Source organism: Mesocricetus auratus, unplaced genomic scaffold (genome assembly GCF_017639785.1).
Source record: "Mesocricetus auratus isolate SY011 unplaced genomic scaffold, BCM_Maur_2.0 Super-Scaffold_100676, whole genome shotgun sequence".
Taxonomy (NCBI): domain Eukaryota; kingdom Metazoa; phylum Chordata; class Mammalia; order Rodentia; family Cricetidae; genus Mesocricetus; species Mesocricetus auratus.
The window spans coordinates 25,568,487-25,640,575 of record NW_024429266.1 but is presented as its reverse complement, the minus strand read 5'-3'; the positions used below and the strand labels follow the sequence as shown (position 1 = coordinate 25,640,575).

At 39.9% G+C, this 72,089-nt stretch overlaps 1 protein-coding gene across 1 annotated transcript; it reads right to left on the bottom strand.

Annotated features, from left to right (window-relative positions):
• Positions 1-13,251: 13,251 nt before the first annotated feature.
• On the bottom strand, positions 13,252-50,178 carry LOC101836707 (flavin-containing monooxygenase 5-like). Its single transcript, XM_013114299.2, has 8 exons — positions 50,044-50,178; positions 39,653-39,841; positions 38,696-38,858; positions 33,154-33,296; positions 32,330-32,529; positions 18,251-18,603; positions 14,553-14,625; positions 13,252-13,627 (listed from the first exon to the last, which is right to left on the bottom strand). The coding sequence occupies exons 1-8, from the start codon at positions 50,176-50,178 to the stop codon at positions 13,252-13,254; spliced, it is 1,632 nt and encodes a 543-aa protein (XP_012969753.2).
• Between the last annotated feature and the right edge of the window lie 21,911 nt (positions 50,179-72,089).

Here is a 72,089-nt window from a genome sequence, read left to right as displayed (position 1 = left end):
CCTTCAGCTCCTTCTGTGTCCCCCCATTCCCTATCAAATTCAAAGCTCATCGTCTTTAATTATATTTGATACACACACAATTTTTAATTTTTATTTTGAAATGGAATTAAGTTGTATGGGGTGATAACACTCTCCCCAAGAGTCATAAACTAGCAAAACTCCCAATGCTAGACATTGGAAATATTCTTTTGAACTGTTGGCCAAGGAAGTCTAAGAGACTGGTCAATCAATATAGGCAGTTGCCATTGCCCTTGGTAAGGATACCACAGAACTTAATGGTAAGACCCTATTGCTGAGGATACTACACTTTAGACACAGAACTTGGAGGAATAGAGCTGGTACTGACCTTGAGGCCTTCTCCCCATGGGCTAGTTTCCTTGGTATCTGAAGGTGCTGTGTGAACTGCCAAGGAAGCAAAGCAATCAGTAGCTCTACCCAGTATTAAAACCTGTGAGCTACCAAAGCTACCTGTTTGGTAAGACATTCCCAGTGGTGCAATAGTGGCACTTTTATCTTGAGGGTAACCCACAGATGTCTAATTACACTTAAGGGCACTCAACAGGAGAAAATCTACTGCTGTAACAGTAGATATCTAGACAACCATTCACAGCTGGAGAGGTCATAGACCCTAGAGGAGAGCCTACTGCCGCCATTTTCTTCAACCAATATAACTTCTAACTAACTATATACTGGGGCAGATAAATGTACCTCTCACTCCTCATCAAAGGAACTTCTTTTTGTGACAGATGGAGCCTACTCATGACAGAGGTCCACAGCTAAACAAAATGTAGAGAGAAAGTGACCATGCTGTGCCTAGATTCAATACATACATCTACAGTGAAACCTGTATACCCAAGACTCAAGGGGCATCACAGAAGTAGGGGTGGAAAGATTGTAAGAGGCAGAGGACCAGGATGCCAGCTGCAGAATAATTCCTTCTAGACATGACATGAAAGCTGTACCCACAAAGTTGCTATTGTAAAGACTTTGGGTCTGGTTAACTTTTATAATAAAGTTTATTAAAAAATATACATGTTATGCACATGATAGAATGATAAGCATAACTAAAATAAATCTATGTTGTTTGCACATGAACACATCCACACAAAACATATTCATAACAAAATAAAGAGAGAATACTCACAGCAATTATAGTACTAGTCTTTGGAACTGTTTTTCAGCCATGGTCATAACTGGTCAGCACGTAGGAACTTCTGAGGCACTGAGTCAGCTTGTGGTCTTTCTTGCCTATATGAATCTTTATGAAATCAGGTTCACAGGTTTAGCCAAAAGCGCCAGTCCTGGGCTCTAGGAACCTCTGTATTCTTGTTATTCAAGTTGTGCAGCTTTCATGGTAGGCCCTGAACCAAAAGCTTAGTCCCAGGTGTGTCATGGTGTCACCAAATCCATGCCAAGAGCTCAGTGTTATGGAGCTGTTAGGACCAGGTTGACATAGTATTTGCTTGCCAGGCCATGGATTCTTGTCAGTGTGTAATCTGTAGGTTCACAGAGGAAAAACCTTTCCCTGCTGCCAGGGAAAGACCTTTTCCGGGTAATGGAGGGTACGGGAGGAGGGGAGGGAAAGGGAGAGGGACCTGGAACTGACTTGTGGAGCAACCTTGTTTCTGATCTAAATTTAAAATGAAAAATAAATAAAAATAAATGTTTTGTAATTAAATTGAATATGCTTTTGAAATTAAATTATAATAAACCATTTCTTTCTTTTTTGAATAAAAAGTCCGAAAAAAGCCTTCTAGGCTTCCTGAGTTCTATTTATAGAATCTGGATTCTCTTTAGTATCTGATTTGATGGTACCCAGAAGTCTTGTTCTTCTCAACCACACAGGCCTAACTTCAATCTCTAATCCATTGTCTCTATTTTCAGCACTCCTTTAGAATTGGATTTTGTAGGACTCCAAGGGCTGGTCTTGTCTTCAGTTTTTCTTAAGACCAGGATGCTGGTCTTGTTGCGGCTGGACTTGTGTAAGTGGGATATAGAGTTATCATCTACACATTATCATAACCCTGGACCATGATGCACACCTACCTCTTCAGAGCTGAGCCTGGCTATGGAGTCACTAACCTCAGAACTCAACTATGTTGAGAGGCCTTTTAGGTACAGAGACTTGATGGCTGGGTAACAATGGCATAGCCTCTGGTCTAGTTCAGAGCTTGACAATGGAAGTGTCCTGGGAGGGTGATTAAGATATTTAGTGCTCTAAAAGGCATAGATGACTTTTTTCTGTGGAAAGGCACTCTTCAGTGTCAAGAGTGAAGAATCTCTCTGCCCAAAAACAGTCCACTGCTGTTCCAAGGGTTTTTGCATCATAATGTGTAAGTGTTTGCACTTGGCTTGTAACAGAATCTTCCCCTGGTCTACCTGGTGAAGGCTCAAGAGAAGTGCAGGATGAAGGTTGGCTCCTTGGAACTCCAAATGCTCCATATGCAGCCATCCAGAATAATGTCATCCATAGACTTGAGGCTGTTCAAGGACTCTAAGTAGAACACTACATTGCCAAGCACATGGACCCAAGGTGTTGGTAAGGTAACACCAATCTTGTACACGAATCCTAACTTGCTCTCTGGGACATTGCAGGTAGCACAGGGCAGATTGTAGTTTGCTCATCTTTTTGGTGAAGCCAGAACCTGAGATCAGGGGTTTGGAGACCCCAGACCACCTCTGTCTAGCTCCATCCTAAAAACCATTATTCTCTGGGTTCAAACACACAGGTTGCCTGGGAGATGATCAATACTCTGGACTATGCTGGGTTTATCAGCAGGGAAGATCATTATGTTTTAATTCCAGTGCCTGGCATGGTGAAGTTGTTCAAATTGTTGCTGGCACAGAATCTCAATAAAAAAGATCTGACATGCTTTCTAGGTGATTGGGGGACATTGGGACTCAGAATGACCCAATAGTAGCCTCCTGACTACTTACAGATCCATCGGCAAAAAAATCTCACTACAGAATCATTTTTAACTTCCTATAACAGGCCTGGATCACCAGCTGTCTAGAAGCAGAGGTCTTGGAGTTAGACTAATCAGGGGTGATCTTAGCTTTAGTAACAATAGCAGTCCTTTATCCTGCTGAATAAACAGCTGAATAAACAGACCCTTTGCTACTCAGTGTGGTTTCCATTCACCTTCCACCTGAAACTCAGTTGGTCATGCTTTGTACCTGGTAAGGTGATTGACATATTCTTTTTAAGAAACCGGAGTAATTTATAGTCTTATGTATGTCATGTTGTAATTTCCATTGACCTTAATCACAGGGGTGTCCAAATACTAAATGCTGTTGCAAGGGATTGCCTGTACTCTCTCTTATCCATGTGAGTGAGTAGCATTCTGATAGCTCCCTGTAGTCTGGGTCCACTATTTCATCTAGCATGTCATTGTTTTCCTAGGCTGCTGAGTCAGAGTCAACGGGAGGAACCCTAATGGGAATACCGAATTGCAAAAAAAAATTCCCTTCTAAAGAACAAAGATATCTAGGTCAGCAGAGGCTAAAACCATAGGATCAGGAAATAAATATTTGCTCATGGGTCACCATGAGTAATAGTGACTGGCCTGCTTCTCATTTCTACACTCTTGATTCTTGGACTTGTGAATCCCAGCTATGGAGGAAATGATTCATTGTATGAGGCTCTGATATAAATCAAATGTAGTGAGGCTCCAGGGTAAGATGGGAGATCAGGAACTGACTAAGAAACACAGAGGAGGAGTGAGGTCACAAAGAATGGACTATTCTATAAACAGGCAAAATGCCAGACATCATAAATGAGATGTTATGGAAGCTGAAAAGTGGAGAGAAGCAAGCTATACAGTGAAAGGGAATACACACCCAGTAGTTTCCCATGGGACTGGAGGAAATATCACCCACAAAGTAGGCAAAAGTTTCTGGTGAAAAAAACATAGAAGTCTGTCACAGAATAAGCCTATGATTCTCAAAACCCTTAAATCCTGCAGGGGTGTTTGCTGTGACACTGAGTCCTTTTGCGTGGCAGCTCACCTTTGGAAAGGAAATCCATTTTGTTACTCCTTATATCTCGGAGGGCTAAGGCCATACACAATCTCGCGAGAGTGCATATTGTTTAAAAATGAGCTACCAAAATGAACTACCAACAAGGAACCAAGGATTAATCAAAAATCAGAGCCTGGGGACACTCTGCCACTACATTAGTGTAGGAGATGGTTGTGCCAGACAATGGTGGCAAGAGAGAAGGCTAAACTGGAGCATGGGAAGAAGTCTAGGCGGAGGAGACTGAAGGTGTGAAGGGCATGGTGGAGGCATGTGGAGGCCTCCCGTTGTGGTAGGCAGCAAAACCCATCACCTGAGGATACCTTTGGAAAATGAATGCTGCAAGCCTCTGCAGGATGGTTAGCCTTGGTAGCTGCCTCTCTGCTGCATGATTAGTTGCTCGTGAGAACCCTTGAATCTTATGTACACCAGAGCACTCAATTTCCACAACCTTCACATTCCCACATGACATTTGACGCTACGTGGGAGCTGCATGCAACGGGATGAATCCTCTGGCACAAATCTCACGGTCATTTGTGCCCCTTACCCTTCGCCACACTTGGATAGCAGCCCCTGGCTTATCTATAAGCAACTAAAAGGAGTGTGAATTTGAGAGTCTCTGGAGTAAGTAGGAGATTGGCCAGCTCCCAAGACACAAAAAATAAATGAAGCCAATACTGGCTTCTGGTACTCAAAGAAGGGAAGGTCCTAAGGTGACTACAGATCTACTAGGCAACCCACTCTTGGCAGATCTGGTACTATCATCTGCCCAGACATAGGAAAGGCAATGAGTTTCCACTCTGCCTGGTAAATGCCAGTATTGGAAGAGACATACAGAAGCTGAAATAGCACTGCGTCCTTTCTTAAACTCCTTTTTTCTTTATGCATTCCTTTTGTTCTTTTTGTAATATTTCTTAGTTTTATTTTTACTTAATTGAAAAGATTTGTTTATTTGTGTGTGTGTGTGTGTGCACGCGCGCACGTGTGTGCGTGAGTGTGTGTATATGTATTCAATGAGGACAGAAGAAGGTATTGGATCTATAGGGCTGGTGTTGCAGGTGGATGTGAGCAGCTGCACATGGGTTCTGGGAGTAGTATTCTGGTCCTTTGAAATAGCAGCAAACTCTTCACTACTGAGCCATCTCCTCAGTCCCCTTATTCAAAGCAAACCTTTTCTGTCTTATCCTTCATTTCTTTATATCTATCAACCTCCATTCATATGCTTTTCCTACTGATCTCTCTCTCTTCCTCACTCCCTCCCCCCTTCCTAGAATGCTTCTCTTTCTCTTTCCATGTTCTTTTTTCCTCCTCTTTATTGCAATTTCCCATTTCTTCTGTCCTTTTCCCTTTGGTGGTTTCAATGAGAAATGTCCCTCATAGATACATAAATTTGAATACTAAGTCTCCTCTTAGTGGTGCTGTTGGGGATGCTTAGAACCTTCAGGATGTGGACTTTTGGTGTAGGAATTATGTCACTGCCAGGTGGTCACTGCTTTCTATTTCTGCTTCCTGTGTACAAGTGAAAAATGATTGCTTCTGACTCCCAAGGTTGCTTCACACCCCTGTTGCCTTCCCTGTGATTACAGACTGCACCCTCTTTAGAACTATAGCACAAGCAAACCTTCTTCCTTATTGTTTCTGTGTATTTTTATCACAGCAACAGAAAAGTAACTAATACGCCTGTCCCCTTCCTTTATGTATTCATTTCTTATTTTCACTTTTACTATAATTAATTTTTTGAGACAGGGTTTCTCTGTATTGTTTTGTAGGATTTCCTGCAACTCACTCTATAGACCAAGCTGGCCTTGAACTCACAGAGATCCACCTGCCTCTGCCTCCCGAATGCTGGGTTTAAAGGCTTGTGCCACCAACACTTGGTTTACTATAATTAATTTTAACATCATGCCTTATGCTACTTGACTTTGTTGTTTTGTTTTCTATGTTATTGCTAATGTGGTAGTTGTTTTTAATGCATTTTAATTGCATTTAATATCTGGTTGGTTTATTGGTCTTGCTTTTGTACAGTTTGTTTCTTCTTTCTGTGTTAGAGTAGGGATTCAGAGTCAAAAACGAATGGCTGCTCACTCAGAAAACCCAATGTTGTACAAAGTGGAACAAAAATATAAGAAATGCACAAAAAATATCAAGACAACATAACTTTCTGAAAGGTCACAGCAGTACCTCAGTATGCAACCCAGAAGATACTAAATGGGAAGATAAAAATGAGCCCTAAATTAAAGAACACTGGGGTTTGAATCATTCTTGCCTTTTTAGGGACTTGAGGTACATCATTACTTTTTGTTGTTGTTTTTAACCTTTCTGGTTTTCAGATGTAAGTAATATAGGTTTACAAATTCCTCTTAAAGGTTCTGGTAGCACTGAGATGGACAATTAATAAATGGGACCTCCTGAAACAGAAGCTTCTGTAAGGCAAAGGACACCATCAACAAGACAAAACGGCAGCCCACAGAAAGGGGAAAGATATTCATTAACCCCACATCTGACAGAGGGCTGATCTCCAAAATTTACAGTGAACTCTAGAAGCTAGTCTCCAAAATACCAAATGATCCAATTAAAAAGTGGGGTACAGAACTAAATAGAAAATTCTCAACAGAGGAATCTAAAATGGCTGATAGACAGTTAAGAAAGTTGTCAAAATCCTTAGCCATCAGGGAAATGCAAATCAAAACAACTCTGAGATACCATCTAACTCCTGTCAGAATGGCTAAAATAAAAAATATCAATGTCAGTTTATGCTGGAAAGGATGTGGCAAAAGGGGAACACTCTTCCACTTCTGGTGGGAGTGCCAACTTGTACAGCTACTTTGGAAATCAGTACGGAGATTCTTCAGGAAATGGGCATCAGTCTACCACAAGATCCAAGATCCAGCAATTCGACTCTTAGTCATATACCCAAAATATACGCATTCATACAACAAGGACGTCTGCTCAACTATGTTCATAGTAGCATTTTTGGAACAGCCAGAACCTGAAAGCAACCTAGATGCCCCTCAACTGAAGACTGGATAGAGAAAATGTGGTACATCTACACAATGGAGTACTATTGAGCAGAAAAAAACAATGGAATCTTGAAACTTGCAGGCAAATGAATGGCACTAGAAGAAACCATCCTGAGAGGAGTAACCCAGTCATAAAAAGACAAACATGGTATGTACTCATTCATATATGGATTTTAGACATGGAGCAGGGGAATGCCAGCCTACAATCTAACCGCTACAGAGTTTAGGAAACAGGGAGTACCCTAAGAGAGATATTCATGGTACCCTGGAGAAGGGGAATGGGACAGTATCTCCTGAACAGATTGGGAGCATGGAGGGAGGGAAGAGAGAGATGGAAAAAAGAGAGGGGGGAAGAAGAGGGGAGAGGAGGACATGGGGGAGCAGGAAGTTTGAGTTGGGGAAAGAATAAAGGAAAGCAGGATGAGAGATACCATAATAGAGGAAGTCATTATAGGTTTGAGGAGAGATCTGACACTAGTGAGATTTTCAAAGATCTACAAGGATGACATTAACTGGCAATCTAAGCAATAGTGGAGAGGCTACCTTAAATGCCCTTTCCCAATAATGAGATTGATGATTACCTTATATGGCATCCTAGAGCCTTCATCCAATGGCTGATGGAAGCAGAGGCAGATACCCACAGCTAAACACTGAAATGAACTCCTGGAACCCAGTTGTAGAGAGGGAGGAGTGATGAGCAAAGAACCGGGCTGGTGAAACCCACAGTAGCTGCTGACCTGAACAAGGGGGAGCTCATGGACCCTAGACTGATGGCTGAGAGGCCAGCATGGGACTTATCCAGACCTCCTGAACGTGGGTGCCAGTGCAGAGACCTTGGTAGTCTGTGGGGCCTTGGGAAGTAGATCAGTATTTATCCCTGGCATACAAATGAACTTTGGGTGCCCAACCCACATGATGCTCTCTCAGTCTAGACACATGGGGGAGGGTCTAGGCCCTGCCCTGGATGATATGACAGACTTTGGAGATCCTCCATGGAGGGCCTCACCCTCCCTGGTGAGTGGAGGGGGGATGGAGTGGGAGTTTTGGGGACTGGTGGGGAGTAAGGGAGGAGAGGAGGGGGAGGGAGCTGGGATTGACATGTAAAACAAGTTTGTTTCTAATTTAAATAAAAATGAAAAACAAAAACAAAAAAATTTTAAAATGTGCTTTCATTATCATTTGATTCTAGTAATTTTAAAGTTTCTTTTCTACTGGATGTTAGTGGCAGACACCTTTAATCCCAGCATGCGGGAGGCAGAGGCAGGCGGATCTCTGTGAGTTTGAGGCCAGCCTGGTCTACAGAGTGAGTTCCAGGACAGGCTCCAAAGTAATACAGAGAAACCCTGTCTCAAAAAATAAAAAAAATTCTTTTTTGCCATATTGGGCATTAAAGGGTGTATTGTTCAGTATCCATATATTTGTGTAGTTTCTGTATTTTTATTGCTAATGATTTCTGATTTTATTGTATTGTCATCTGATTTGGATTCCTTTGTCTTTTCAATAAAATTATTTTTGTTCTTTGATTATTTTGTCAGACTTTATTTGTGGTTTGAAGTGTAGTCTGTTTTAAAGAAAGTTCCATGGGCTCTTGGAAGAATATGTGTTTGTGTCTGTTGGATGGGATATTCTGTAGACATCAGTTAAATCCATTTGCCTTACGATGTAGTTTAACTGTGAATTTCCTTTGTTGATTTTTATTTTGAATGGTCTGTCTAGAGATAAGAGTGGTTCATTCAAGTCACTACTATTATTATATAGAAATCTGCTTGTGTTTGTTAGATTCTGTTTTACGAAATGGAAGACCTGGTGTTTTGTGTATATGTTTATGTCTTCTTGGTGACGTGTGCTCTGGTTAATATATATAGTAGCCTTCTTTATCTTTTCTAAATTTCATTTGAAGTCTACTTTATCAGTTTTTAGAATAGCAATGTCAACCTATTTGAGGTTTCTGCTTATTTGATAAATTATTTTCCATTCTTTGGCTTTCAGCATGTGAGTGTCTTATATATAATATGTGTTTTTTAGAAACAAAATAGATATTTGGATCCAGCTGTTTAATTTAATCATCTAGTTTCAATTCTTTACTGCTAAGTTGAAGCCGTTCATATTTAAGGTTGAGATATATTTACTGATTTCTGCAATTTTATTGGTTGTTTTCCCTTGTTATTTGGATTATTGTTCTATATTTTGTCCCTTAGAAGGGTTTTGTTTGTTCACTGCATTAAACATATTTAATTCCTTCCTATCTCTTCATTTGTCCATCTATTACTGTCATGAAACTTATTCTTTCCCATGTTCTTGTGACTGAGACCATCTGTGGGTACTCCAGGTTGTATAGTATTCCATTAAGTAACTTCTGTAGTGCTGGCTGGGTGGTCATGGAATGTTAGTTTGTGATTGTCTTGAAATATGCTTATTTCTATGTCTGTTTTAATGGACAAATTACTGGTAATCTAGTAATCTTCATTGGAGGTTGATGGGGGAAGTCCTTCTGTGTATATGTTTGTCTTATTGGTTGATTAATAAAGCACTGTTGGCCCATAGGGAAGCAAGATAGGTGGGGCTAGGAGTCAAAGAGAATTCTAGGAAATGTAGTCAAGAGTAGAGTGTTGCCTTATGATCCTGAAAAAAGAGAATGCATGAGGTCAGTGTCCTCGGTAAGATAAGACCTTATAGAATTATACATATATATATATATACACATATATATATGTTAGTATCATAGGTTAATACTTAAGACAGAACTAGCCAATTAGAAGCCCTGAACATTGGCCAACAGCATTGTAACTAATAGAGTCTCTGTGTGTTATTTTGGGGGCTAAAGCGACGATGGGCTCCAGGTAGAAATCCTGTAACAGGAGGTTGCTCATTTTCAGAACTTGAAAAATCATTCTATGCTTTCCTTGATCTTATGGCTGTTGATAAAAGAGTGGATGTTGTTTCAGTCTTTTTGACTTGGTTGTGGTCCTTTAGTCTGTATCTTTGATATATTGATGATGATGTATCACAGGAAGATTATTTTCTGATCTTGTCTAGATAGGCTCTGAATGCTTTCTTCTTTTAGCACATCTGTTTCTCTGGATTTGTGAGATTTTTTTGCTATAATTTCACTGAATACATTTTTAAGTCTTTAATGTTTAGCTCGGTTCTTTATGTCCCATAGATCCCTAGGTTAGTTGTCTAGGTCAGTTTTAGAGTTCTTGGACCATAAGACTATGCTTATTTTGTTTTATTTTTTGAAATTATTTTTATTCTATGTGCCTGGGTGTTTTGCCTGCATATATGCCTGATATGTATGCTTGTACCTATAAAGACCAGAGGAAGACATCAAGTCCCCTGGAACTGCACTCACAGATAGTTGTGATCCACCTTGCTGCTGATGGAAATTGAACCAGTGCTGTTAAGTACAGAGTCATCTCTCCAGACCCTCATTTTATTTTATGTTTGAATGTGCCAACTTTTTCTTCCATCTCTAAATTTCTTTCTCCAGCTTGGTTGAGTCTGTTGAAAATGTTTTTCACTGTTTTTTTTTATTCAATACACTTTTCATTTCCAGCAGTTTATTATTTTCCCCCTACATTTTCCTTGTTGAATTGTCCTTCTATGTTGATGATATTCTGCTCACATCACTGATTCCGTCATTCATATTGCTTAATTTTCCCTCTAGGTTGCTAACTTTCCTTCCTAGTCCTGTATTATCTGCATTTCCTTGTTTGTATTCTCTTTAGGTCTTTTTTTTAAACCAGAAAATGTGAAATTTCAGCTGGCATTTTTCCTATTTCAGGATGTCTATCTTCTACAGTTAAGGAGTTATAATCTTGTGGAGGAGTCATCTTGCCTTGATTTTTCATGTTTATTGTGTGTCTGTATTACAGTTTACATATCTGCAAGCATGTATATATCTCTTAGGGGGGGAGGAGTAAATTCTTGTCAATTATCCTACTCTTGCAGGCTCATATTTCAGCACCCCCCAGCAAGGATGAGACAAGCGGCTTCTGGAACAGTTCTACTTACCTCCTGTTGCCAGGACAACACACACACTAAGATGTGCTTAGCCTTACTTTTTCATATCACCTGTCTTTTTTCCCGGGCATGTTATATGGAGTTTCAAACCCCTTCCTCTCTTTTTCCTGTCTGGAGAAGAGTTTGTTTTTCTTTTTATTGTGACTCTCTCTTTCTATATATCACACGGTGGCTATCTCCAGTCCTCCCTCTTACCCAGAAGGCTAAATTTTTGTTGTTGTTAATTTCCTCTCATTTTACCTTTTTCTTAATTTCTTCTAATTGTGTCCATTTAGGGTAGGGGAACTAAGGCTCAGATCATGGTTCTCAAAGATGTGGTATTACAATTGTATTTTGAGAGATGAAGGATTTTTTTGAGTATAGAAAAAACAAAGTGATTTTTCCCTAAACAGATTAGTCTGTACAATGATGTGGAGCAAAACACACCTGGGGTGTAGGAGTTTGTTTTGCTGGGAAATGCTTGGGAATGAGGCCAAAGGGCAGTTCTAGGCAGATATCCTCTTTCACAGCTGAAGAGATTTTAAGGGAGAGGGAAGGTGAGATTTTCCCCTTTAGATCTCTAGTCACAACAGTGGTGTGGAAGACGGTGGACCAGGGAGAGGTTCAACAGATGCCAGGTTATGGAAAGGAAGAATACTTAACCCGCTGAGATGTGAAATTGTGGAGAGCTGAACTTGAACACCAGTGGCCTCACTTGGGAAGGACGAAATACATTTCAGGTTTGCCCAGAAGGTCAAATCAGGAGGCATTAGAAGCATAGCCTACAGTAGGAGATGGAGGCACATAGCAGGACCTCTAGATTTCTCACTTGGATATTGTGAGTTTAAGTCAGAAGCACAGAAGAAAACATATTCTATGTCTGTAAATCAAGGTCATTTTTCTTTTTAAATGAGAAAACGATGTATCTTTGGTGTCAGTGTGTCACATAAATGTGAGGTATGACTCAAGATAGAAGCTGTGCTCAAGTGTTCCCACCTGATGTTTAAAATTTATCTTAATTGCATCTGCATAGTTCCCTTTCTTAACTTTTTAGCTTTTGAGACTTGGTTATTCCAGCAGTTGTCAGTAACTTCTGTGGTTAAGGACAACTGCATCAAGTTGTAGTTTTGAGGTAGCAATGGAAGTCTTGAGGCATAACAGTGTCCATTCCATTTCAGCTTCTGGAAGGCATGTGGGTATTTTTCTTTCAGTGGAATAAGTAAACTTCCAGCAGAGTTACTCAGATGAGAAAACAAGACATTTCACAGTGAATACATTTCATTGTGATGCTTCTAGAACGTTAGCAGATGAATCTTCTGGGATGGTAGTTCCATATGCTCCTCAGTCTCTCCACTCAGTTTTCACACTCTTATCCCATGCTCTTTTGGAGTTTTGTATTTAGGAGAGCAAATGGCAGAGGTGGAGACTTAGGAACACTTTTTAATAGTTGGAGGAACAAGAAGGCACTTGAGACAAAGGAGCTTTTTGGCACTCCTCAAATTCCAACAGTGAGGAAGCCACTTATCCCACACAGGGAGAGAATGGCCTAAACCCCAGGCAAAGTGACAATGACAACCAGCATGGACTCATGCCTGCTACTTAAATCTCCAGACAGCCTTAATACAGCACAGTAATTACATATTTCTGAATACTGAAAGTTATAGCAGTTCATTGATAGCTCTGAAATTTATTCTATTTTATTCTTCAGTTCTTTCTTTAGATAATCAAAATTTCAATGAAAAGAAATTTTATTGTTTCTAATGAGTTGAAAAACAAAAACATTCTGACATATTTTTAATTTCTATGCTTTAATTTCAATCTTTTGCATCTTAACACAAGTTAACCTAATAAGCTGGAAGGAAAAATTATTAAGTGGAAAATATAACCAGTGCATGATTACTATTTATAAATTCCTATAAGTATAACCAACCTTTGTGGAAACAGTTAGCTTCAGCTTGGCGACAAAAGTCTCTTAAGTTTTGAGTAAGGGCTCAAGACTGTTTTACATGTAATCTCTTCTTGTGATTCAAAATGGTTTGTAGAAGTTAATGCACACCCATCTTAAAGGACTCTTCTACTTGTAAAGTATATCTAAACATTTCTGTAGCTATAGTCATGTTAAATGAGACTGACATATGCTACTCACTGAAAACTTTGTAATGATCTACACCGAGTAGGAGTACATGTTTCCCCCACTAAACAATTCCCTCATTCATTTGCGTTTACCCTGGTAAATACATCTAAAGTATGCTAAACCTGCAGCCAGAAATACGAGACCAACTGGTGCCATCTTTATCCAAGAGATCCCTGAGGTGGAGTGACTGTTCTCACTAGTAATTCGAGTCTTCAGGGGTTTGATGATCCGCTCTCTCTGCGTCAGGATGGCTCTCCGGGCCCCATCCCATTTCCCTGGACCCCGCAAACGGTATTGGTATGGGGTGCAGGGTCCAAAGAAAACTTCCAAGGCCAGCTTAGGATTTGAGAGAAATAGGAGCAGCAGGTTGGGCTTCACCCCAACCAGAGTGGCAATCTCATCCATGTACTCAATGTGGTCCACTTGGATAGTGTGCCGGGCTGTCTTCACATACCTAAAACAGAGACAGAATATGGAAGACTCAGCTTCCAGTACTGGACAGGGGCTTTATTTCTACCTTAGAGCTAAAGAAACTAAGAGAGAGCAAGTTTCTCCAAGAAACCAGTGCCACCCAGATGTTGAATGCAGCTGCAGACATGCAGCCCATGCTTTTGTCATCGATGTACATTCACTGTTTTTACACCAGGATGTTTAGCTGCAGACTGTGTTCACAGTGATCTTTAATATGCCTGTCTTAGAAGCAATTTGTTTATTTATTTTCGTTGTGTGTGTGTGTGTGTGTGTGTGTGTGTGTGTGTGTAAGTGCTGTAGTGCACACGTGTGAAGATCAGAGAAAACCTTGAAGAATTTGGAGCTTTCTGCCAAGACTGAGAACCTAAGTTTGATTCTTAGAATGCATATAAGTAAAAGGAGAAATTTTCATTTTTAGCTGTGTGATATGAGGATGGGATGGAGAACTTAATTTCTGGTCCCTCCCTGTATTCACTGTTAACCAGTGGTGAGTAATTAGGTAGTCACTAGTGCTCTGGCCTCAGGTCTTTAAATGTAACTTAGCCTTTGGCCATTATCTGGTGCATAAGAAACATGATTGTGCTGAGAGTCAGATTAATGGCACTTTTCAGGAGTTGGTTAAGTTTCCATGGTGAGATCCTAGAAGAAACATCACTAAAGATGGAGATTTAAAGATAGAGACTAAATCTGTAACTGCAGATTTAATAAGATACAGAGAGGATAAGCATATACCCATTCACCACAGAATTGAGTCAGAGGACTAAGGTGTGCACTTGGTTTTGTGCTGTGTGACATCATGGTATAGAATGGAGAAGGGTGAGACAGACATGGAGAACTGAATTAGTATTCCATACCAAGACCCTCATCATCCCTTTGGATTTTACAAACACTTGTTACTAAAATTTTACCGTTTTTCCATAGCCTTTTTTCTTTGGGCAATGTCTACCTTCATGGTCTTCATGGAGGGCAATTTGCTCAGCCCTAAAAGTGAAAAATCCATCAGATTTTGCAAGAATGTGTAACTTTTTCTAATTTTAATTTTAAATAGCTTGTTTTACATGTCAATCCCAGTTCCCTCTCCCTTCCCTCCTCCCGCACCTCCCACCATCCCCCCCATCCTCTCACCCTATTGCTAATTCCTTCCACATAGGGGATATCTAGAGTCTGTCATTTCACTCAGGGTAGGGTCCAGGCACTCCCCTAAGAGTCCAGGCTGAGAGAGCATCCCTCTGTGTTATGGACACACGATGTCTGTTAGCATTCGAGGGATTAAACACTGATCCACAGCTCAGGACCCCATAGGTTGCCCAGGCCTCCTCACTGACTCTCACAAAGGATCCAATTAAAAGGTAGGGTATAGAACTAAACAGAGAATTCTCAATAGAGGAGGCTAAAATGGCCAAGAGATACTTAAGAAGTGTTCAATATCCTTAGCCATCAGGGAAATGCAAATCAAAACAACTTTGAGATACCATCTTACTCCTGTCAGAATGGCTAAAATCAAAAACACTGAAGACAATTTATGCTGGAGAGGATGTGGAGAGAGGGGAACACTCCTCCACTGCTGGTGGGAGTGCCAACTCATACAGCCACTTTGGAAATCAGTATGAAGATTCCTCAGGAAAATGGGAATCAATCTACCACAAGACCCAGCAATTCCACTCTTAGGCATATATCCAAAAGAGGCAAATTCATACAACAAGGACATCTGCTCCACTATGTTCATAGCAGCATTATTTGTAATAGCCAGAACCTGGAAGCAACCTAGATGCCCCTCAACTGAGCAGTGGATAGAGAAAATGTGGTACATTTACACAATGGAGTATTACTCAGCAGAAAAAAAAACAATGGAATCTTGAAATTCGCAGGTAAATGGATAGCACTGGAAGAAACCATCCTGAGTGAGGTAACCCAGTTACAAAAAGACAAACATGGTATGTACTCACTCATATATGGATTTTAGACATGGAACAGGAGAGTGCCAGTCTGCACTTCCAATGACAGAGAGTCTGGGAAACAGGAAAGAACATAAAAGATATGCATGGTACCCAAGAGAAGAGAAATGAGGCAAGATCCTCTGAACAGATGGGGAACACGTCGAGGGGTGGGAGGAGGGGGAGCTGGGAAATAGAGAGGGGGAGAAGAGGAAGAAAGAATGTGTAACTTAAAGAAATGTTCAACATAATTAGTCACCAAGGAAATGCAAATCAAAACTACTTTGAGATTCTAGCTTATACTTGGCAGAGTGGTTAAGATCAATAAAGCAAGTGACAGTTCATGCTGTCAGGGATGTGGAATAAGGGAAATACTCATCCATTGCTGATGGGAGGTCAAACTTGTACAGCCACCATGAAAATCAGTGTGGTAATTCCTCAGGAAAATGGAAATCATCTACCTCAAGATCTGGCTATACCACTCTTAACATATACCCAAAGGATGCTTTCTCTTACCACAGAGACATTTTCTCAACCATGTCCATTTCTGCCTTATTAACAATACAGAAATTGGAAACAACCTAGATGTCCCTCAAAAGAATAACAGGTAAAGAAAATGTGGTTCATTTACACAATGGAGTATTACTCATATGTTAAAATTGAAATCATGGCATTTGCAGGCAAATGGCGAAACTAGAAAAAAACTCACCCTGAGTGAGGTAACCTAGACACAGAAAGACAAATATGGTAAGTATTCACTTCACTTCTGTGTGAATATTAACTGTTAAGTTAATGATAAACAAGCTGCAATCCATAAAACCACATTGGTTAGGTATATAAAAAAGGGCAGGAGGATATATAGATTATTAGGAAAAGGAAATAAAATGGATAGTTATGCATGGGTATGGTTGGAATGGGAGGATTAAGTGGGAAGGCAGAGGGAAAAGAGAGACAAGGGAGGCAATATGGTGAAAGATAACTAAAGTTAAGGACTATTTGGGGAGTAGTATCGAAACCTAATAGAGTAGACTCTTCCTAAAACATATACACACATTAAGGAAATATAAATGAAATTTCCAAATAATGTGGGAGACAGATCCCCAACTGGTTACTTCTTGTCACCAAAATGAAACTTCTAGTACCAGGATTGGGTTGTATCTAATTGAGTTGTTGGCTAAGGGGTTCTCATGGAAATCCCCAAATAATCCAGGCTTTATCGAAGACTATTGGTTGCTCTTCACACACTGATGGCAAGGCTCCATTGATGAAGACAACACCCACATAACTCAGTGAACACAGAGACATGAACTGATGCCTACTTAGAGTCTTCACCACTATGCACTAGTGTTTGCACAGAAAGATACTCTACACACTGCCAAAGGAGAAACAAAAACCAACCCAGCTGCCAACACAATGATGTCCTACCTGCAAGATATGCTAGGGCAATGGTGGCACAAAGCTGTGAGAATAAACAGCCAATCTGATTTGAGTCAAGGCCAACCCCATAAAATGGAACCCATACCCAACACTGCTTAGGTGCCCAGGAACCTGAGATTAAATAGCCTGGAACCTAGAGTAAAACAAAATACTACTGCTCTAAAAGCAAACAAACCAACAAAAAGAATGGCAGTAACTTGACTCCGAGTGGCATTCTGCTAATAGATAGGATAACATAATCTATGATTATAAATTTGTTATGCTGGCCATGCTCAGCCATCATCAGAGAAGCTTCCTCCTGCAGGAGACGAGACCACAGCCAGACAACATGCAGAGAGTTTGGAGACCTTGGAACATCCAGCCCTAAAGTGGATGTTTCCACCAAGTGCCCTCCTCCATTCTCCAGGTCTCATGGAACTCCATGGAAAAGGAGGCAGAAAGTGTGTAAGAGTCTTAGGCGATGGGGATACCAGGAAAACAAGGCCCTTTGAATCAATGAGATTGACAAACATATGTACTCACAGAGACTAAGTTGCATGCATAGGTCTGCACAAGATAGTGTTCTAGAGCTGAAAGGAGAAGTGGACACATGCCCCTATTCCTAACTCAGAGGTAATTTCCAATTTATAACCATTTGCAAAGGCAATCTTCTTGAGGGATTACTTACTACTCTAAAGGGCAGGCTGTATGCCCAGGAGAAGATGGCCTACAGAAAACACTCAACAGTATCTTTGGAGGTTTCTTGTCTCATAATTTGTGACAGGGCTTTCTACTTTTTAAAAAATTAACTTTTTATTTTAATTTTGTTTATTTATAATTGTTTTCCCTTTTCTCTCTTTTTGCCATACAGGTCTTTTGTGTATATAATATGATTCCATTCCTTAGTGAGTTAACCAATGTCCCTTCTCATGGGCTCTTTCCCCTCTGTTTGTTTGTCCAAATCTGATGTTTAAGTTTATAATTATATTATATTCCCTTAGAATACTGTTTCTTTTTCTAATAAGAGACAGGGAGGGGGTGTATCTAGATGGGAGGAGTGGGAAGGAACTTGGAGATGGAGGAGAAACTGTAATCAGGATATATTATGTGAGAAAAAAATCCATTTTCAATGCAAGGAAAACAACAACAACAAAAAGGAAGGGCATGTTTAACCAGAAGGAGGGAACCAGTGTGAAGAGAAAGGAGGCTTCACGTTAGGTGAGATTCCAGACCCCTCACAGCCTTTGTTCACAGACCTTTGAACACCCGCACAGCCCAGCGAGACTGGAGTTCTGCAATGGGTAGGATGATGCCCAAGGGCTGGATGAGTCCGATGACAGCCAGTGTAGGCTTTTCCAGGTCTGGAGGGAACATCAGCTTATACAGGGACACTTCATTGTCAGTAACTGCAATCAGATCCTCAAGGAATGGAAAAGAAAAGCTGTATCCCGTGGCAAAGATGACAACATCAATATTCTCCTCCACCGTGCCATCATCAAAAACAGCGTCTGTTTCTGTGAACTCCTTCACATTAGGCTTCACTTGGACTCTTCCAGAAATGATGTGGTTTGGAAGGTCATCACTGATGGTGGGATGCTGACTCAGTGGTCTGTATATAAAAATAAAAAGCTGAGCAAATCTAAGAAAGGGAAAGCAATGCTTGAGAGAAGGGTGAAAGCTAGCAGCTTCCCTTGTCAGTTCTCTCTCCAAACATAGGAGTTTGTTGCTGTGTGTGTGTGTGTGTGTGTGTGTGTGTGTGTGTGTGTGTGTGTGTGTACAGGTGTATACTCATACACTAGCATGCAGAGGTCCGAGTGGATACAAAACATCCCATTTTATTCCACTAGGTCCTATTCCCTTGGGATAATATCTCTCACTGAACCTAAAGTTTGAGGTTTTGGCTAGACTGCCTAGTCATTGAACACCCCAGATCTACCTGCCTCTGCCTCACAAATTTGGGATTACATGAATATGTGGCCATGCCTGACTTGTAAAATTAATTTTTTACGTGGGTTCTGGGGACTCAACTCAGGTCTTCATGTTTGCACATGAAGTGATCCTATCCACTGAAATATCTCAGTAAATAAGATAGCATATTTTGTATTCTGAGTGCTTAGTGGCTATCTCAGATTTACTTTACTTCAAATATTTTGTGTCATATTTTATCTTGAAAATCTGCATATATAATATTATTCATTCATTCACATATTTCTTATTTGTTTTATTATAAAATATTTTTACTTCTTAGATTTTAGGGAAAAGAACATTGACTTTTGAAAACAAGCCATAGGCTATATTAGCTTTCCTCTTCCTCTCTTTGTACCAAATTATTATTGTTTATAAGTGAGATTAAAATATATGTAGAACCTGAGGCCTTGGAACTGCCCACTGCAGATCCAGTCCTGACGGGGTCCCGCCCTTCCTTAGTCCCTTTTTCTGCCCATGAGACAAGTGAGATAATCCTGGGCCTGTTTCTGGACCGCGTTCCAGTGCCCTGCTTCGAGCCAGCTGTGGTCTGGGGACTGCACACTGTGGAACCAATCCCGATGGGGTTCAGGCCACCCTGAGACTGCCAAGCCCCAGTATTAGGACTGTCTCCATCCACTGGAAGAGGACAGCCACCAGAGTATTGGACCTGCTTGCACCCACCAGAAGGGAACCTTGGTCCTGTACCCACCAGGAGAGGAAGAGACTCCACCTGCACCCACTGGAAGAAGGGATGTGAAGGAGACAATATAAAAACACACTCAACTGAGAGAGTATCGACTCTTAGGGGAGTGCCTGGACCCTGCCCTGAGTGAAATGACAGACTCTAGATATCTCCTATGTGGAAGGAAATGGCAATAGGGTGGGAGGCTGGGGGGATGGTGAGGGAGTGAGGGAGTAGGGGAGGGAGAGGGAACTGGGATTGGCATGTGAAGCAAGCTATTTAAAATTAAAATAATAATAAAAAAACACACTCAGCAACAGAAAAACTAATATGACACTGCCAGAGGCTACAGACTATACAACAGCAAGACCTGAACATCCCAATGCAGATGAAGCAGAAGAGACTGACCTTGAAAACAACTTCATGAAAATGATAGAGGCCCTCAAAGAGTGTGTGAAAAAAATCCCTTAAAGAAATAGAAGAAAAAAACAAAAAAATTAAGAAATGAAGGAAAAGACAAAGCAAAAATTGCAAGAAACAATTCAAATAGTATAAGGGATGAAAGCTGAAATAGAGACAATTAAAAAAACACAGTCAGAGGGAATGCTGGAAATAGAAAACCTGGGTAAATGGTCAGGTACTACAAATGCAAGAATAGCCAACAGAATACAAGAGATGGAAGAGAGAACCTCAGGCATTGAAGATACACTGGGAAAAATAGATTCATCGACCAAAGTTCAACAAATCCCTAACAAAAATTATGGGAAATATGAGACACCGTGAAAAGACCAAACCTAAGAATAATAGGTATAGAAGAAGGTAAAGAAACCCACCTCAAAGGAACAAAAACATATTCAACAAAATCATAGAAGAAAACATTCCCAATCTAAAGAAAGACATGCCAATGAAAGTACAAGAAGCCTACAGAACACCAAATAGAAGGGACCACAAAAACCTCATCACATAATAAGCAAAACACCAAACATACAAAATAAAGAAAGAATATTAAAAATAGCTAAGGAAAAAGGTCAAGTAATATATAAAGGCAATTATATCAGAATTGCACCTGGTTTCTCCATGGAAACTCTGAAAGTCAGAAGGTCTTGGATAGATATTCTACCAACACTAAGAGACTATGGATGCCAACCCAGACTACTAGACCCAGCAAAGCTTTCAGTCACTATAGGTGGAGAAAACAAGATATTCCATGCCAAAACCAGATTTAAACAATACATATCCACTAATCCAGCCCTACAAAAACTTCTAGAAGGAAAAATCCAACCCAAGGAAGTATACTACAACCAGAAAAACATAGGCAATAGATAATCCCACTTAACCAACAGCAAAAATAAAACATGGGTGGAAATCTACACACAATTCCACCACCACCACCAAATCCACAACAAATAAGAATGAACAATAAATGGTCATTAATATCCCTCAATAATAACAGTCTTAACTTGTCCATAAAAGAATCCATTGTTCTGTTGCATATGTGAAACACACCTCAGCTTCAAAGATAGATGTTACCTCAGAGTTAAGGGTTGGGAAAAGATTTTCCAATCAAATAGACCCAAGAAACAAACGGATGTAGCAATCCTAATATCTAACAAATTAGACTTTAAACGAAAATCAATGAAAAGATTTGAAAGAGGTCATTTCATACTCATCACAGGAGAAATCCACCAAGATGAAGTCTCAATTTTGAACAGCTGTGTCCCAAATAAAAAGTCATCCACTATCATAAAAGAAACATTACTAAACATTACTAAAATTCAAATAACAAATAAAACTTATAGTGAGAGACTTCAACACCCCACTCTCACCATGAGACAAGACCATGAGACAGAAACTTAATAAAGAAACAAAGGAATTAATAGGAGTTACGACCCAATTTGGTATAACAGACAACTATAGAACATTCCATCCAAACACAAAAGAACATAACTTCTTCTCAGCGCTTTATGGAACCTTCTCAAAAATCGACCACATACTTGGCAACTCAATGGGTACAAAAAATTGGAATAACTCCTTGTATCTTATCAGAGCACCATGCTTTAAAGTTAGAATTCTACAACAACACAAATTAGAGAAAACCTACAAACTTATGAAAACCAAATAATGTGCAATTGCACCATTCATGGGTCAAGAAAGAAATAAAAAAGAAATTAAAGACTTCCTGGAATTCAATGAGAATGAAGACACAACATATCCAAACTTATGGGACACTTTGAAAGCAGTGCTAAGAGGAAAGTTCATAGCACTAAGTGCCCACATGAAGAAACTGGACAATAGGCACACAGAGAATTAACAACACAACTTAAATCTCTAGAGCAAAAAGAAGCAAACTCACCCAGGTGGAGTAGATGCCAGGAAATAATCAAATTGAGGGCTGAAATCAATAAAGTATAAACTAGGAAAACAATACAAAGAATCAATGTAAGGAAGAGTTGGTTCTTTGGGAAGATCAACAAGATAGACAAACTTTTATCCAAACTTACCAAAAGGCAGAGACTAAACAAAATCAGAAATGAAAAGGGGAATATAAAAATGGACACTGAGGAAATCCAGACAATCATCAGGTCATACTTTAAAAACCTGCACTCCTTGAAATACATAAATATAAAGGAAATGGACAATTTCCTGGATAGATACCAGTTGCCCAAATTAAATCAAGAACAGATAAGCAATTTAAATAGACCCATAACCCCTAATGAAATAGAAACAGTCATCTAAAGTCTACCAACCAAAAAAAAAAAAAACCAGGTCCAGATGGCCTCAGTGCAGAATTCTAACAGAAATTCAAAGAACACAGTATTCCTTGCATTAGAAGCAGAACGGTTTTTGCCAAACTCTTTCAAGACACAACTAGGAAAGAGAACTTCAGACCAATATCCCTCGTGAACATTGATGCAAAAATACTCAATAAAATACTGGCAAATTTAATCTAAGAACATATCAGAAAACTCATCCACCCATGATCAAGAAGGCTTCATTCCAGGAATGCAGAAGAGATGGTTCAACATATGAAAATCCATCAATGTAATCCACCATATAAACAAGCTGAGAAACAAAAATCACATGATCATCTCACTAGATGCTGAAAAAGCCTTAGACAAAATCCAAAACCCTTTCATGATAAAGATCTTGTAGAGATCTGGAATAACAGGAATTTACCTAAACATAATAAAAGCTATGTACAGCAAACCAACAGCCAACATCAAACTAAATGGAGAGAAACTCAATGTGATTCCTCTAAAGTCAGGAACAAGACAAGGCTGTCCCCTCTTTCCATACCTCTTCAACATTGTTCTTGAAGTTCCAGCTACAGCAATAAGACCAAAACAAAACAAAACAAAAAACAATAAAACAAAAACGAGACCAATAGGATACCAATTGGAAAAGAGGAAGTCAATTTTTCACTATTTGCAGATGATATGAAAATTTACATAAGTGACCTGAAAAGCGCTATCAGGGAACTCCTAAAGCTGTTAAACAGCTTCAGCAAAGTGGCAGTATATAAGATCAACTAAAAAAAATCAGTAGCTCTAATATATACAGACGATAAAAGGACTGAGAAAGAAATTAGAGAAACATTTCCCTTTGCAATTGCCACAAACAACATAAAAGACCTTGGGTAGCACTAACTAAACAAGTAAAAGACCTGTATTGCAAGAACTTTGAGTCTTTAAAGAAATAAATTAAAGAAGACACCAGAAAATGGAAAGATCTCCCATTTTCTTGGATAGGTAGGAAGAAAGTAGTAAAAATGGCAGTCTTGCCAAAAGAAATCTACAGATTCAATGCAATCCCCATCAAAATCCCAGAACAATTTTTCACAAACCTTGAAAGAACAATTCTCAACTTTATATGGAAAAACAAAAGACTCTGGATAGCCAAAACAACCCTGTACAATAAGGAACGTTGGGGGGCATCACCATCCCTGACTTCATGTACTATTATAGAACTATAGTCCTGAAAACAGCTTGGTATTGGCACAAAAATAGACAAATAGACCAATGGAATTGAATTGAAAGTCCTGAGATTAATCCACAAACCTATGAACACCTGGTTTTCGACAAGCTAAAATTATACAATGGAAAAAAGAAAACATCTTCAACAAATGGTGCTGGCATAACTGGAGGCTGGTATGTAGAAGACTGCAGATAGATCCGTATCTATCATCATGCACAAAACTTAAGTCCAAATGCATCAAAGACCTCAACATTAATCCAGCCACACTGAATGTCTTAGAAGAGAAAGTGGGAGGTGCCCTTCAACGAATTGGTACAGGAGACAACTTCCTGAACACACCAGTAGCACAGACACTGAGATCAATAACTACTATGTGGGGCCTCCTGAACTGAGAAGCTTCTATAAGGCAGAAGACACAGTCAACAAGACAAAACAGCAGCCCACAGAATGGGAAAAGATACCAACCCCACATCTGACAGAGGGCTGATTTCCACAATTTACAAAAAACTCAAGAAGCAAGTCTCCAAAACACCAAATGATCCTATTAAGAAGTGGACTACAGTAGAGAATTCTCAATAGAGGAATCTAAAATGGCTGAGAGACACATAAGAAAGCGCTTAACATCCTTAGCCATCAGAGAAATGCAAATCAAAACAACTCTGAGATACCATCTTACTCCTGTCAGAATGGCTAAAATGAAAAACACCATTGATAGTTTATGCTGGAGAGGATGTGGAGAAAGGGCAACACTCCTCCACTGTTGGTGCAGAAGCAAACTTGTACAGCCTCTTTGGAAATCAGTATTGTGGTTTCTTAGGAAAATGGGACCCTGTCTACCATAAGATCCAGCAATCCCACTGTTAGGAATATACCCAAAAGATGTACATTCATACAGTAATGACATCTGTTCAACCTTATTAATGGCAGAATTATTTGTAATATTCAGAACCTGGAATCAACCTAGATACCCCTCAACTGAATATTTGATGGAGAAAATGTGATACAAAGTAGAGTACTACTCAGTGGGGGGAGGAACCAATGGAATCTTGAAATTTGCAGGCAAATGGATGGAGCTGGAAGAGATCATCTTGAGTGAGGTAACCCAGTCACAAAAAGACAAAAATGGTATGTACTCACTCATATATGGATTTTAGAGATAAAGTTGTTTCTGCCTCTAATCCACACTGTCCAAGAAGCTAGGAAACAAGGAGAACCCTAAGATAGACAGACATACATGGTACCCTGGAAAAGATGAAAGAGACAAGATCATGGAGTATGGAAGAGGTTGTTAGGAGAAAGAGAAGGGGAGAAGAGGAGGGAAGAGAAGGACAGGAGAGAGCAGGAAGATCGTGTCAGGGGAAAAATAGAAGAGAAAAAGAAAAGAGATACCATAATAGAGGGAGTTATTATAGGTTTAAAGAGAAATCTAGCACTTGGGAAATGTCCAGAGATCTACAAGATTGACCCCAACTAACAATCTAAGCAATAATGGAGAGGCTGCCTTAAATATCCTTCCCTTATAATGATATTGATGACTACTTTATATGCTATCCTAGAGCCTTCATCCAGTAGCTGATGGAAGCAGAAGCGCTAAACACTGAACTGAACTCTGGAATCCAGTTGCAGAGAGGGAGGAGTATTGAGCAAAGGGGTCAAGACCAGACTGGAGAAACCCACAGAAACAGCTGACCTGAACAAGGGGGAGCACATGGACCTCAGACTGATAGTTGAGAAATAAGCATAGGGCTGTTCCAGACCCCCTGAATGAGGATGCCACTTTGGAGGTCTGGTTAATCTATGGGGCCTCTGGTAGTGGATCAGTATTTATCCCTATTACAGGAATCGACTTTAGGAGCCTACTCCACATAGAGCAATACTCACTCAGCCCAGACACATGGGGGAGGGTCTAGGTCCTGCTACAAATGATATGACAGACTTTAAAGATCCCCCATGGAAAGCCTCACCCTCCCTGGGGAGCAGAAAGGGTTTGGGTAGGGGTTAGGTGCAGGCCAAGGGAAAAGGGGAGGGAGAGGTAACTGAGAATGACATGGAAAAGAAGCCTGTTTCTAATTTAAATTTAAAAAAGGGAAAAATAAAATATATGTAGAAAACATCTGTAGCAGAGGTAGCCATAAAGCTGCCTGACTCAGCACCTGCTCAGGAATTTGGTAAGTAGTAAAGTGTTGTCTTGAGTAACCAACCCCCAGACATTGAACCCATTATTGAGAGGAATTTTGAAAGAGGGAGAGAGGAAAGTCTATGTATACCGACTGTGGCCTTTCTCTGGGTACATAGTAGTCTCTTCAGAATTATATTTAATGCAGTCCCATTTGAGGAAGCCATGCCAACTGACTACCCTGTCCAGCCAATCTTCTATTCAAGCAAGGAAGAGGTATCTAGTAAACAACTGTGAGAATCTGTTCTACAGAGGTAACATTTGGACTGAAAATAACACAGAGAAGCAATTTTCTATGATTATAAATGAAATAAGTGGTCAGGTCATGAAAAGTAAAAATGTATACAATCATAGGCCACATTCAGGGTTTTGGTAAAAACAAACCCACCCAATATATGACAGTAATACTTTGAAATTGTATTGGAACTGCAAGATTGTCATCTCCCACCTCCTAGTCATTGCAATGTAGCCCACTGCTCATGTGATGGTGATGCAGGTGTAAAGAAGGCTACTGTGTGGCTGTTTGGCAGGTGAAAGCCAACATGTACAATTAGGCACAGTGTGCAGTGGCTGGTAATGATGGTAACCATCTCTCATCTGTTTATTATTTTTACTTCCTCCTTTTTTATTAAAAATTTTATTTTTAAATTTAAATTCAAATTAGAAACAAGGTTTCTTCACATGTCAATCTCACGTCCCTCTCACTTTCCCTCCTCTCCTCCCACCCCCCCCACTACCCATCCAATACTCCCTCCTTTCCCCAGGGAGGGTGAGGCCCTCCATGGGGGTGTCCATAGTCTGTCATTTCATCCAGGACAGGGCCTAGACCCTCCCCCAAGAGTCCAGAGTGAGAGTGCATCTCTCATTGTGGGATCGGCACCCAATGTCCATTTGTATGCCAGGAATAAATACTGGTTAACTACCAAAGGCCCCATAGATTGCCTAGGCCTCCTCACTGACACTCCCATTCAGCCCTCGGGAAATGATTAGCCCCTGCCATGACTTCCCTAAGCACACTCCGTGGTGTGCCAAGAAAAGCAAAACCCTCTGACGATGGACGAGCTTCTCAGAAAGCATTCCTGTCAGGAAGTGGCTCAAGAGTGTATGCCAGGGTGTGCAGTGTGAGGTTTGGCTTGAGGGATTTATGGAAAGAAGTAAAGAATGAAAGTATAGGGTTACCTAGTTTTCACTCAGCCTGAGGGGTTTAGGGCTTCTTATTGGTGTCTGATGTTATATATTCCCCTTAGTCATCCTGGGAAAACATGTTCTTAACCGATCAAATAGCTATGCTAAAAAATACTTAAAAGTTCCAAATACAGTGAGTAAATTTTGGAAACTAAGTTTATAGTCTTGAGACAAGGAAGCCTATCTTTATCTAGACTTCAAGAAGAAAGTGCAAGAAGACAGATGGACATGACATGTGTGAATTTTTAAAATTTAGGTCTTTGCATAGTAAAACAGTGTCTCAAGCTAAATCAATGGGAAAATGCAGTTAGAGGAAATATAATATGCATGGATTCTGGAATATTTCAAGAGTCCTGTAAAGAATCCTATGTGTCTTAATTAAGAGTGGCTTCACTCATTCAGTGCTTTATTCCAACAGATTTTTTTCTGAAATGAAGCCCTGCCACCACTTAGCTTGTAGGAATTCCCTCGTTTATGAAGAGGAAGTAGCCATTCAGGGATGTTTCCCGTAGGCTGTACCCTTCACTAGCAATTAGATCACACAGCTCCAGAGAGAATGAGCTAGAGCTCACTTACTTTAGTCCGTCCGTCCGTCCGTCCGTCCGTCCGTCCGTCCGTCCGTCCGTCCATCCATCCATCCATCCATCCATCCATCCATCCATCCATCCTTCTTTCCTTCCCTCCTTCTTTTCTGATTTCTTTTGGTGTTTTCATTTATTTTCTGTCTCCCTTTATTCAAATGTAACTGTACAAAATATTTATAAGTCACTCATCATCTTTCCCCCTTGTCTTCTTCTATTCTGAGGTATCTGCTCTGACACTTTGCTGTTGTGAACCCAAACTCAAATTACTTTCTTTCTTCTTACGGGATTTAGGGGCCTGAGGTTGAGACATTTTCTAGCAGAATATATAGTCTTATTGAACTGTAGTCTCCAAGGTAGTACAAATACAGATCCATAAGAGGCAGATTGTGTCTCCCTTCTGCTACAGTTTATCTAAGAGTTTTGCCTAAGAAATAATAGGGTAGGGTTCTAAAGTAAGAAGTACTGAAACAGGCTCACATGTTCAAAGAATGTACTAGAAGAAATCACCGAGGCTGCAGAGTATCCTGGTGGAATAAGGTAAGGGATGCTCTACCACGGTTGCTCTGGTGAACAGGCCAGGCTATGGAGTCTGTAGATAGGTTAAAGAATTTGACTTTAGCTGGGTGGTGGTGGTACACTCATTTAATCCCAGCACTGGGGAGGCAGAGGCAGGCAGGTCTCTGTGAGTTCAAGGCCAGCCTGGTCTACAGAGTGAATTCCAGGACAGCCTCCAAAGCTACAGAGACCACCTCCCCCAAAAAATAAATTAAAAAAACAAGAATTTGACTTAAGGCTGGAGTTGGTTTCTTTTGGTGTTTTGGGAAAAGACATAAAGACCTTTATAAATGCCTGTGATTTTTCAAGCCCAGTCTCAAGGTAACTTACAGGAGACAAAGAATGTGGCTGACGGGTACAGTTCAGCCAGGACATGGAAACTACTGCCACAACTGAGGGGCTTACTGAGGAGAATCTGTGTGCATGTGCATTGACAGTATTGTGTCCTGGAACCCAGTGGCCTCCTTTTCAATCAGAAAAACCTTTTCTTCTCTTCCTTATTTAAGTATTGTGTCTCCTCTACATTCTTATCTCTCGTCTTTCTAGTAAGTGTTTTTCCTGTTATCTATCTGCTTTGGTTTTTAGTTGGGAAATGATATTTTTAATTATCAAAGAATTCTACGTACCCTTGGCTTTATTAAAGATTGCTTCAAATTTTCACGCAAGTTGATTTCTCTTCTCCATTTAACTTCCCTAGCACCTGCCCCGATGTTTGGATCCTTCTTCTGTCTGGATTCTGGTTATTGACATAGAGGAGAAGCTTTTTTTGACACTTCCAACAGCTGCCTTTGGCTACTGAAGTGTTGGGGAAGTCCTGTGTATATGTCAATAAAGCACTGTCTGGCCAATAGGAATCTAGATAGGTGGGGCTAGGAATCCAGGAGGATTCTGGGAAGGAGAAACACAGGAGAGTTCGAGATGTGACGCCATGGGGTAGGAGCCCGGAACTATTCTCCGGTAAGAGACATACTTAGATTAACAATTATGGGGTAATTACTTAAGCAGAGCTAGCCAGTAAGAGACAAGCAAGGCCAACAGCTTCATAATTAATATAGCCTCCTGTGTGTTTATTTGGGGGCTACAATGTGGCAGAGCCCAGGCGACTGGCGAGTGATAAACCAAAGTGGCTAGCAAAGAAAAATCTTCTCTTAACACTGAAGGGTTGTTGTTCTGCAGGTGGTACAAGGTTAGTGGGCTGATTCTGTGACAAAGAATCTAGCAGACATCCCTGTTCTTGCTGAGTTATCCAGAGAAAGCCTTTCTGTGTCCACCTTCTTTGGCATAAAACCTTGGGAAGGGACTTAGCCTATCCATCTTCTTCACTTCATCAGGGCTAGGGGACTGCTTCACGAAGAACTGATGTTGCCTTTCACCAGAACCACACACCAACTTCTCCCCAGGGTGTGCCAGTGTTTCACCTTCGGGGTCTCTAAAACTAATCCCCAGGTACTCATCTGACCTATGGACAAGAAAGACTTATGTATATATAAAGACATATATATATATATAAAGACATATATATATATAGTGTTCAAAGCCTTAATGGATTTTTATGCCTCCTAGTTCCAGATGTTTAAGGATCCCTAAATCCTTATTCTTAGTATACACCCAAAAAGGGATAAAATCACTGCCTTCGAAACATATCTGCACTCCATGTTCATTGCAGTCTCATTCACACTAACCAAAACTAAAAACAAAACCCAAGTGTAGCTCCTTTAGAGTAAGAAACTGTGGTACACGTTTGCCCGTCTTGTTCTCTCTCTTTATGTAACCTGTGACTGTGATCTATGTGTGCAAGGGGTGTTAGTCAGCCTTAAAGCTGGTGGTAGAGCACTTGCCTGGAATGCACAAGAGCCCAAGTTCAAAGGCCAACATCAAACAGTACATGAGTAACACAATTGGACTTGATGATTTAAAAATAACACAACATTAGGTGTGTATGGGAGGTGTAGATCTAGCAGGAATTTGGGAGGGGTGAATATGATCAAAATACATTATACAAAAATTTTAAAAATGAATAAATAAGGAAAACTAATAAAAAAATCTTGCCAGTTGCCACAGCATAGTGAACCTGTAAAATAGTGTGCTATGTGAAATATGCCAGATACTGAAAAAGAGTATTACATTGTGTTACTTATGTCTATAATGTAAAAAAAAATCAAATGAGTAGAGAATACAATGGTTGTAGGCAGCTTTTAGGGTGGAGGATGACTTGGAGAGAAAGGTCAGAGGATAGAAAGTTGCAGTGTGCAGAAAAAACATGTTAAGGTTTAAACTCACAGCATAGGGACTATAGCCAACAGGTGCTTTTGCCAAAATAGTCTACTTGAGATTGTGAATATTTTTATTTGCCTCACTATAATAACAGTTCCATTGTACGTGTATAGCAGAGCAAGTGAGCTACCTTAAAATTATGCAATCATCTTTAAAAAAAATGGACAGCATCCAAATTCTCCCCCATGCTCCAGCCTTGCATGCCCTGACTTCTGCCTCTTGGTGGTCTTCTCCCTGACTTTGTCATAGTGCTGGGTTCTCTTCTGTTCCCCACTTTGCACCTAGCCCCTTCTTAGCTCAAGAATGTTTTGCCTGAGAATCCTCCTACTTTTAGTCTTCTTTCCTGAATGATTTTTCTGTTCACACCTCCTTGCTCTTTAAATCTTAGCTTAAACCTCACTCCTGAGAATTGATTCCTAGATTGTTCTATTAGTTTATCCACCTAGTTATAACCCTAGACAGTCTACTATGCAAGTCTTTGTCATAGTCACCATCTTTCATACTCCTCACAACAGTCTATACTTTAAAAAATGTTCTCATCGTCCTACATAGAATATAACGTTTTCATTCTTAGCATAATAGAAGGTCATTAATTTTTTTAGCGAACACATCAATACATGTCACATTCTTTTGTACCATCTGCTGAAATGTATGAGGCAGTGAGGAGTCAGAATAGTTAAGTCACTAAGCACTAGCTGTGCAAGAATGAGGACCTGAGTTATATCCCCAGCACCTGTATAGCAACCTGGGCAATGCAGTGAGTATCTGTCATCCCAGCAGTAGGAAGGAGGAGATAAGAAGGTTCTGGAACATACTGTCTAGCTAGTCTAACTGAGTTGAACAATATGTTCAGTGAGAGAGCTTTACTCAAAAAAATTAAGATGGAGAGAAATTTCATATGACATTTTATATCAAGCTCTGGTCTCCACATGCACCCCCCCCACACACACACTAACATTTGAAGACCATAAATAATCATATAAGAAAGATACTATTTGTTGGCTTATCTGTTTACCTTTGCTAGAACAATACGTAAGACTGAGTAATTTATAGAAACACAACATTTATTGATTTAGATCACTTACAGAGAGCCAGTGTCAAGAAGTCCCATCTAGTGAGTTCCTTCTTGCTACCAGGGACACTGCATAGTCTGAAGTGGCACCACACAGGAAGACAGATCAAAACCTCTAACTTAGTTATCTCTTCCTCTTGTAAAATTCTAAGCCCTCTTAGGAGCTTCATCTTCAAAACACCATCTACTCTCATTTACCCTTGATGGCACCACCTCGACATATCACTAATATATAAAGGAATTCTGGAGCACCTAACTTGTTTGAATTATATTTCATTGCATTTATTTCTTTTCTTAACTCTGTTTAGTCCTAACCCCACTCTGTCTTTTGCTTATTAACTGGAAGCTACTAATGATTTCTGAACCAAAACTTCCATGGGATAAGACCTGGAATTACTGGGGTGATCTTGCAGAGGAAGGATCCCTTAGCTCCCCTTCCATGCGGCTCTTCTGATGCATCTACCCCAACCTCAAAATAATTAACTGTGTCTTATTTGGAGCTAAATATACCCTTCTCCAACATTCATCATGGCATATCACATTGCTTTGCTGAAACCCATGTTTGTGTCTTCTTTGATCTCCACAATTGACATCTGTTGAAGAGAGGGGAATTGTATTGCCTTTTTTCCTGAATTTTTTTGTGTCTAGCAATCAAGTGTTGATTGATGAATGGATGAGAATATACAAGTGATGCCAAGAAGGGCATGCACATTTTCATGCAGTAATGTACATTATACAAATCTGAGTGCTTTACACACCTAAGGGGGTGAGATCAGTCAGGAGTTAAAAGTTCAGTTGTCTTCAAAGCAAAAAAGTTCATTGCATCTACACATGATTACCCACACCAAGCCCTGGGTTTGTCACCTGTGCTGTGGCTGCAGACCATAGTGTGCATGGTTGAATCTTGAGTTCAGCGTCTTCTCTAGGTACTTATTTATTGCTGCTGTGGTTAATATTTTCTGGAGAAAGCTATGGAACCGAGTGAAGAATAAACTATCCATGGGATATCCATTACTCCAGACGCGGTGTAAAATCCATGATCCTCGTCGAGTGCTGAGGAAAACCTGTAGAAAGCAGAATTAAGCAGGGGAGAACAGAGGAATGTTTACCTGCTGTACTTTCAAATGTTAGCTCTCATCCCCTTTTGAGAGTGTTGGCCACTGAAGACAGGAAGCCGAGTGCCACTGTGCAGTGGTCACCATCCTATGTTTTGCCAGAAATTTTAATGAGCCCCAGGAAAAGGCTGTTTATACGACACCAAATTTATTTGTGAAAACTAAAATGCAATACACTTATCTCCCTGTCTCTGAAATACCATGTTGAAAAAAAAATAGCCCTGGATATTGACATAGCTATCCTTCATATGGAAATAATTCATAAGTTAATTGCCATATTAATTGCTATAGCAGTCTGTATTATTTTCTTTAAAATAAATCTGTGGAAAATATTTGGTGAGAGTAACCCAGACTCAGAAGAAAATTGCACATGTTCACCCTCATAAGAAGGCCCTACCAAGAAAAATTAAATCAGTTACCTGGTGCCATGCTGGTTCTCTGTTCACTTAGGGCACCTGGTACATTGTTTACATGCCTGTTCCAATTGTTAGTACAAGGGATTTATTTTACATGCATTTTCTACTCAACTCAACACAAATTTAAACTATAAATGCACAATGATTGCCAACAAACCTGTTTTGCTACTCGACCAAGTTCCACTGCAATATCCACACCAGAATTCCCAATGCCGACCACTATGATTCTCTTTCCTATATAGTCCTCAGGACTTTTGTATTCCCGACTATGAAAATAACAGCCTTCAAACTTCTCAATGCCTGTGGTGGAAGAAGATAATTTGTCATTATGAGGAGAACTTCCACATACTAACATATATAAGAAAGTTACACTCTGAACAACTTGAAAGAGGAAGAAATGAAATCAGGGCCAGCCAGTTGAAGATCACACATAGTCCTCAAATGCTATTTATGTTTAAGGGAGATCAGAGGATGAGGACTACACTCAGACTGGTGATCTTATAAAGTATTTACAAAATAATAGATCTATCTGTGTCGACTCTGTACAAGTGAACGTGTTACAACTTCACCAGGATCTAATGCTATTCATTATTATATTATTGTCACAGTTCTAAGCAAACTGACAAAGCCAGTCACTGGATATTTAGGGTCTGGGGACCTTTTCTTCATTGGTATCTCCTCTGCCTTATGTGGCTGATGCCAGTACCTGATGCTGTACCTGACTTGGCTGCATGCTTCATAAAACCTGCAACCAGGGACTTTCATTTTACAAATACTTGTGTTAGCTTGCAAAAAGATTATACACCTATTATGCCCAATTCAATCAGAATTTTGAGCAATCTTATTTACTATGTCTCCATTTTCCACAATGGTTTCTTGGGCACCATAGAAAGGAATCGAAATATAAAATATTTTCTAATCGATTCCTGGTGGCAATTTGATGGAAATAGAGGGAAAGTGGGTTTAGAGTAAGGAGAGAGGGTTTAGATAGGGGAGACGGGGAACTAGCCACCCCCTTTGAGATGTATACCATTTTATCACTTAGAACTTCAAGGGAACAGTAAGCTTCTCATTTGTTTTTATCAGCCAATGAAAAGGTAGGATATGGAAGGGGGAAATCTCATGGTCTCCACACCAAGAGTACATTTGAATAAAAATGCTGAGAGCCAGAGAAATAATCTTCACCGGGAAAAGGCCCTTCAGTTGGTTATCCAATACCAAGTGACCAGCCCTTAACTCATATATATTGTGGTTGGAGGGAAGAAACAAAAGGGAGGATGAGTAATTATATTTTACTTATAAAATAAAAATTTAAAAATAAACTCATAAGATCTGCACACAACTAGCTGAGGTCAGGCTACTGCACACTGCAGCTCCCATCTTGGCAGGACCCAGCCTGCCCAGAGAACACCAGCGTCCAAGTCACATTCTCTACCCATGGGACAGGCAAGGTGAACCTAACCTCCAGTGCCCTGAGCAGAACCACCAGAGACCTGAGGACTGTGAACGGCAGATCACAGCTCAATGGGAGTCAGCTCTCCCAGAGAATGCCAGCTTCCAAGTCCCATTCTCCACCCACGGGACAGGTGAGGTCAGCATGGGACTGTCTCCAGCCTGCCTTCTGGTGCCCTGAGAAGAACCACTAGAGACCTGGGGACTGTGCAAGGCAGATCCCATCTTGGTGGGATTCAGCCCACCCAGAGACTACCAGCATCATAGTCCCTTTCTCCATTCACAGAGCTAGATAGGCCTGAGTCTGTTTACAGCCTGCCTTCTGGAGATCTGTGCACAAATAGCCAAGGACAGGGAACTGCACACTGCAACTCTTATCCAGCAGGAGCCAGCTTGCCCAGAGACAGCCAGCATTCAAGTCCCATTCTCCACCCACAGGACAGGCGAGGGTCCAGTATACCTAGAGATTGCCAAGGCCCTGATACTAGGATGGCCTTCATCCACGCAAGAAGAAAGCCACCAGGGTATTGGATCTGATCTCACCCACTGGAAAGGAACTGTGGTCACATACCCACCAGGGGAGGAAGAGACTCATTCTACACCCACAGGAAGAAATGATGGGAAGGAAACAATATAAAAACACACCCAGCAACAGAAAACCAATATGACACCACCAGAGTCTAGAGACTCTATGCCCACAAGACCTGAACAGCCCATTGCAGATGAAGCAGGTAAGAAAGACCTTACAAACAACTTCATGAAAATGATAGAGGCCCTCAAAGAGGATATGAGAAAATCCCTTAAAGAAATGGAATAAAAACGAAACCCAAAAAACCCAACAAATGTAAGAAAGAGAGGAAAAGACAAAGCAAAAATTGCAAGAAACAATTCAAACAGTGCAAGGGTTGAAAGCTGAAATAGACACAATTGAAAAAAACACAGTCTGAAGGAATGCTGGAAATAGAAAAGCTGGGCAAATGATCAGGTACTACAGATGCAAGCATAACCAACAGAATATAAGAGATGGAAGAGAGAATCTCGGGTGTTGAAGATACACTAGGAGAAATAGATTTATTGACCAAAGAAAATCTTAAGTCCAACAAATCCCTAACACAAAATATCCAAGCAATATGGGACACCATGAAAAGACCAAACCTAAGAACAACAGGTTTAGAAGAAGGTGAAGAAATACAACTCAAAGGGGCAGAAAACATATTCAACAAAATCATAGAAGAAAACTTTCCCAACTTAAAGAAAGGCATACCATGAAAGTACAAGATGCCTACACAACACCAAATAGAGTGGGCCACAAAAGGAAGTCCCCTTGTCACATAATAGTAAAAACTCTGAACTTACAGAATAAAGAAAGAATATTAAGAGCAGCAAAGGGAAAAGGCCAAGTGATATACTAAGGCAAACCTATCAGAATCACACCTGACTTCTCCATGGAAACTCTGAAAGCCAGAAGGTCCTGGATAGATATTCTACCAACACTAAGAGACCACAGATGCCAGCTCAGACTGCTAAACCCAGCAAAGCTTTCAATCACCATACGTGGAGAAAACAAGATATTCCATGACAAAACCAGATTTAAACAATACGTATCCACTAACCAGGCCCTACAGAAAGTCCTGGAAGGAAAACCCCAACCCAAGGATGTTAATTACAACCAGAAAAACATAGGCAATAAATAATCCCACCTTACCAACAGCCAAAAAAAAAAAAGAGGTGGAAATCCAACACAATTTCACCACCACCACCAACTCTGAAACAAACAAGAATGAGCATTCAATGGTCATTAATATCCCTCAATATTAATTGTCTTAACTCTCCTATAAAAAGACACAGGCTAACAGAATGGATTAGAAGACAGAATCCATCCTTCTGCTGCATACAAGAAACACACCTCAGCCTAAAAGACAGATATTACCTCAGAGTTAAGGGATGGGAAAAGATTTTGCAATTAAATGGACCCAAGAAACAGGCAGGCGCAGCAATCCCAATATCTAGCAAATTAGATTTTAAAATAAAATCAATCAAAGAGATGAATGAGGTTATTTCATACTCATCACAGGAGAAATCCCACCAACATGAAGTTTAAATTCTGAACATCTGTGCCCCAAATACAAAGGCATCCATCTTCAGAAATGAAACATTACTAAAACTCAAATCGCATATAAAGCCCCACACACTAAAAGTGGGAGACTTCAACACCCCACTCTCACCACTAGACAGGGCTACCAGACAGAAAACTAACAAACAAGCAAAGGACCTAATAGAAGTTATGAACCAATTGGGATTAACAGACATCTATAGAACACTCCTTCCAAACACAAAGAATATACCTTCTCAGTGCCACACAAAACCATCTCAAAAATCTACCACATACTTGGCAACATAGCAAATCTCAATGGGTACAAAAATTGGAATAATTCCCTCTATCTTATCAGAGCACCATGCTTTAAAGTTAGACTTCAACAACAACACAAATTGCAGAAACCCTACAAACTCACGGAAATTGAATAATGCACAATTACTCCATTCCTGGTCAAAGAAGAAATAAAAAAATAAGTTAAAGACTTCCTAGAATTCAATGAAAATGAATACAGATCATACCCAGACTTATTGGACACTTTGAAAGCAGTGCTACCAGGCAAGTTAATAGCACTAAGTGCCCACATGAAGAAACTGGAGAATAGTTACACTAGAGTATTAACAGCACAACTAAAAGCCCTAGAACACAAAGAAGCAAACTCACCCCAGAGGAGTAGACAACAGGAAATAATCAAATTGAGGGCTGAAATCAATACAGCAGAAACTAGGAAAACAATACAAAGAATCAATGTAAAGAAGAGGTGGTACTTGAGAAACCCAACAAGATAGACAAACCTTTATCCAAAACTACCAAATGGCAGAATGTGAACATGCAAATTAAAAAACTCAGAAATGAAAAGGGGGAATATAACAACAGACATTGAGGAATCCAGAGAATCATCAGGTCATATTTTGAAATACCTATACTACACAAAATTTGAAAATCTAAAGGAAATGGACAATTTTATGGATAGATATCACTTGCCAAAATTAAATCAAGAACAGATAAGCAATTTAAATAGACCTATAACCCCAAAGGAAATAAAAGCAGACATCAAAAGTCTCCCACCCAAAAAAGCCCGTGGCCAGGTGGCCTCTGTGCAGAATTCTACCAAAAATTCGAAGAACAGCTTATATCATTCTCATCAAAGTATTCCATGCAATAGAAGCAGAATGATCTTTGCCAAACTCTTTTTACAAGGCTTCAATAACCTTGGTACCCAAGCCACACAAAGACACAACTAAGAAAGAGAACTTCAGAACAAAATCCCTCATGAACATTGATGCAAAAATACTCAATAAACTGCTGGCAAATCGGATCCAAGAACACATCAGAAAAGTCATCCACCATGATCAATAGACTTCATTCTATGGGGCCTTGGGTAGTATTTATTGCTGGCGTACAAATAGACTTGGAGTTAACATCCCACAATGAGGGATACTCTCTCAGCCTGGACTCTTGGGGAAGGGCCTAGGCCCTGCCCTGAATGAAATGACAGACTCTGGAGATCCACCACGGAGGGCCTCACCCTACATGAGGATCAGAGTGGAGATTGGATAGGGGACAGGGGCCTGGTGGGGAGGGGGGATGAGGGGAGGGAGAGCGAGCTGGGATTGACATGTGAAATAAGCTTGTTTCTAACTTAAATTAAAATAAAAGAAAATAAACTCATGATAAATAAATATACTGAAGTTCCTTCCCCAAATGCTAAGATTTCTAAATGAATGGATTTGTCAGATGTTTGCTTGTCATTTGTCTTTGTGTCTCATTTTTATTCATTTCACTTTCTCTGGAATAGACTGAAATCAAAGAAATTGACAAAACTAAAACCATTTGAATGTTGGCTGATTTTTGTTATTCATCAGAAGCTAGATACAATGGTAATTAGGGGGGAGAGTATGGGTCATCGTGTTTACCTGCTTTTGTATTTCAATGGATTATATTGCCCAGTTAACAGAGAATGAACACTTTCCTGCTGAGGGTTACAAGGGAAAATTTACAGAAACTTAATTAAACTTAATAACATGTATGTCTATTCATGAAACTTAATAACATTTATGCCCACTCATGAAACTTAGTAACATCTATGCCCATTCATTTCTGCTGTAAGTTATTTGGAAAATGCTTCTCTACCAGATTCTTCATGACATACCTGGGAAAGACTTAAGTGGCAGGTGGGGGTCTGTGTGATGACCACTGCAGACCAGAATCCCATCGAAGATCAGGCTCTCCTGTTTCCCATTCGTCTCCACAACCACATCCCATTGTCCACTGACTTCGAAGTCTGGATGCTTCCGCACACTCCTCACATTAGTCTGAGAATGAGGAAACACAGATGGAACACAGGTGACTCACTTTCCAGTTCCTCCTCCTTGAGTCCTACAAACCCTGAGGGACACTTTTCTATGGTATTCACACCAATACAGTTCCCATTCCTTCCACAGCAGGTTCAGGTGTTAGATGCATTTTCAATATATTCAGGAACTACTGTTACAGACGTAATCTTCTTTAGAAATAGAAGCAGTTGAGGCTTTATGAAATATTGGAGTGACTGGATCCACAACATTAATATCTTCCTAGGAAGATTTCTATATGCATGGAGATAATATTTCTTCATGGTTTTCATTCTGTAGGACAGGCCTATTCATTTACCTCTGGCCTGCATTTTGAAGTTCATAGAATTAAAATGTCATAATGACATGAAAATGGGTTTGTGTGTTCAAGTTGTAGTGCTGACTGACCATAGGTAGAAAGTAGGAAATAAATAAACATTCTTTGTATGAGCCTGCTTCTTGTTTTACAAGTAATATGATTTGGCTCAAGGTCTACTGGTATAATTGTAAGTTCTCAAACATTTTGAATTGATAAGGAGGGCCATGCCACTGCAATGCACAATCACAATAGGTTCTGATGAGCAAAGTCTTTCAGCCTCACATTTAAGTGAAATTATTAAGTATTTCAACCTGTGATGATTTCATGATGTGGTTGCTCACCGATAACCTCTTCTTCATGTGTGAAAATCAGAAGTGGCTGGGTATGACTTTGTGTGTGCTCAGGTGAGCATATTTGCGCACATGCATGCACACGCACACGCAATGCAACATTTCACCTTAAATCGAATGTAGCTCAGAAGGTTGAAGTGCTTGGCATACATCCTGAGGTAGTCCATGAGTTTGCAGTTGTGCATGTAGTTGGGAAAGTCGTCAGGAGCTGGGAAGTCACTGAAGCACATCATTTCTTTGGAAGTGTTGATGGTCACAGATTTATAGATGCTTGACATTTTCTCCAAAGGGGTTTTCTGCCAGAGAAAACCCCTCAATACAACAAACTTTATAATTACACTGTAGTAAAATATTTTAAGTGGCCTCAGGTATTTAAAAAGTAGAACACTGGTTTTCATATATTGTCAGACATCCACTGATGTTTTCTCCCTAGCTCCTATATTTTCTAGAGAGAGAAAAAAATCACGGTAAATCAACAACAAACCTTGTGGTGTATAACTTCTCAATCAGAATGATGGATGTCAGAAATGAGAATAGTGTCTTTAAAATGACAAATCAAAGTGACTGTCTAGATTTCTAATCCCAGTAAAAATTCCCTTAAGTGTGAAAGTGGAGTACAATTTGAGGTAAACAAAAACTGCTACACAAAATGGGAAGGTCCAAGGCAGCCCAGACACTATTCCTACAGTCTTCACACTCCAGGTCTAACTGGGTCTCAGACAGCTTTATGTACCCACTCTAACAAAAAGAGATATAATCTAATAATAGTAATACCAAATACCATGTAATATATGTAAAAAATCTTTAGAAACAAGATTTTTTATATTGATGAAAGGAACTGTCAGTTAAAATATGAAATAATCATGAACAGTGAACATTTGTATAGATGATAAAACAGCTAATACAATAGATAGTAATGTGTATGATGCACTATATCATATTTTAAATAGTATAATTTTCTATACTCTCATGGATCTTGATAAAGTTTAATTTAACATCATATCTATCTTATTATTGAGAATCATTGAAATTAGACAAGTTTGTTTAGCCTTCCCTTTGATCTAATCTCAACATAGCAAGATGGTCCTTCTACAAAGAAAGAATGTTTCTCTTCTTTTTAATCTCAGTCTTTGTCAAAGTCCTTACTACAGTCTATACCCACCAACAAGACTCAATTTCACATGTCCCTCAGAACCATATCCTAGCTTTCTCCCCCTTGAGCATTACAAGTAACTACACTGGCCCGCTGGTTCTCCCTGCCTTGCTAGCCATGCTCCCACCTCATAGCAGTTCTGCACCCGAAGCTCCCTCTAAACCCTCTTCTCAGATGATCTCCAGCCTTCCCTTTTTATTTTTTAATTAATTGTTCCAAAATCACTTTATCTTGAGGTTCTCTATGTCCTCTTACTTGGATTACAGTCCCAACTCACAGATCCTGCTGTATTCTTCACAATATACTTACTGCTATTATCTATACTATTTATTTCCTTTTTCAGGATTTTCACTCATATTTGTTATTATATTCCTTCACTTGTAAAAATTCCTTGTACGTAATAAGTATTCAAAAATATTCATTGACTGAGTGAACTCTTAAAGAAAAAATAGCATGGATGTTGGTATGTAAAAACAGAGTATCTACTCGAAGAAAAACCCTTGGGTTGCAGAAGGGTATTTGAATGACATCAATACCATGTTGAAAAGTGTTTGGGGAGAGGGAGGTTGCTCCTTGGACACTTCTGTTTCAGGGGTACCAAAGGGAGATCCCAGTGAGACAGTCATGCTGACCATTTTGCCAGAGCAACCACTGTCCACAAGAATGAAGAACTCTCATAGTGAAGCTGTTGATATGTGTCTGAGTGGGGATAAAACCCAAGAGCAATAAAGAAAGCTTAATGCATCAATGAAGACCCCTAAGATATCACATGGGCCATCCATGACTGGTAAGCAAAATGATTCTGAAGGATCCCTAGAACTTGGGTCTACCTAGTCATAAAGCTGGTGAACTAGCATTGGACCGAACCAAGCCCTCTGAATATGGGTGCCAGCTAGGAGGCCAGGGCAATCTATGAGACCTCTAACAGTGGAGCCAATGTTTATCCCTAGAGCACAAATGGACTTTGGGAACCCATTGCCTAAGGAGGGATACTACTGCAGCCCAGATACAGGAAGGAGGGCCTGGGCCCTCCCTTAAATAATGTGATGGACTTGATGGTCCCCCGTGGAGGGCTTCACTATCCTTGAAGAGTGGGTAGGGAGTGGGTTGGGGAGTCAGTGGGGAGCATGGGAGGATGGGAGGGTGAGGGGATGGGGGGATTGATGTGTAAATAAGAGTGCTTCTAAAAAAAAAGAAAGAAATTTGGGTCTAAAATGAATGGAACTACAAAACAAAACAAAACAAAAACAAAAACATCCTGAGTGAGGTTACCTAGACTCAGAAATACAAACAGGATGTGTACTCACTCATAAGTGGATATTAAACATAAGGCAAAGGATAACCAGGCTACAACCCACAGCCCCAGAAAAGCTAGGTAACAAGGAGGATCCTAAGAGGGAGACATGGATCACCCCAGGATGGGAAATAGAAGAGATCTCCCGGGGGCAGGGGGAGTAGAGGTGAGAGCCCGAGGGATAAGAACATGAAGGAGCAGGATGGGCAAGTTGGGGGAGGGACTGAGAGGTAGAGCAATGAAAGAAACATTGTGAGAGGGTCATTATTGGATTAGGGAGAAACCTGGTACCAGGGAAACTCCCAGGAATCCACAAAGATGACCCCAGCTAAGACTCCTAGCAACAGTGGAGAGGGTGCCTGAACTGGTCTGTAATCAGATTGATGACTACACTAATTGGTATCATAGAACCTTCATCCAATAACTGGTGGAAGCAGATACAGAGATCCACTTCCAAGCACTGGGCCAAACTCTGGGAGTCTACTTGAATGGAGGGAGAAGGGATTATATGAGCAAGGGGAGGGGGGGTCAAGATTATGACAGTGAAACCCACAGAGACAGCTAACCTGAGCTCATGGGAGCTTACAGACTCTAGTCTAACAGCCAGAGGGGGCCTGCTTGGGACTGACAGCAACCCTCTACATGTGGGTGACAATTGTGTATCTTGGTCTGTTTGTGGGGTGCCTAGCAGTGGCACCAGGACCTGTCCCTGGTGCATGAGCTGGCTTTTTGGAACCTATTTCCTATGGTGGGGTACCTTTTTCAGCCTTGATGCAGAGGGGAGGAGCTTGGTCCTGCCTCCTGCCTCAACATGATAAGCCATGCTTTGTTGATTACCATAGGAGACCTTACCCTTTCTGAATGGAGATGGAGGAGGCTTGGATGAGAAGGGAGGAACGGGGTGGGGAGTGGGAGCTGGGTAGAAGGGAGGTGGGGGAAGGAATGGGAGGAGAGGAGGGAAGGGAAACTGGTTGGTATGCAAAATCAATTTAAAAATCTAATAAAAAAAGAAAAAAAGTCCATTTAGCATTTACCACCCTTGAAAGCAGTGTATCTCTTGCTACTTAGAACTCAGAGAAAAAAAAGAGTCATTACCCGGTAAATGTCCTGTAAAACATGCCCCCCCACACCACACACACACACACACACACACACACACACACACAGAGAGAGAGAGAGAGAGAGAGAGATCTATATACACTGATCTGTATCCCTATACTGTGCCCTAGGACATTTAAGAAAGAGTAGCCTACATCTATTACAAGAAAGAATATCAAATTACATAATAGAAGGTGGGCAATGGGCCATCATTCTATTTTACCAACCGAATCTATGGAATCTCTAACTTTCTAAACAGTTAAAAAAAACATCTGCAGTCACCATCCCTTTACTAATATTTTTGAGGCTCACACAGGATTTCAGCTGCTTTGAATACAGTCTTCCAAGTTATATTTCTCATTAAAAGTTGACAAATTTCCTCAATAAGTAATATAAGCACAGAGATTAAAGCCACTACTTGACTAATTATGGGACAATGTGACATTCTGTATGTTTCATTTAATGAAACTATCCAAATTATTATGGCTGTTTCGGTGAAAGTATATTTAAAGTCAAATAAAATGCAAATGCATGCACTGCAGCTTCCATCCCGGTGGTGGGAGCCAATGCACCCCAGCATCCTAGTCTCCTGCTCCACCCACGGAACTAGGAGATGAGTAAATGGAGACCTACCAGAGCATTGGACTTGCAGATACCCACCGGAATGGAACCCTAGTCCTGCACCCACCAGGAGAGGAACAGGCACATTCTGGGGGCCCACTGGAAGAACAGATGGGAAGGAGACAATATAAAAGCACACTGAGCAACAACAACAACAAAAAACCCCAATATGACATCACCAGAGTCCAGAGACCCTACACCAGCAAGACCTGAACATCCCAACACAAATGAAGTAAAAGAGAATGACATTAAAAGCAACTTCATGAAAATGATAGAGGCCCTCAAATAGGATATGAGAAAATCCCTCAAAGAGATGGAAGAAAAAACAATCCAAAAATGGAAGAAATAGAAGAAAAGACAAAGCAAAAATTGCAAGAAACAATTCAAAGAGTGCAAGGGATGAAATCTGAAATAGAAACAATAAAAAAACACAGTCTGAAGAAATGCTGGAAATAGAAAAGCTGGGCAAACTGTCAGTACTACAGATGCAAGCATAACCAATAGAATACAAGAGACGGAAGAGAGAATCTCAGGTGTTGAAGATACACTAAGAGAACTAGATTCATCGAGCAAAGAAATATTTAAGTCCAACAAATCCCTAACACAAAATATCCAGGAAATATGGGACACCGTGAAAAGACCAAATCTAAGAATAATAGGTATAGAAGAAGGTGAATAAATCCAATTCAAAGGGACAGAAACATATTCAACAAAATCATAGAAGAAAACTTTGCCAACCTAAAGAAAGATATACCAATGAAGGTGCAAGAATCTTACAAAACAACAAATAGAGTGGACCAAAAAAAATCCCCTCAACACATAATACTCAAGACCCCAAACATACCGGAATAAAGAAAGAATATTAAGAGCAGCTAGGGAAAAAGGCCAAGTAACATATAAAGGCAAACCTATCAGAATTACATCTGACTTCTCCATGGAAACTGAAAGCCAGAAGAAGGTCCTGGATAGATATTCTATCAATATTAAGAGACCATGCCCAGACTACTATACCCAGCAAAGCTTTCAATCAATATAGATGGAGAAAAAAAAGATATTTCATGACAAAACAAGATTTAAACAATATATATAAGCTAACCCAGCCATACAAAAAATTCTGGAAGGAAAACTTCAACCCAAGGAAGTTAACTACAACCAGAAAAACATAGGCAATAGATAATCCCACTTTACCAACAGGCAAAAGAAAATGCGATGGAAATCCACATACAATTCCACCACCACCAACCATTGGAAAACAAATGAGAATGAGCCATCAATGGTCATTAATATTTCCCAATATTAATAGACTTAACTCACTCATAAAAAGACACAGGCTAACAGAATGGATTTGAGCACAGAATCCATCCTTCTGCTGCATACAAGCAACACACCTCAGCTTCAAAGACAGACATTACTTTAGAGATAAGGGTTGGGAAAAGATTTTCCAATCAAATGGATCCAAAAAAAACAAGCAGGGTAGCAATCCTAATATCTAAAAATTAGACTTTAAACTAAAATCAATCAAAAGAGCTAAAGAAGGTCACTTTATACCCATCACAGGAGAAATCAACCACGATGAAGTCTCAGTTCTGAACAACTATGCCCCAAATAAAAAGCCATCCACGTTCACAAAAGAAACATTACTAAAACTCAAATCACACATAAGACCTCACACATTTATAGTGGGAGACTTCAACACCCCACTCTCATCAGTAGACAGGACAACCAGACAGAAACTTAACAAGGAAACAAAGGAACTAATAGAATTTGTGACCCAATTGGGTTTAACAGATATCTATAGAACACTCCATCCAAACACAAAAGAATATAGCTTCTTCTCGGTGCCACATTGAACCATCTCAGAAATCGACCACATACTTGGCAACATAGCAAACCTCAACAGGTACAAAAATTGGAACAACTCCATGTACCATATGAGACCATTATACTTTAAATTTAGAATTCAACAACAACACAAATCGCAGAAACCCTACAAACTCATGGAAATTGAATAATGTGCAATTGCACCATTCCTGGGTCAAAGAAGAAATGAAAAAAGAAGTTAAAGACTTCCTAGAATTCCATGGGAATAAAGACACAAGATAACCAAACTTACAGGACACTTTGAAAGCAGTGCTACGAAGCAAGTTCATAGCACGAAGTGCCCACATGAAGAAACTGAAGAATTGTCACACTAGAGGATGAACAGCACTACTGAAAGTTCTAGAACAAAAGGAAACAAACTCATCCCAGAGAAGCAGACGCCAGGAAATAACCAAATTGAGGGCTGAAATCAATAAAGTAGAAATTAGGAAAATAATACAAAGAATTAATGCAAAAAAGAGTTGATTCTTTGAGAAAATAAACAAGATAGACAAACCTTTATCCAAACTTACCAAATGACAGAATATGAACATGCAAATTAACAAAATCAGAAATGAAAAGGGAGACATAACAATGGACAGTGAGGAAATCCAGAGAATCATTATGTATGTTTTGAAAAACCTGTACTCCACAAAATTTGAAAATCTAAAGGAAATTGACAATTTTCTGGAAAGATATTACTTACCAAAATTAAATCAAGAACAGATAAGCAATTTAAATAGACCTATAACACCTAAGGAAATATAAGCAGACATGAAAAGTCTCCCAACCAGAAAAAGCCCAGGGCCAGATGGCCTCGGTGCAGAATTCTACCAGAAATTCAAAGAACAGCTTATGCCAATTCTCATCAAAGTATTCCATGCAATAGAAGCAGAACAGTCTTTGCCAAACTCTTTTTATGAGGCTTCAATAATATTGATACCCAAGCTACACAAAAACACAACTGAGAAATCGAACTTCAGACCAATATCCTTCATGAACATTGATGCAAAAATACTCAATAAAATACTGGCAAATCAGATCCAAAAACACATCAGAAAATTCATCCAACATAATCAAGAAGGCTTCATTTAGGGATGCAGGGATGGTTCAACATATGAAAATCCGTCAATGTAATCCACCATATAAACAAGCTGAGAAACAAAAAGCAAATGATCATCTCACTAAATGCTGAAAAAAACTTTGACAAAATCCAACATCCCTTCATGATAAAGGTCTTGGAGAGATCTGGAATAACAGGAACATACCTGAATATAATAAAAGCTATATACAGCAAACCAATAGCCAACATCAAACTGAATGAAGAGAAACTCAAGGCAATTCCTCTGAAGTCAGGAACAAGACAAGGCTGTCCCCTCTCCCCATACCTCTTCAATATTGTACTCGAAGTTCCAGTTAGAGCAATAAGACAACAAAATGAGATCAAGGGGATACAAATTGTAAAAGAAAAGGTCAAACGTTCATTATTTGCAGATGATATGATAGTTTACATAACTGACCCAAACACTCTACCAGGGAACTCTAACAGCTTATAAATACCGTCAGCAAAGTGGCAGGGTACAAGATCAACTCAAGAAAATCAGTAGCCCTACTATATACTGACAATAAAAGGGCTGAGAAAGAAATCAGAGAAACATCACCCTTTACAATTGCCACAAACAACATAAACTCCTTGGGGTAACACTAACCAAATAAGTGAAAGACATGCATTGCAAGAACTTCGTGTCTTTAAAGAAAGAAATTAAAGAAGACACCAGAAAATGGAAAGATCTCCCATGCTCTTGGATAGGTAGGATCAATGTAGTAAAAGTGGCAATCCTGCCCACAGTAATCTACAGACCCACTAAAATCCCTGCACAATTCTTCACAGACTTTGAAAGAGCAATAATCAACTTTATATGGAAAAACAAAAGATCCAGGATAGCCAAGACATCCCTGTTCAACAAAGCAATATCTGGAGGCATCATCATTCTAGACTTCTCTATTATTTAGCTGTATCCTGAAAACAGTTTGGTATTGGCACAAAAATAGACAGGTAGACCAACGTAATTGAACTGAACACCCTGAGATTAATCCACAAACCCATGAACACCTGATTTTCAACAAAGAAGCTAAAATTATACAATGGAAAAAGGATAACTGGATATTGGCATGTAGAGGACTGCAGATAGATCCATGTCTATTGACATGCACAAAACTTAAGTCCAAATGGATCAAAGACCTCAACATAAATCCAGCCACACTGAACCTGTTAGAAGAGAAAGTGAAGAGTACCTTGAACGAATTCCCGAACCAGTAGCACAGACACTGAGGTCACCAATTAATAAATGGAATCTCCTGAAACTGAGAAGCTTCTGTAAGGCAAAGGACACAGTCAGCAAGACAAAAAGGCAACCCACAGATTTGGAAAAGATATTCACTAACCCCACATCTGACAGAGGGCTCATCTCTAAAATTTACAAAGAATTCAAGAAGCAAGTCCCCAGAACACCAAAGGATCCAATTAAAAAATGGGGTACAGAACTAAATAGAGAATTCACAATAGAGGAGTCTAAAATGGCTAAGAGACACTTAAGAAAGTGCTCAACATCTTTAGCCTTTAGGGAAATGCAAATCAAAACAATTCTGAGATACCTGTCAGAATGGCTAAAATTAAAACACCAATGACAGTTTATGCTGGAAAGGATGTGGAGAAAGGGGAACACTTCTCCATTGCTGGCGGGAGTGCCAACTCATACAGCTACTTTGGAAATCAGTATGGAGATTCTTCAGGAAAATGGGAATCAGTCTACCCAAAGACCCAGCAATCCACTCTTAGACATATCCCCAAAAGATGCCCATTCATACATCAAGGACGTCTGTTCCACTATTTTCATAGCAGCATTATTTGTTATAGCTAGATTCTGGAAGCAACCTATGTAGGAGGAAAACAAAACTCCGCCATTAGCCTTGTGACTTATTAGAGGTGCATACAGATGAGGTAATAATAAGGCGGTTTACCACACCGCTAACCACACCCACTTTAGGCATGACTGAAGACATATATAGACTATGTCACTTGCCAGGCCCACTTTTGGGCATGGCTAGGGGCATTACGAAGGAAGGTATAAAAGACTGAAAAACGGAAGTCTCGTTCTTTTTTCCCGGCTTTCTGGCTTCCAGCTCGGCTCATCTGGGTTACTTGTTTGTCTCTTGTGAGTAATTTCTACAATAAATACTTATTTTTACTTTCCGTAAGTGTGCTGTTTATTGTTGCAGCATCAAACATAGATGCCCCACAACTGAAGAGTGGATAGGGAAAATTGGTACATTTACATAATGGAGTACTACTCAGCAGAAAAAAAAACAATAGAATCTTGAAATTTGCAGGCAAATGGATGACACTAGAAGAAACCATCCGAAGTGAGGTAACCCAGTCACAAAAAAACAAACATGGTATGCCCTCACTCATATATGGGTTTTAGACATGGATCAGGGGAGTGTCATCCTACAATCCCAGTGGCAGTGAGTCTGGGAAACAGGGAGGTTCCCTAGAGATATGCATGATACCCCAGAGAAGGGGAATGAGGCAAGATCTCCTGAGCAGATTGGAAACATGGGGGAGAGGGGACAGAGAACCAGGAAAAAGAGAGGGGGAGAAGAGTAGGGGAAAGAATTCATGGGGGAGCAGGAAGGTTGAGTCAGGGTAAGAATAGAGGAGAGCAGGATGAGAGATACCATAATAGATGGAGATAGCGGAGATAGCTAATGCTAATGAGATTTCCAGAGATCTACAAAGATAACACCAACTGGAAAACTAAGCAATAGCAGAGAGACTACCTTAATAGCCTCTCTCTGATCATAAGATTGATGACTACTTTATATGCCATCCTAGAACCTTCATCCGGTGACTGATGGAGGCAGAGACAGATACCCACAGCTAAACACTGAACTGATCTCCTGGAACCCAGTGACAGGGATGGAGTAATGATGAGCAGAGGGGTTAAGACCATGCTGGTGAAACCCACAAAGACAGCTGACCAAACAGGGGGGGGGGTCTCTTGAACTCCAGACTGATAGCTGAGAGCCCAGCAGGGTACTGATCCAGACTCCCTGAATGTAGTGTCAGTAAGGTGGCCTCAGAAATTTCTGTGGCCTTGGGTAGTAGATCAGTGTTTACCATGGCATACCAATGAATTTTGGGAGCCCATTCCATATGGAGGGATGTTCTCTCATCCTGGACACATGGGGAAGGGCCTAGGCCCAGCCCTGGATGAAATGACAGACTCTGTAGATCCCCCCATGGAGAGCCTCACCCTCTTTGGGGAATGGTGTGGGGATTGGGTGAGGGTTGGGGGGGTGGTGGAGACACAAGGGAGGAGGGGTGGGAGAGGGAGCTGGGATTGACACGTGAAGCACGCATGTTTCTAATTTAAATAAGAACATATAGTGAGGAAAAAATGCAAGTGTACTTGAAATTTCCACAGGCCTCCGATGTCATCACTTCTTTCAAAGCAGGTAGGCTCCAGATCTTCATCCAAACAGCACTTGATGGCTCCCAGGCCACTGATCCCAGCTCCAATCACAGCTATCCGCTTCTTGGCCATGGCACCACCACTGACTAGCAAGCATAGGGAATTCTCATGACCATCCAATCCTTTGAAACGAAACTGCTTTATTAAAAGACCTATAGCTTGTTGTCCTAAATTCTTTTTTATTTTTCTTATTAGCATGGAAAATACCAACATATAGAATTCCTTCTGCTTAAAGCAGAAAAGCTATGACACACAAAAAATGAGCACAAACCTGCTTGTTCTGCCTGCAAAATTTCACCTAGACTCAGCTACAGTAACACAGATGTGTAATTCTAGGCTATTTAATAAGTTCAACATTAACATTACACCATTTGGACTATGGGCAGGCAGCACAGGAGGGGCCTGTTGAGGAAATATGAGATGCAAAATTAAGAGTGAATATCCAGGAGTTAGCTAGATGTGAAGCTAAGAAGTTTTGTTTTGGGGGAGAGGGTGTGTTGGTGTGTTTGATATTGTGTTATGTGTGTGTTAACATTCCATAATTAAAACAATCTAACTGAAGGCAGAAACAGAAGAAAGCATCATGTGTGTACAGAGCTGGTAGCTGCCTGGTGGTAGTTCAATAAGACAAGAAGTACGAGATTATTTTAGCAAATGTTTTTGTTTTGTTTTTTAGATTTATTCATTTATTATGTTTACAGTGTCTGCCTGCATGTATGTCTGCAGGCAAGAAGAGGGCACCAGATCTCGTTACAGATGGTTGTGAGCCACCATGTGGTTGCTGGGAATTGAACTCAGGACCTCTGGAAGAGCAGCCAGAGCTCTTAACCTCAGAGCCATCGCTCCAGCCCAGGATCATGGGATCTTTAACAGAGACATTTTAATGGCATTCTAGGATAGAAGACATCTGAGAAGAAGGTAATAATGCTAAAATAGAGTGACAAGTAATTAAACTTTGTAAGTGCTTATAGAAGCAAAGTTAATTTCATGTGATATTTTCTTCTCTTTTTAATGGCATTATGAAAGCTCAGAGACATAGTTGGGACAGTTATAAGAACTATCATTCAGAATGATGACCTACCAATATTTAGTATTTCTAGCCTTAGACTATATTCATCCACTCACAATTTTTATATATTATCCAAGAAAAACTGACTCAAACTGTGAACTAGGTACTGTGACTTACCTCAGTGGCTCCAGCCTGAAGGAACAGAGAGGCACAAATAAAGGGGAAACACTACATGTGGGTAAATGTAAAGATGTGAGTATGTTGTGTTTCAGTCTCACTGAACCACATCCAAGACTGGTGCATCCATGTCCATTGCTGGTGAAGATGCCTCGTGTTGCAGATACTGGCCCCACTATCCTCTTTGTTTCTCCGGTGTAAAGTCTATGAGTAGCTCAGGCACAGTTAATTAAGACCTTCCTTCTCGGTAACCATAGTGACTTGTCTATATCTCTTATTACAGTTACAACACACCTTTATTGCAGTTCTGTCTCATTGTGGATGAGCAATAAACTCTTTGCAACATTTGAGATTTATTAGGTGCCATGGATAAAACCTAATAAACGTCAATGGACTCAAAAGAGTGACTGAATTAATTTCTTAACCCCCCTTTTAAACCAGCTACCATGCTTAGAAAGTATTATACCATCTATTATAACCAGATAAAACATATTAATGACTATCTCAAATTTTCCCTACATGAAACTGTATATTATAAGGAAAAACTAAGGTACCAACCCTTGTGAAGAAGGAAACTGGATTTCTTAATGAAGTTTGAACTTCTTAATGAAGATAGAGATGATCTTCTCCCGTGCTCTTGAAAATGGAGCTAAAAATCCACAGCAACTTGAAGTCTTTTATAGCTGATGGAATTGGCTCATGTATAATCCTTTCCCATGACTCCTCCAATTTGGATTAAAAAATGTCATGAGCATGTAAGGGAAGGGACTACATCTAATAGTGGTATGTATAATTAACTACTGACTGCAATACATTTTAATATTAATTGACACATTGTAGAGATGTTCTAAATGAAATCATCTTCATTGGCATAATATGAGTTGGGGAATATGAGCAATGTTGCTATTTAACTGGTTATGGTACAAATGCTTTTTTGTCAACTGTGAAAACTAAACATATTATAAATTACAAAAAGAAATTTGCTAATAATAAATTAAAAACTCAGTGTTCTCACTTTATTAAATGTCAAAACACCTATGTTTGACAAAAATTAAACATGTGTCAAGCTACCCTTAGAAAAGACTTGTGTCAATCTCTCTGAATCCTCCGTAAAGTGGGGGATTCTATAGGATGTGAATCATTGCGATCATCTTCTATTATCCCGTCATCATAGCTGCCTTGTCTCCCTTCCCTCTGAACTTATGGGTTTGGTACACAGACATTGATAACCTTTGCAGATAATAGGTGTCCTTCTGTCCATCACCACACTTGGAGTGTCTGATAGCAGGATGAAAATACTGTAATGGAAAAGTAGGCTTCATTTTTCAACTGCTGACAAATGTTCCAAGTTTTCTGTTTAGGAAATGCCTTTGCCTCATGTACATTGACTACCTATAGAATGTGAGGATGGAAAGGGATACTCTAGTCTTTATGCTGATGGAAAAATATTCTCAATGCATGACCGACACAGCAATAAATGTGAAAGCAGACTAAGATCTGAATGGACAAATGTCCTTTGAACAGCATTTAGTTTTGCCATGCAGTGGTGATGTTCTGTTATGTAAACCATCTACCCTCAGTATTTTCTATCAGCAGTTCAGAGGGTGTAGAATTCAGAAGAAATTACAAGTTTATTCAGTTTAATAAAACTTTCCATGAGTTTCTTGTTCTTCTAAAATACCCTGCCTTCTTCTTCCCCCAAGCCATATTCATTTAACTTTCTTTACATTTTTGATGAGCCATATCCAGCATCAATTTATGTCATATAAAGGCACAGTGTCTCCAGCCCCATGGGCTTCTCCTTCAGCAGAAAGCAAACATCAACCCCACAGCTACTGTTTCACACTCACAGTTGATGTTACTCTTTTCAGGTATATATATGAAGGAGTATTGAGAAATAAACATGCAGTTATAACAGATAGATTTTCCCAAAGTGTTCACAAACTCCTTGTTTCTTACAAAATACAATATTTGATCTTAAATAAAAGCCTGTCAAATTATATCATAAGTTCCTTGGAATGACAGATGAATTTCTCTATGACTACAATATGATGAATAAATGCATTGTCTCCTGGATTAGGTTTATCTTTTTTGATGATGGTTCATGTACAAAGTTACAATGATAAACTGGTGTTCACCTTTCCCCTCATCTTGGTGCATGACTTGTCAGGGCTTAAGTGTACTAAAGAAAATAATCTGTCAATCAAGAGTTTAATTTGCTGGAGTTACTAAAGAGATGACAGCTTGGTGGTGCAGATCTCTTCGAGGCCTGTCATCACACCCTCTTCCCTATCCCCCCTTCTTTTCTCTGCTCCTGTTTCACACCACCACCACTTGGTTCCTCCCACACGTGGGAAAGTCCTCTCTGAGCCTGCATTCCGTTCACCTGTGGTATTTCTTGGTCTGGGCTATCTTTTAATTTTCTTTCTTTTGTAAAACTTCTGTCTTTCTATCTGAATCTCTTATAGATACAGTAGATCTGTCTCTCCCCCCGGGAAGATGAGATCTCAAGGTGTAACCTCAGTGCTGTTCAGCTGTGCTGTAAGGATACAGGGGGAAAGGTGAGAAGGGAGGGCAAATCACTGCAAAGAATGATCTCCTGAAATGGCTGCTCCTTCCCCAGAAGAGTGGTCCAGCATTTAGTGCCTCAAAAATGAGTTCAGTGGGCTTCCAACATGAATTTTCCCCATACCATGAGCTTTTCTCATAGCCTCAAGACTCCTCACAGGAAGTAATCTCCACTGAAGGAACTCGTTAAAGATGCGTTATAGCAGAGCAGGACCCACGGTTTAGCATGCTAAGTTAGATACTACTAACTTAAATACTACTCATAGGGCTTGGGTATTTTCAGGTAGTTCACATACTGGAATAGACACACTGGTCTCACTCTGGATTCCTACCTATGTCCTTCTCTTTCCTATGTTAACCAAGTAGAGATGTGTCAGGCCATTTTCTTGTGGACTTGGTTCTGCGGAAACTGTAGAGCTCTTGCACAGCAGAATCAAAGACTCACAAAGTTCTCGTTTTCCGTTGTCACGCTTAGAACAAAGCTCACTGTTGCCCCATTTCTGTCTAGTCCATATTTGTTGAGAGCCTTTTTATTGAGGGCACTAAAAGGATATTCCTTTTCAGACCAGTTTTTCTTTTTCTTTTTTCTTTTTTTTTCTCACTCCGCAGTACCCCGGCTTCTCTTTACATTTTGAATTTTTTTCTTTATTTTTATCTTTGCTAGTTTTTTCCTCCTTTTTTAAAAATCTAAGTTAGAAACAAGCTCTTTCACATGTCAGTCTCAGCTCCCTCTCCTACCCCGCCCTCCCCACCAGGCCTTCCAGTCCCCTACCCAAACTCCATTCTAATCCCCAGGGAGGGTGAGGCCCTCCATGGAGGATCTCCAGAGTCTGCCATTTCATTCAGGGCAGGGCCTAGGCGTTCCGCAAGAGTCCAGACTGAGAGAGCATTTCTCATTGTGGGATGGGCAGACAAAGTTCATTTGTATGCCAGGGATAAATACTACCCAAAGCCCAGTAGATTATGTAGGCCTCTTAACTGACACCCACATTCAGGGGTCTGGATCAGTCCCATGCTGGCCTCTCAGCCATCAGTCTGGGGACCAAGACTCCCACTTGTTCAGGTCAGCTGTTTCTGTGGGTTAAACCTGCCCAGTCTTAACCCCTTTGCTCATTAGTTCTCCCTCTCTGTCACTGGATTCCAGCAGTTCAGTTCAGTGTTTAGCTATGGGTGTCTGCCTCTGCTTCCATCAGTCACTGGATGAAGGTTCTGTTTCCCAGACTCTCTTGCATTGGAATTGTATGCTGGAACTCCCCTGGTTCATGTCTAAAATCCATAAATGATTGAGTACATACCATGTTTCTGTTTTTGTGACTGGGATACCTCACTCAAGATGGTTTCTACTAGTACCATCTATTTGCCTGCAAATTTAAAGAATCCATAGTTTTTTTTTCTGTTGAATAGTACTCCATTGTGCAAATGTATTACATTTTCTCTATCCACTCTTCAGTTAAGGGGCATCTAGGTTGCTTCCAGTGTCTGGCTATTACAAATAATGCTGCTATGAACATAGTGGAACAGATGTCCTTGTTGTATGAATGTACATTTTTGGGTATATGTCTGAGAGTGGAATTGCTGGGTCTTGTGGTAGACTGATTCCCATTTTCCTGAGAAATCTCCATACTAATTTCCAAAGTGACATATGAGTCGGCACTCTCACCAGCAGTGAAGGAGTGTTCCTCTTTCTCCACATCCTCTCCAGCATAAACTGTCATTGGAGTTTTTTATTTTAGCCATTCTGACAGGAGTAAGATGGTATCTCAGAGTTGTTTTGATTTGCATTTCCAGGATGTCTAGGGATGTTGAGCACTTTATTAAGTGTCCCTCAGCCATTTTAAGACTTCTTTACTGTGAATTCTCTATTTAGTTCTGTACCCCAGTTTTTGATTGGATCCTTTGGTGTTTTGGAAACTGGCCTCTTGAGTTCTTTGTAAATTTTGGAGATCAGCCCTCTGTCAGATGTGGGGTTGGTAAAGATCTTTTCCTATTCTGTGTGTTGCCTTTTTGTCTTGCTGACTGTGTCTTTTGCCTTACAGAAGCTTCTCAGTTTCAGGAGGTCCCATTTATTAATTTTTTATCTTAGTGTCTGTGCTACTAGTGTTATGTTCAGGAAGCAGTCTCCTGTACCAATTCGTTCAAGGGCACCTCCCACATTTTCTTCTAAAAGGTTTAGTGTAGCTAGATTTATGTTGAGATGTTTGATCCATTTGAACTTAACTTTTGTGCATGGCAGTAGACATGGATCTATCTGCAGTCTTCGACATGCCAGCCTCCAGTTATGCCAGCACCATTTGTTGAAGATGCTTTCTTTTTCCATTGTATAATTTTAGCTTCTTTGTCAAAGATCAGGTATTCATACATGTATGAGTTAATGTCGGGGTGTTCAATTTGATGTCATTGTTCTATTTTTATGCCAATACCAAGCTGTTTTCAGGACTATAGCTCTATAATAGAGCTTGAAGTCAGGGATGGCGTTGCCTCCAGATGTTGCTTTGTTGAGCAGGGTTGTCTTAGTTATCCTGGGTCTGTTGTTTTTCCATATAAAGTTGATTATTGTTCTTTTAAGGTCTGTGAAGAATTGTGCTGGGATTTTAATTGGGATTGCGTCAAATCTGTATATTGCTTTCAGTAAGATAGCCATTTTTACTATGTTGATCCTACCTATCCAAGAGCATGGGAGATCTTTTTGGAGTCTTCTTTAATTTCTTTCTTTAAAGACTCAAAGTTTTCTGTGATACAGGTCTTTCACTTGTTTAGTTAGCCTTATCCCAAGGTATTTTATATTTTTTGCCGGTATTGTAAAGGGAGACATTTCTATGATTTCTTTTTCAGCCCTTTTATCATCTGTATATAGTAGGGCTACTGGTTTTCTTGAGTTGATCTTGTATCTTGACACTTTGCTGAGGGTGTTTATCAGCAGTATGAGTTCTATGGTAGAGTTTTTTGGTTCACTTTTGTAAACTACCATATCATCTGCAAGTAGTGAAAGTTTAGCCTCTTCCTTTCCAAATTGTATCCCCTTGATCTCCATTTGCTGTCTTATTGCTCTAGCTAGAACTTCAAGGACAATATTGAAAAGGTATGGACAGCCTTGTCCTATTCTTGATTTCAGAGGAATTGTGCTGAGTTTCTGTCCATTTAGTTTGATGTTGGCTCTTGGTTTGCTGTACATAGGTTTTATTATGTTTAAGTAAATTCCTGTTATTAGAGATATCTTCAAGACCTTCATCATGAAATGGTTTTGGATTTGTCAAAGGCTTTTTCTGCATCTATTGAGATGATCATGTGGTTTTTGTTTCTCAGCTTGTTTATATGGTGGATTACATTGATGGATTTCCATATGTTGAACCATCCCTGCATCCCTGGAATGAAGCCTTCTTGATCATGGTGGATGAGTTTTCTGATGTGCTCTTGGATCCGATTTGCCAGTATTTTATTGAGTATTTTTGCATCGATGTTCATGAGGGATATTGGTCTGAAGTTCTCTGTCTTAGTTGTGTCTTTGTGTGGCTTGGGTACCAAGGTTATTGAAGCCTTGTAAAAAAAAGTTTGGCAGAGACCATTCTGCTTCTATTGCTTGGGATACTTTGATGAGAATTGGCATAAGTTGTTCTTCGAATTTCTGGTAGAAGTCTGCACTGAGGCCATCTGGCCCTGGGCTTTTTTTGGCTGGGAGACTTTTGATGACTGCTTCTATTTCCTTAGGGGCTAGGTCTATTTAAATTCTTATCTGTTCTTGATTTAATTTTGGCAAGTGATATCTGTCCATAAAATTGTCCATTTCCTTTAGATTTTCAAATTTTGTGGAGTACAGGTTTTCAAAATATGACCTGATGATTCTCTGGATTTCCTCAGTGTCCCTTGTTGTTATGACTCCCTTTTCATTTCTGATTTTGTCAATTTGCATGTTCACACTCTGCCGTTTGGTAAGTTTGGATAAAGGTTTGTCTATCTTGATTTTCGCAAAGAGCAAACTCTTTGTTACATTTATTCTTTGTACTGTTTTCCTAGTTTCTGCTTTATTGTTTTCAGCCCTCAATTTGATTATTTCCGGGAGTCTACTCCTCTGGAGTGAGTTTGCTTCTTTGTCTTCTAGGGCTTTCAGTTGAGCTGTTAATTCTCATGTGTTCCTGTTCTCCAGTTTCTTCATGTGGGCACTTAGTACTATGAACTTTCCTTGTAGCACTGATTTCAAAGTGTCCTATAAGTTTGGGTGTGTTGTGTCTTCATTCTCTTTGAATTCTAGGAAGGCTTTAATTTATTTTTTTATCTCTTTTTGACCTAGGAATGGTGAAATTGTGCATTATTCAATTTCCATGCGTTTGTAGGGCTTCTGCAATTTGTGTTGTTGTTGAATTCTAACTTTAACTCATGGTGGTCTGATAAGGTACATGGAGCTATTCCAATTTTTTTGTACCTGTTGAAGTTTGCTATGTTGCTGAGTATGTGGTCAATTTTTAAGAAGGTTCCATGTGGCACTGAGAAGAAGGTGTATTCTTTTGTGTTTGGATGGAGTGTTCTGTAGATGTCTGTTAATCCCATTTGGGTCATAACTTCAATTAGTTCCTTTGCTTCTTTGTTAAGTTTCTGTCTTGTCCTGTTTAGTGGTAAGAGTGGAGTGTTGAAGTCTCTCACTGTAAGTGTGTGAGGTTTTATGTATTATTTCAGTTTTAGTAATTTTTAACGAACCTGGATGCCTTTGTTTTTTGGGGTATAGATGTTCAGAATTGAGACTTCATCTTGGTGGATTTCTCCTGTGATGAGTATGAAATGACCTCCTTCATCTCTTTTGATTGATTTTAACTTAAAATCTAATTTTCAGATATTAGGATTGCTACCCCTGCTTGTTTCTTGGGTCCATTTCCCAACCCTTAACTCTGAGGTAATGTTTGTCTTTTAAGCTGAGCTGTGTTTCTTGTATGCAGCAGAAATATGGCTTCTGTCTTCGAATCCATTTTGTTAGCATGTGTCTTTTTATGAGCAGATTAAGACCATTAATACTGAGGGATATTATTTATCATTGATTACTTATTTTTGTTTGTTTTGGAGTTGTTGGTGGTGGTGTATTTGTGTGTAGATTTTCACCCCTGTTTTCTTTTGGTTGTTGGTAAATTGGGATCATCTATTGCCTATGTTTTTCTGGTTGTAGTTAACTTCCTTGTGTTGGAGTTTTCCTTCCAGAACTTTCTGTAGGGCTGGATTAGTGGATATGTATTGTTTAAATCTAGTTTTGTTATGGAATATCTTGTTTTCTCCACTTATGGTGATTGAAAGCTTGGGTGGGTATAGCAGTCTGGGCTGGCATCTGTGGTCTCTTAGTATTGGTAGAATATCTATGCAGGACCTTCTGGCTTTCAGAGTTTCCATGGAGAAGTCAGGTGTAATTCTCATAGGTTTGTCTTTGTATGTTATTTGACCTTTTCCCTTAGTTTCTCTTAATATTCTTTTTTATCCCTCATTTTTGGAGTCTTTATTATGTGGTGAGGGGATTTTGTTTTGTTTTGTTTTGTTTTTGTGGTCCACTCTATTTGGTGTTCTGTAAACTTCTTGTACCTTCATTGGCATGTCTTTCTTTAGGTCGGGAAAGTTTTCTCCTATGATTCTGTTTAATATGGTTTCTGATCCTTTGAGGTGTTTTTCTTCACCTTCTTCTATACCTGTTATTCTTAGGTTGGTCTTTTCACTTTTAGGTTGGTCCCATATTTCCTGGATATTTTGTGTTGGGGATATGTTTGACTTAAGTTTTCTTTGGTCGATGAATCTATTTCCCCTAGTGTAGCTTCAACACTTGAGATTCTCTCTTCCATCTCTTGTATTCTGTTGGTTATGCTTGCATCTGTAGTACCTGACTGTTTGGCCAGCTTTTCTATTTCCAGCATTCCTTCAGACTGTTTTATTTATTGTCTCTATTTCAGCTTTCAACCCTTGCTCTGTTTGAATTGTTTCTTGCAATTTTTGCTTTGCTTTTCCTCTCTTTCTTACATTTGTTGGATTTTTTGGTTTCATTTTTATTCCATTTCTTTAAGGGATTTTCTCATATCCTCTTTGAGGGCCTCTATCATTTTCATGAAGTTGTTTGTAAGGTCTTTCTTACCTGCTTCATCTGCAATGGGCTGTTCAGGTCTTGTGGGCATATAGTCTCTAGACTCTGGTGGTGTCATATTGGTTTTACTGTTGCTGAGTTTGTTTTTATATTGTCTCCTTCCCTTCATTTCTTCCAGTGAATGCAAAAGGAATCTCTTCCTCTCTTGTTGGGTATGTGACCACGGTTCCATTCTGGTGGGTGGGAGCAGGTCCAATACTCTGGTGGCTTTCCTCTTGCATGGATGGAGGCAGTCCTAGTACCTGGGCCTTGGCAATCTTTGGGTATGCTGGGCCCTGTCAGCATGGGATCCATGGTCCCTATGTCTCTGATGGTTCTGCTCAGGGCACCAGAAGTTAGGCTTGCCTGTCCTGTAGGTGGAGAATGGGACTTGGATGCTGGCAGTCTCTAGGAGGGCTGGCTCCTGCTGGGATGGTACCTGCAATGCAGAGTACCCTGGCCACGGCTAGTTGTGTGCAGATCACTGGAACAGACCAGCTTTTCAATATCTCAAGTATACAGAAAAATTCACGAACTGATAAAAGGCAAAACACCTCAACTGTGTATGTAGGAAAATGAGTTAAAGGATTCTGGGCTTATGAACCCCTTTATCCCATTGTGATGATAGAGAGGGTCCTGGGGCTGCTGGCTCACCTATACCAGTTGCACTAATCTTCAAGGATCCTCATATTCACCTGCCTGCAATAAGCATTTAATAATATTAAACAACTTGTCTTGAAGTAAAAATTGTTTCCGACATGCAAAATGAGATGTGAATGTACATGGCAGTTCTGTCTACCCCAAATTACCACTTGCCTATGTGTTTTGGTGTACTTCCAAAATCCAGTGATAAATCTTCACATTCTGGTCCTCCAATTCACCCTCCTTTGCTATTAATCCCAGAAGAAGCACACGAATGTGGGGACACTCAGCAGTCTGTATGACCAAGAGCTTGTCCATGTTAAATACACCCCACATTGCAAGCATTGTTTGCATGTTGGTTTTCAGTAAACATCATGTTTTTGTAACTAACGTTTGATTTAAATTATATTTTTAAATCTTCCTCTCTCTCTCTCTCTCTCTCTCTCTCTCTCTCTCTCTCTCTCTCTCATGATTTGTGATGTTTTACTAAGCACCCTCCCCTTTAAAAATAAGCACCTCCACTAATAGGCAGGAAATGATTTCTTTGAATACTTTTCAATTTGAAGTCTTTGCAACACAGCTTAGGTGGCTCAAAGTATCTTGGGACATTCAAATGTTCCCTGTCTCATTCTGCCACGTTAAATTCTACTTGAGTTAGCATGCCACTTCTCCTTAAACCTGCCAGACAGGTTTTCAAATATAAACCAAACAAGAAAGTAGATCCTGTCACTACATTGCCATACACAACTAAAAATATTAACTTTGCTAGAGGATTGAAAAGAGGCCTTGAGGGTGACTTGATCTCCTCTTTAGCAGAGGTTTTGCATGTGTTAGCCCAGTGTGTTGTCCTTGTGATATCAAGACATGGCTGTGCTGACCAGCAGAGGCATCTGGCTTTGGATGGACCAGTAGAATGAGTACTTGGGTGTGTGCTTCAGTTGGTCAGCATGGTTCTTTCTGTGTCTCCTCCCACTCCTGACCATAGGAGATGAGCCTGCTTCAGAATGAAAGATGCATTCTAGAGCTGCTTCAGGTCCATTACTTTTAGTTAACAAGACACCTTATTAAATTAGGATGTTGGGCAATAAATACTTTTCAGTTTTTATCATTATCACTCACCTTGGTTGATATTTTAAGGGCTTCACATAAACCACTTTTTATTCTTTTATTCAATTTAAATTCTAGATCCTTGTGTATGGTTGCTTTACTTTTTAGTAGGATACTGTGTTTCTGTTGTAATGATCTCAGTTTTCATTGGCATACACTAAATGTAAAGGAAGGATTTTCATTACGACATGTCCATGCATAGAATGTACTTCTATCACATGTACCCCAAATCCCCTTTCTTATTTACTGTACTTACCCTTTCCTGTTGCACTGCCATAATATCCATGACCTTTCTGTCCCCTAGATTTTACATGTGAGAGAGAGCATAAAACACTTGTCTTTGAGAAGCTAGAGTCCATTTTTTTGCCAATAACATAATTTCACTCATTGTCATGAGTGAATAAAACTTCAGTGCAAATAAACACCATGTCTTCTTTGTAAATTTGCTCCCTGGTGTGAAGAACCACGAACACCAGGCTTTGAATGGACCGACAAAATTAGGGTATAAGTTTCATTTTGTCAGTGTGGTTGCACACCCCTCCCACTCCTGGCGTAGGAAGTTAAGAAATAAGCCCCCCACACACCAGTATTTTGTTGTCTTTTTGATCACCTTTCTAAATAGGCTGAAACAGAATCCCCAATATCATTGTTTTTGTTTATGTTACTTCTGTTTTTATGTTAGACAGAGTGAAACTTGCTACATTGACTAGGGTGGCTTTGAAATTGCAGCAATCCTCTTGTCTCTGTCTCACAAAAGCCCTGATTGTAGGTACATGCCTCCTCCATACTTCACTTTTCCCTGTGGCTTGGATTTGCACATCCCTGATGGCTAAAGAGTTGTTGTAATTTTATAGCAATTTATTTATTGCTGAGTTATGTTTTAGCACAATTCTTTACTCTATCTCATCATTTGTCTTCTATGCTAAATTTCCTTTGAATACTGTGCTTTAGAACCCTGTCATTGAAGATCTGTGGATGATAAAGGCTTAATCTTTTCTTTTAAAAGTAACAAGCTCTAGCCGTCTGTCAAGGTACAGTACTTTCCATCCTTTGCCTGCTCTTCTGTCATCACGTACGTTGTTTTATAGCAATAAGAAACACATCAATGAAATGGTTCTTTCTTGCTGATACTGGGTGTTTTTCTTCCTCTGTGTATTTAAGGTTTTTCTTTGTTGTAAACATTGTGCATTTTCCTGATGTATTTTCAAGCTGGCAACATGCCAGACCTCACCCAGGGATGGCAGTGGGGCTCAGTGCATTATTTCTATCAGAACATCCTGAAGACCTTTTGTGGTCAGGGAAAGGAGCAAGTTCTCCAGGAAAATTCTAATTATTTACTGAAATGAAAACATTTCTCTGGTTTTTGGATAGGAAGTGGTTTTGTGTATGGTCTTTTAACTACCAGAACTGTGGTCTACAGAAGGGATAGGTGGGGGTAATCGTCCATTGAGGAAACAATAACACATCTGGCATTTCTATCATATATTTGACCCAAATGCACTCAACCATATTGAATCTGTGGGTCAATATTAACACAAATAATGTGTCAGAGGCTTGAGGCATAGATCATTTGTGGTGATCCTTGGGGATGTGTGGTGCTGGATCATATTCTTGATCATGGATCTCACTGGGTCTTTTGCCCTTAGCATGTGATATGTAACAGTTTATCTGGGATCTACTGCATAGATTTTGAGAGCTTACCATTCCAGGTCAATGAAATGTACTGTCAGAGATCCTTGCTTCAAAATAATAATAATAATAATAATAATAATAATAATAATATAATACAGATATAGGATTCTGTCTTATCCAATGGACCTCATCTCCCCCTTTAAAAGATAAATAGGCAATTATGAGCACATTTAAATGCCCACTATTCCTGTTTGGTCATTGTAGAGAGGTGATGAGGTGCCATATACCAGTATACTCAACCCTTGATGGAATCTTCCTAGAGCCACTTGAATATAAGTTCCTTGCCACACTTAAATTTCTGATGTATTTTTGCAAGATAACTGATAAAGTGTGGCTTCTAGCAGAAATTCTCAAACTGTGATCCATAGGCCAAATCTAGCTTACAAACAAAGAATAGATTTTTCTTTCTAACTATCTTGTGTGACAAAATATTTCATGACACTTAGAATTGTGTTCAGCAGTTACTGATAATATTTATTGGAGTTTTTCAGTGTTTATGTTTAACCTATATTGTATAGCTGTTTATGAATTACAAGAGGTAAATTATTTGTATAGAGACCCCATGTCTTGAAATTCTAAAATATTTAATGCCTGGTCCTTTGGAGAAACAATATTGGCACTTTGTGGCTAATGAACATATAATATAGAACTTATGTCATTATGTGAAATAAATTTGAGTATTAAAGTCTTTCTCTTTGCAGAATTATTATGTTCCGTGACAGCAATTACATGAATGAACAATGAGCACTAATATAGACATCTAAAATATATCAGTTGGAAACACAAATGTGTGTCTCTTCAGAGAACTTGTGCTTTAATAAGAGCACCTGTCAACAATCAACCAACACAATGTGTAAGTATATAGCATGGTATTAGATGAAAATAGACATGAAAAAAGGAAAAACGCGGGGCCAAAAGTACAGTGATGGTGTGGAGTGTGTGAACCTTATCCTTTAATTTATATCCTTTAAAATATATACTCAGTTAAGCTGCAGCTGCTAGTCTCATTCCTTCAAGGTACTAAGCCTCTCTTTGTGTGAAAAGTATGCATATACATTATTACATATACATGTATCTACATGCACTTAAGGAATACATATAACATATCCTATGTATACCTACCCCTAGTAACATGGTAACAGAGTAATTTAAATTGCTTTCTTAACTGTAGGAATTTATTACCATTTTTCTCCAAAGCTGTGTCACAAATAGAGGGATGATTATCTTCTGAAGTATTTCTGGATCAAGAGACATTATTCAAAAACGAAGTAAGTTAATGATCTACAAGGCTTACGTGTTCTTCTGAGTTTTTTTGAGACACCTAAAATCAGCAATGTAGATAAGATGTTCTGACCGGGCACACCTTCTCACAGAGGCTGAAGTAGGAGGTGTGGGGACACTCCTTGACAAGTGATGCAGATAATCCTCTGAAATGGACCGTGAACACAGGTCAGCAGTTTTCAAGGGAGACAAACCAGAAATGAGCAATGTTTTCACAGAGTTGTCATTGAAGCCGTAGCAGTGGATGGAACGGCTTCCTTTCACCAGCATGGCAGAGATAGGTGGTATAATCCCAGTATCCAAAGTATTTTCCTTATGAAAGAAAATACTAAAAATTCTGTGTTCCCAGAACACAATTACAGCTTCCTCTCACCGGCAACTAACTCTATTTGTTCTGCTTTAGTTATGTGGGAAATACATTTGAGAGTGTTCTTTAGAAGTCATTTCAGATTTCTGGTTCACATGAAAACCTTGATGACAGCGTTACCAGGGACAACTGTGCCCATGTGAGTGGCTGACCTGGAGAGGTTGCCCTGCAAGGCCTCATCTATTAGCGGCTGCTCTCTTCTCTCTAACACACTCAAAGTTCAATGACTGTTTTTATATGAGTGGCTAGCTACTGAGGATTAAGGACACATATGAACAAAATAAAATGAAAGAAAGAGAAAAGAGACAGAGGTATGACCCCGATGTTGGAAGAAATTAGCTTATGAAAGAAATACTAAAAATCTGTGTTCCCAGCATTTCTGGTCTAGCAATATTGATTTTGACTCCCTTAATTGAAAAACCTGATATCTGCTCTTTGTCTTGCCAATAAAAATAGACCAGAACTAGCTGTGAAAAAAAATCTCTGTATACAGGTCTATAGTAAATACAGTCCTTAGACAGAGCTAGTATCTTAATGTTCCATTCTTGGAAGAACTAATTTTCATGTCCCTTTAAATTAAAGCTTGTGTACTGGCTGGTTTTTGTGTGTCAACATGTTACAAACTAGCGTCATCAGAGAGGAAGGAAGCTCAGCTGAGGAAATGCCTCCCTGAGATCCAAATGTAAGGCATTTTCTTGTTTATCCATCAATAGGGGAGGGCCTAGTCCATGCAAGGTACATGGGGCTATTCCTAGCTGGTGGTCCTAGGTTCTATAAGAAACCAGAGGGAGTAAGTCAGGGGAAGCAATCCTGTAAATAGCAACCCTCCATGGCCTCTGCATCAGCTCCTGTCTCTGGTATCCTGTCCTATTTGAGTTCCTGTCCTGGCTTCCTTTAGTGATGAACAGCAATGCTGAAGTGTAAGCCTAATAAACTATTTCCTCCTCAACTTGCCTTTTGTTCAAGGTTTTTCATTGCAGCAATAGAAACCCTAACTGAGACAGCATACATGTATATTGAATACTGAAATTAGTTGCCAGATATCATTATGTAGCCTGGCCTGTCACATGATGTGATTCTTTTGAAAGACTGTGGAGCAGTTTCTCTTTCTGCAAACCATTTCCTTGACCCTTTATTATTTAATAACAAAAACTAACCCATAAATCTGCAAAGGTGACAAGTACCCTACAAATTATTAACATAATTGGCAATATGGTGGGGAAATGGTTTCAAAAATTAGGCACGAAGACAATTCCACAATTTAGAGTTTAACTAGTGTGATAATAAACATACTGCAGGGGACAGAATCATAAATAGATTTGATACAAAACTCTTATCTATTCCTTTCTTTTATGAACAAGAGTAGGTATCGAGCTTGGAACAATATTTGACAAGAGCTGGCATGTGATTCCTTTGTGTTGACTTACTATTTTTAATGTGCAGTCCCTGGTGAACACAAAGAACATTGAAATAAGGAACATGAATAGGACTTTGAGGGAAGTCACCAGGCTAGTGATAGAGGCTAGGACCCAGAGCAGAAGCATAGCAGTTGAAGACAATGTGACAGATGGCTAAAGACAAAGACACTTGACATCAGAAAGGGATGGGAAAATATGTTGCCCACAGGAGAAACAAGAGGATAAATTAGAATGTTCAGTATTTTAAACAGTCCATTCTACCTGGTGGAGTCCTCACAATGCAGAAGTCATCAAGTTCTAGAAGGACTGGATTATCTAAAAAAAAAAAACCTTCCCTCTCTGAACTCCCAGAAGCAAGTTAATTTTGATTCTAGAGTAATTCCTGAATTGTTGCCCAACTCCTGGCCAATACCCCATTTCTATTTCCTTGTGGATCCTAAAGCTATTACGATAGATCTGGGAAATGCTTCTGGGTCCTGTGCTGATAGATGACTTCCAGGTGGAAGCAGGCAACTTGAGCAGACCAGTATTACAGAAGGTCTTACAACTCAAAACGAAGTAGATAATCTGCACCATGGATTTGAATGTGCTGTCCTGTCACAAGGGCAATGCTAGCCAAGTCATAGCAACAAAATTAAATGATCTATTCTCAAGAACATATGTCTTGGTCTATTTCTGTTTTCAGCGAGTCTCAAATAAATGGTGCCAGTAGGAAAAAAAGTGAAGATGCAGCCAGAAGTAGCAGGAAGAGAGAAACAGCTGCTACACTGAGCAGTTAGCTGATATGTGTTTCTAAGTCTGTATGTGTGCTAGCAGTCGGGTGGCAATCCACAGGATCAGAGTGAGCAATCTATGCACAAGATGGCTCAGACAGTGCTGTTTACAGGATAGTATTACTGTGAGAGCGGCATCTCAGTTCACTCACCAAGTCCTCATGTTCTCTACACTTACTGTCTCCACACACTTTTTTCTGTACTCATTTTGTGTTATTTCAGTTTTTCTCTATTAACTTGTGTTGTCACTTATGGTCACAAATAAAGCAGCCTTGATGACCACTGTGGTTTCAACTCCTGACATGCAGTTGTTATAAGGCATTGTTTTAGGTACTAGTGTGGCTAGGCTACAGTTTTCATAGTCAAACAGTAGCCTAGGTGTAACTTATTGTGGAGGTATTTTCAAAATAGCATTTAAGTAGGCCTTGAGTAAAGCATAGAACACATTTTTATGTGAAGGGACATCATGCAGTCAGCTGAAATCTTTATGGGGGGAATCAAGGAATCTGGGAAGAAAAGAATTCTGCATGTAGCCTCTGGATTGTAGCAGGATCCTCCTGGGCCTGAGGCTGCTGGCCCATTGCATTGATTTCAGAACTGCTAGTCCTGGCAATCTCACATATATCATATCTGTGAACTACTTGTTTTGACATTCAGAGATATGAAAGAACAGGTTTCTTCTAGGACCTGAGTAACTTAGCCCCTGAAAGGTAATCTCTCTTCAGTCAAGTAGAAAAATCTTTTCCAGCTATGAAAGAATCTTGAGCACATGGATTTTACTAACATGGAAAGCATCACTATGAACTTATCCTGTTTTAATGAAGCTATTAGCATCCTTGAGAATGTTGTGAATGCATGCTGTACACACAGCCTGAAGTTCTTCGTGTGTTTGAAGATTGCCTCTGTTGTATCAAACACTGTGTCCTTGGTGGTGGTGTAGGGTTCACACAAACACTGTTCTCTGGAAAAGAGGACAGTAGAAATTGAAGAATTAGTTAGGATAGAAAGAAAGACTAATAATATTTTTACCTTTCATGACTGCAAAGAAATAATTGTGATTTGAGATGTCAAAGTCGCCTCTACCCTAAAGGTCCAATAGTAAAGTTTAAACTGAGATCGAAGGGAATAACTTGCTCAACACTCAGTTTTCTAGTCCATTAGTAAAGGCTAACATTTCATGCCAGTTTATTAGTGCTGTTATATCCATTGGTTCAGTCTCATTTTTATTATATATCTTATTCTCTCCTTTGCAGTCTGATATAGGGTAGGGGTCAGTAACCTCTTTTTGTAAAAGCAAAAACCAAACAAAAAACAAAACAGCTTATGGTGGTTTAAAATGAGAATGCCCCTACAGACTCAAATATTTGAATACTTGGTTCCCAGCTGGTGGCCCTGTTGAGGGAACAGTGCAGGATGCTGGAGAGGTAGAGCAAGGGATGGGTTATGAGAGTCCATGCCTCACTTTAACTCTGCTTTGCTATTTGCTCTGTATTTGTGGTGAGAGATGTGTTCTCTCAGCTCCCTGCCCTTGCTGCTGCATGCCGCCATAACAGCTGAAGTCAGGTATTTGGGAACTATTTGTGACTGCAGCAAAATCTGGTCTAGAATGAGAGAGGAACAGGCATTTGAAGGAGAATGCTGCCATGGCAAAAATCTAGCAAAATGTCTGTCGCTTCAGTTGTACAGAGCTTGAAACTTATGGTAAAGCAATCCCAATGGTGGCTTTGAAGGGAAGGATGCAGCGTGTAACACCAGAGCTAGATAGAGATGGCCAACTGCCATCATGGCTCCAATCTGGTCCATGCTTGCTTTCATGGCTGATAAAAACACATTACATCACACAAAGAAATTATAAAAATCCAAACCCGAATGCTTATACATCAAGTTTCATTTGAACTAAGCACCATTCCTCTTGTGGCTACTTTTGTGTGACCTGAGGGAGAGCTGAGTCCCATGGCAGGAGTAAGTGGCCTATAGTTCGAAATGGTCTCTGTTTTGGTCTTAACTCTTATATTTTCTGATCCCTGCTATTGACACTAGACAAAAATATTGATCAAAGTACTAGGGGTACATGTTGCTGCTGATTCGTTCAGTGCTACAAGGGAGAAAGAAGTGTGGGTGAGAGAATTGGCCAATTAGCCAATGGGGATGAGAAAGAACAAAGAGAATCCAAACATTTTCCTTCTAGAAATATTGGAGGGCACAGCTGCATTTGAATCCAGAAAGTGAATTATAAAACCTGCAAGATGCTAAAATCAGGAACAAGACAAGGCTGTCCACTCTCTCCATACTTTTTCAATATTGTACTTGAAATTTTAGCTAGAGCTATATGACAACAAAAGGAGATCAAGGGGATACAAATTGGAAAGGAAGAGGTCAAACTTTCACTATTTGCAGATGATATGATAGTTTACATAAATGACCTAAAGAACTCTACCAGGGAACTCTTACAGCTGATTAACACCTTCAGCAAAGGGGCAGGCTACAAGATCAACTCAAGAAAATCAGTAGCCCTATTATATACAGATGATAAAAGGGCTGAGAAAGAAATCAGAGAAACATCACCCTTTACAATTGCCACAAACAACATAAAATACCTTGGGGTAACACTAACCCAACAAGTGAAAGACCTGTATCACAAGAACTTGGAGTCTTTAAAGAAAGAAATTAAAGAAGCCCTCAGAAAATGGAAAGATCTCCCATGTTCTTGGATAGGTAGGATCAATGTAGTAAAAATGGCAATCCTGCCAAAAGCAATCTACAGATTCAATGCAATCCGCATTAAAATCCCAGCACAATTCTTCACAGACCTTGAAGTAACAATAATAAATTTTGTATGGAAAAACAAAAGACCCAGGATAGCCAAAACAACCTTACTCAACAAAGCAACGTCTGGAGGCATCACCATCCCCGACCTCAAGCTTTATTAGAGAACTGTAGTCCTGAAAACAGTTTGGTATTGGCACAAAAATAGGCAGGTAGACTAATTGAATCTAATTGAACACCCTGATATTAACCCATACATGTATGAAAATCTGATCTTTGACGAAGAAGCTAAAAATATACAATGGAAAAAAGAAAGCATCTTTAACAAATGTTGCTGGCATAACTGGATGCTGGCATGTAGAAGAATGCAGATCGATCCATGTCTATCGCCATGCACAAAACTTATGTCCAAATGGATCAAAGACCTCAAAATAAATCCAGCCACACTGAACCTCTTAGAAGAGAAAGTTGAACGAATTGGTACAGGAGACAGCTTCCTGAACATAACACCAGTAGCACAGACAGTGAGATCAACAATTAATAAATGGAATCTCCTGAAACTGAGAAGCTTCTGTAAGGCAAAGACACAGTCAGCAAGACTAAAAGGCAGCCCACAGAATAGGAAAAGATATTCACTAACCCCACATCTGACAGAGGGCTAATCTCTAAAATTTACAAAGAACTCAAGAAGTAAGTCTCCAAAGTACCAAAGGATCCAATTAAAAAGTGTGCTACAGAACTTAATAGAGAATTCTCAATAGAGGAGTCTAAAATGGCTGAGAGGCACTTGAGAAAGTGCTCAATATCCTTAGCCATCTGGGAAATGCAAATCAAAACAACTCTGAGATACCATCTTACTCCTGTCAGAATGGCTAAAATCAAAAACACCAATGACAATTTATGCTGGAGAGGTTGTGGTGAAAGGGGAACACTCCTCCACTGCTGGTGGGAGTGCCAACTTGTACAGCCACTTTGGAAATCAGTATGGAGATTCCTCAGAAAAATGGGAATAAACCTACCACAAGACCCAGCAACTCCACTGCCAAAAGATGCCCATTCATACAACAAGGATGTCTGTTCCACTATGTTCATAGCAGCATTATTTGTAATAGCCAGAACTTGGAAGCAACCTAGATGCCCCTTAACTGAAGAGTGGATAGCGAAAATGTGATACATTTACACAATGAAGTACTATGCAGCAGAAAAAACAATGGAATCCTGAAATTTGCAGGCAAATGGATGGCACTAGAAGAAACCATCCTGAGCGAGGTAACCCAGTCACAAAAAGAGAAACACGGCATGTACTCCCTCATATATGGATTTTTAGACATAAATCTGGGGAGTCCCAGCCTACAATCCCAATGCAAGAGAGTCTGGGAAACAGAACCTTCATCCAGTGACTGATGGAAGCAGAGGCAGACACCCATAGCTAAACACTGAACTGAACTGCTGGAATCCAGTGACAGAAAGGGAGAACTGATGAGCAAAGGGGTTAAGACTGGGCAGGTTTAACCCACAGAAACAGCTGACCTGACAAGGGTTAGCTCTTGAATCCCAGAATGATGGCTGGGAATCCAGCATGGGACTGATCAAGACGCCCTGAATGTGGGTGTCAGTGAGGAGGCCTAGGTAATCTATTGAGCCTTGGGTAGTAGATCAGTGTTTATCCTGGGTATACAAATGGACTTTGGGTTCCCATTCAACAATGAGAGATGCACTGTCACCCTGGACTCTTGGGGGAGTGTCTAGGTCCTGCCCTGGATGAAATGACAGACTATGGACACACCCATGGAGGGCCTCACTCTACCTGGGGAAATGAGGGGATATTGGGGGGGTTGGTGGGAGGGCGCAGGAGGAGGGGAGGGAAACAGAGAGGGACTTGGAATTGACATGTGAAGCAACCTTGTTTCTAATTTAAATTTAAAAATAAAATATATAAAATAAATTAATAAATAAAACCTGGAAGAACTTTTCATGATAAAGTTTGATTGATCTTCAGTCTTGGGACCTGGGTCGAATGCAAGGTGCAGCCTGTGAGTTGAAGAAGTGTTCAAGGTACAGCCAGGGCCCTAGCACCAAGGAAGTCTTTTTAGTGGTCTCA

Excerpts from the sequence above, each read along its gene's own strand:
- LOC101836707 (XM_013114299.2), bottom strand. The coding sequence starts at position 50,178 with ATGGCCAAGAAGCGGATAGCTGTGATTGGAGCTGGGATCAGTGGCCTG. Across the intron at positions 33,297-38,695 it reads GCCACTTAAGTCTTTCCCAG|GCATTGAGAAGTTTGAAGGC; the intron begins GTATGTCATGAA and ends CTTCCACCACAG. Across the intron at positions 13,628-14,552 it reads AAAAAGGCTATGGAAAAACG|GTATGTGAAGACAGCCCGGC; the intron begins GTAAAATTTTAG and ends TCTCTGTTTTAG.